This window comes from Neopsephotus bourkii, unplaced genomic scaffold (genome assembly GCF_033783945.1).
Source record: "Neopsephotus bourkii isolate Nb327-2 ecotype Australia unplaced genomic scaffold, CSIRO-AGI_Nbou_v1 NB_768, whole genome shotgun sequence".
NCBI classification, from domain to species: domain Eukaryota; kingdom Metazoa; phylum Chordata; class Aves; order Psittaciformes; family Psittacidae; genus Neopsephotus; species Neopsephotus bourkii.
In genome coordinates, this window is record NW_026901264.1 from 655,570 (window position 1) to 727,658 (window position 72,089).

At 41.4% G+C, this 72,089-nt stretch overlaps 2 protein-coding genes across 2 annotated transcripts; both read left to right on the forward strand.

Moving 5' to 3' along the window:
• Positions 1 to 30,783: 30,783 nt before the first annotated feature.
• FGF3 (fibroblast growth factor 3) lies at positions 30,784 to 36,837 on the forward strand. Its single transcript, XM_061354995.1, has 3 exons — positions 30,784 to 31,568; positions 33,386 to 33,489; positions 36,418 to 36,837. The coding sequence occupies exons 1-3, from the start codon at positions 31,328 to 31,330 to the stop codon at positions 36,748 to 36,750; spliced, it is 678 nt and encodes a 225-aa protein (XP_061210979.1). The 5' UTR covers positions 30,784 to 31,327; the 3' UTR covers positions 36,751 to 36,837.
• A 29,987-nt stretch (positions 36,838 to 66,824) lies between these two features.
• FGF4 (fibroblast growth factor 4) lies at positions 66,825 to 69,926 on the forward strand. The gene is made up of 3 exons (XM_061354996.1): positions 66,825 to 67,128; positions 67,922 to 68,025; positions 69,750 to 69,926. The coding sequence occupies exons 1-3, from the start codon at positions 66,825 to 66,827 to the stop codon at positions 69,924 to 69,926; spliced, it is 585 nt and encodes a 194-aa protein (XP_061210980.1).
• Positions 69,927 to 72,089: the final 2,163 nt, after the last annotated feature.

The window sequence follows — 72,089 nt, forward strand, 5'->3', positions numbered from 1 at the left end:
GATGGTCCCAAACTCTTCTCAGTGGTGCCCAGTGGCAGGATGAGGAGCAATGGCCATAAGCTAATATACAAGAAGCTTCACCTCAACTTGAGGAAGAACTTCTTTCTATTGAAGATGGCAGAGCACTGGAACAGGCTGCCCAGGGGCTTGAGGAGTTTTCCTCTGGAGACATCCCAAATCTGCTGAACATGTTCTTGTATAACCTGCTCTTCAGTGGCCCTGCACTGGCAGGGGGTTGGACTGGATGATTTCCTTCCAATGCTAATGGTTCTGTGATTCTGTGAACTTACCATCCGAAGGTGACACTGAAGTGGAATTTTGTTTATGAGAGCAGAATGAAGCATATAATTCAGAAGCACTCTTCATATGTGCCTTGATGGCAGCATGTTTTCCTGTCTGGTTGACTTTAATAGGATTCAGACTATAGCTTAAGTGTTCAACTGAGATACCTAGCTTTAAAAACCTTTCTTAAGGCCTTAGTTACATGGGAACATTGCACTAGTTTGACCTATGCTATGAATTTAATAGTTTTAGGTTAATCAGTGCAAACTCTTGTAGCAATATATTCATTTTAACATAAAAGAGCAGCTATTAGTTTGTCTTAAATTAGCTTAGCTTCAAATTAAGTTAGTGGTGGTATTAATCTACTTACCTAATTATTTAACCAAACTTTAATAATGTTGATTTAAAAACTGACTGAAGTTAAACCAGTGCACTTCTCCTGTAGACACAAGACTTTTGACCTTGTTGTTGAATTATGTATTTTGTAGTCATCTTGTAGAGCGGGTGTGGGGAGAAGCTGACAGCACTACATGTGTTCCCTTGAGTCCCTTAGCAATAATAGCCAGTTACTTTTGTTTTACCTATAATATAGATGTGTACTTCTAAAAACATGTCTGCTGCAGGAATATACATGTACATACGTTCTTTTAGCTGCCAGAGATGTAAAAAACATCAGAGTTTAGGAAACGACAGTGTGAGCGGGTCGCAAGAAAGAATCACAACATCCTCAGTCTTCTGGGCAGAGAGTAATCTCAGGACGTGAATAGCAGCCATGGGTTTTCACTGCTTACAGTGCATCAAAATTCTGACAAATTTCCAAACTGGGGCAAAATAACTAAGAATATGAAGGGACTTTAATGCAGGCTTAGGATAGAAAATTCCTTAATGGTTCCTTGCCCTCCTCCACTGTACTGCCCTTAAGGAAAAGAATGGTTAAAGAAGTAGCAATAGAACAAGGGGAAATGGTTTTAAACTTAAACAGGGGAGGTTCAGGTCAGACATCAGGAAGTTCTTCCCTGTGAGGATGGTGAGCTACTGGCACAGGCTGCCCAGAAAAGCTGCGGCTGCCCCATCATTGGAAATGTTCAAGGCCAGGTAGGACAGGGCTTGGAGCAACCTGGTCTAGTGGAAGGTATCCATGCTCATGGCAGGGGATTGGAAATGGAGGAGCTTTAAGGTCCCTTCCAACCCAGACTAGTCTGGGATTCTATGATTCTATGAAGTCTCATGCTTTACTTAATTGTCTTGGACATCACAATACTTATAATATTGTCTCCTTTGACTATACTGCAAGTATGGTATCTTTCAAATGACACTTGCTAATATGTCTCTCATATCTCAAACCAAACAGATGCAGATTTTGTTGCTGAGGGACCTTATCTTTTCCTGGGTGTTGATGCTGATCAGTACAAAAGCCATAGCACGTATCTTATACACATTTAGACAAGAAAAGACCCAATACTGAAAGTATTTATGGAATTTTCAAAAAGAAGGAGAGAAACAGTCAGTTCTCCTGAATCTAAATGGTCAACAATATCATATAGCTAAGACCCACCACCATCCAACACACACATAGGGGAGCACTACAGGACAGCCGGCTCAGGGAGGGATGGTAATAGTGTCACTGGTCTTCACATTACTGCTTTTTTAGGGCATGTGTGAAAGGAGAAAAATCTTAAACCCTATGACAGGCCTGTGTCGCAGATTTCTTTGAATGTTAATAAATGTATGAACAGCTACTCCATATGCCAAGATACCTGCCACTGATGTTCTTGTAATGTCGAGGTTCTGACGGTCCCTTGCCTCCAAAGCACACATCTGCTACCTCATCCAGAGTGCCCTATTGCTCATGTCTTAAAAGTCCAGCTAAGAAACAAGAGCCCCAGATATGATGGAAATTCAAACCAGAAAAACATTTCCAATTAAGATTCAATTGGGATTGCTCTAGTTCAAGTCTCTAATGCCGATTGCATTAATTGGGAAAATAAGACCAAGATACTAAATACTGATATAACTCAATTATGCATGGCATAATTCAGTTCCCGGGCTATTTTGTTCCCTCCCCATGGGGTTGTCTTGTCTGTTTAGATCATAGATTCTTTGGGACTTGAGCTTGCTACTGCTCCACTGAGCATCTAATGCAATAGTGGTCTTTTCACAACGGCCCCTTGGCAATCCAGCAAGACTATCCTTATGATTACTATTGTTCAGTGGGAATTTTTCCATTAACTTTAACTGGAATTAGATAAAGCTCATAAACCCTTTGAAATACATTACTTATAATGCTGAAGTAGAGCTGTGCTTCAGCATATTGTTTCATGGAATGTCAAAGGTTGGAAGCAAGAACAATCCCAGACATTGTTCCAGTTTCTTACTTCTGACAGTCTGCAAAACAGTATTTTTGACTGCTTTTCTTGGATTTTCACAATCATCTTCTGACAGAAGATGCACGTGAAATTAGGCTGATGCCTTATTTTATTTTAGGCAAAACCTGCCAGCAAGCAAGCATAAACCCAGAGAATACATTTGGTTTGGGTCTTAAAATCATAGAATCATAGAATGGTTAGGGTTGGAAAAGGACTTTAATATCCTGTGCTTTGCCTGTGTCAGATTTGATAGAACAAAAGCAAAACTAAAAATGTTTCACTAGTTTTGATAACCTACTGGATCCTCAAACCCAGGTATATGTAACCCCAGGCAGCTGCATGTATAAAATCTGTGTGCTTTTATATCAAGGGTTTGCATATGATTGCATTGAAAAATGTATGCCAGGTAATATCATTTAATTACCATGTGCACTATGAGTTATCTACCATACAGACAACAGAAATGAGCTGGTGTCCCCGGTATATTTGACCTCAGCCATGCAAGTCCAAATGAATATTAGAAAACTTATTCCAGGTATGAATTACATTTTCTTGCTAAAACTGAGTAATGTTAAAGTCTATTTAAATTATCTCAGAAGCAGTTTGGACACATTTTTTCATGAAAATATTGAAGGAAACTGTTGTGAAATTTTACTCACAATTGAACTAACAGTAATCAAACAGTGTGTAAAACTTTCACTATCACACTTCTTGCAATGGTATTTGCCTCAGAACTGAAAAGGATGTTCCATGCTCTTTGCACTCTGACAAAAATGGGAGAAAATAAGCATTACCATGGTTGCCTGAATACTGGCCAAACAAGGCAAGCAGAATTCCAGGCCTGGTAAACAGCAGTCCTGTCTGCTATCAAGTCTCTAGAACACAACCTGGAGTGATGACAATTCACCACTGCATGATCTTGAGCTGCAGGGACACACTGGGCTCTAATTTGGATGCTAAGAGACTTAGGAAATGGAGAAAAAAGGGGCAATTTTATTTTCAAAAGTCACTGTGCTGATGACCTAGCTTTGCAGATTAATAGTAGTTTACTCCGTAAATAAGACTACCTGCCACATAAGAAGACAGGATACAAAATACCAGTCAACCTGAGAAAACAGCTCAGAATATAATCTAAACAAGTTAACTCTGAATTTAGGTTAGAGTGATTATCAGGCACTAAAATTTTAAGGCATTTTTCTTGCTTATAACTTGTAAAATGTTGCTTTGGTGTTCTTGAGGAGAAAGACTAAGCTAATATTAAACCAAAATTTTTTAGTATAGCTAAAGGTGAAAGAAAATTCATAAAGTGTTTACCAAGCAGGTACTCACCATGAATTAGGAAATTGGTGGTTCAAATGTCATGGGGAAATAGCATGTCAGTGCAAGTTCTTTAGTGATCAATAAAGTATTCTGCATTCAGGCTTCACAAAAAGGTTTCTGAGAACCTTCTCAGCCTCCCCTAGGGACAATCCTTTGACATATTCATTGACACCTACTGGGGTAGTTGTCTTTCTAGTTTTGCTATAAGACAGCAATTTGCCACCTCGTTATCAGTGTGATTGATGAGAACAGCATCTGAAAATCTGTCACACGATGATTGTTAGTTTGACTCTCTCTCTAGATTGATCTCCTTACAGACATACACTGATGTGCATGACAAAATGTTTTCTGGGGATAGATGTCAATGACAGGTTTTTTGAAAGAAACTGCAGCTTCTGCAAAAGCAATTGCCTCTTCCCTCACTCCTCCCCATCCCTCCAACTCGCTCTTTTTTTACCTCTCTTTGATATCCAGTGTTTAAAAAGTAGAACATTAGACATATTTGCTTTTAATGACATTCCAGAGCTGGCTCACTCTACTGGCAAATGTGGTGGCTTTGGCACTCGTGTGTGTGAGACACTTGTAGATCTTTTCTTGTACAAAAAGTGCTTTGTGTATCAGAGATACAATCCATGCACAAACACTAACCCTTACTGAGAGCCCACTAAACACTACATCACTGCAGTTCTTTAGAAGATTTGCATAATTTCCCCCTCTCTAGCTACTTGCTCACTTCCATCCTGTTTCTGTCACATTTTTATAGCTCTTCTTCCTGTTATAGCTGAACCACATTTTGGATTCTTCCTTTTATACTTCTCATAGTTAGCCCTAGTTTGTCTGTCCTGTTACAGGGAGGTGGGGCTGCACCATGGTGGGAAGCCAAGCAAAGTTTCCTAATGGAAACATGCAAGATAAAGTCCTTTATTGCTGTGTCTCCCCAGCTTCTGTGATCAGTGGCAGTTTGGTGGAAGTGTCTCTGCATGTATACTACTCCCAGTGCAGTGCTGTCCCTTCTGCCATGCAACTGTGGCCAATTTCTATCTAGGCTTCATTTAAGAAAGCGTTTTGAATGCTGACATGAAGATATGAATCAACAGGCCATCTCTGTACTTCAGTTCCTCCTGAAAGCCAAACACAGGTTGCAACTGCAGCCTTTGCATGCCATGGGCTCACTGCTGAGCAGACACTGCTCATGGGCTCCAGTGGCATGCAGGGTGACTGCCCATGATTTGGAGGCACTTGCGGATGGCATGAAGGTGAAGAGCATGGGATACGGGACTGATCTGTACTCTGCTCCCCACCTGTGGTATGCCAGGTGATGCAGGTGTAGCTCTTTGATAGAATCAAGGGTGATGGTGTTCCTAGAAGTTCCTTAGTATCAATTAAGATTGGACTCAGACTTTGGATACAGCAAGAACCTAAGTAATAATCAGGAAAAAAAAAAAAACCAAAACAACCAAACCCAAATATTTTGCCCAACCTGGATTTCCAAACATTTTTCTTGAAGTTTTGTAGAATATAAACTCCACTTGCAATCTTCATTCTGTGTTTCTCTACATTTTTACTTCCTGACAACAGTCTTACTCTTCCCTTTTTCCACTGATGCATTTTCCTTCTTTTCTCTTCTTTTTCATTCTGTTACAACTTTTCCTACAAAGGATATCTCCATATTATTCACCAACACGGAACTGGCAGCTGACAACTAGGGTAATAAAGATTGAATGCAGATGTTCGACTTGAAACCACAGTAACTCCTACAATCCAGAAGATCACCTTAAAATGCCAAATGTGGTGTATAGATTTCTTCCTAAATTCTGCAGCAAATCCCAGAAAACTGAAAATGTTATACAATCAAAAAAACCCCACCATTCCTGCCTTCAACCTAAAAAATAGTCTTTCAACCTCTTTTTTAGGAAACAGGCTTTTTCCTGTGTGAGTAGTATACATTTTTATTTATGCTGTTTGGGAAAAAAATCTCAATCTCAAAGAGATATTCAAGGACTTGATCCTTAATGTATGCATTCTAGTCCACTGTCCTGAACAGACTGCTACACAACATATCCAATTGTTTCTATAAAGTTTAGAGGTAAAGATTACCTTAAAGGTCTCTAAAATGCATTTTCATTATGCTATTATAGAAAAGCTGTCTTAAAAAAGATATTAGATGAAGTTTTTGAGAGCTTTCTTCTTCAGCAAAATTAAAAATAGAACAGATTTGTTGGTTAGTTCTTTGACTAGAGAAAACAGTACTTCTTTTGCACATTTTCTGGCTCTGTTTCTCAAATATTAAATAAGGTTCACTGGGGACAGAGGCATTGCAATTCCCACTGTATTCACTAATATACCAACAGCTCCAAAATGGAGTAAGACAACTCTGTAACACATCCCAACAGCAGTACAGTGCAGGGACAGGTGTCCCTGCCTATGGCAGGGGGATTGAAACTGGATGATCTTAAGGTTTTTTCCTACCCAAACCATTCTGTGATTCTATAATTCACATTGTGGTGGGAAATTCAGTCAGCAGACTGCAGTGAAGTTTTGGAATATAGTTAAAACCTTAAGGAAGACACCTCGGGTAATGACTATAAGTGAATACCCTGGGAAAGACCCCACTTGCTGTCTGACTGTGGCCTCATTACTGTTTCTGCATCAGAGCAGTGAGCAGTACCCCAGCAGTGTGAGCACACTGGAGGCTGTGTGGGAGGCAGGAGCCATCCTTCCTCCAGTGCCACTGGGGCTGAGGGTGGCTGCAAGGGGGAGGGAGCGAAAGGATGTGGGAGAAAAGAGAGATTGGGAAGGGGGGGCCAAGGACAATGTGGAATGACTTAAGGCAATTAAAAGGAAAACAAATGAAATATCTGGCTGAATGCGAAAGTGCCCTCTTTTTTTCTTTTTTTTTTTTTCCTTTTTTTTTTTTTTTTTTATTTTGCTGCCAATAGTCCATGAAAATGGGAAGGTATGTGAGGAATTCCCCACTTTATATTCCAGCTCCCATCCATTGTATTTCATCTATGCCAGAGCAACACTGTTATTCTCCCATGCAGCCTGGGAAGTCAGGCATCTTGTCCAACAAGACTGATGACAGTGCTGAGCCTGACTGAGCAGCAGCCGGGTTTATCAATGCAAGCTGAAGGAATCTGCTGATCAGAGAGGGAAACAAGAGCACTGACTTTTGCAGTGAACCACCTTTTGGGGAGATCTCTTTTGTTGCCTCTCTTTGATCTGTATGAAAATAAACAGCCTTCGCTTAGTCATTCTGCTTGCAGCAGTAGGTCAGTGATAGCAAATTGGTATTGACGCATATTAGAAAGCTCTTAAAGTTGTCTTACTTTTACTATACTGTTTGAGTCTATAAAAACCTGCTTGTTTGTTTTTGTTGTACAATAAAATCCTCTCCCTGCTGAAGCTAGTGGCAAAAATCCTACAGATTATGACAAAGACTGGAATTCAGTTATAGAACACTTCCTAAAAAATATAGAATCCCAGACTGGTTTGGTTTGGAAGGGACCTTAAAATTCATTCAGTCCCAATCCCCTGCCATGGGCAGGGACACCTTCCACTAGACCAGGTTGCTTCAAGCCCCATCCAACCTGGCCTTGAACACTGCCAGGGATGGGGCAGTCACAGCTTCTCTGGGCAACCCGTGCCAATGCCTCACCACCTACACAGGAAAAAGTTTCTTCCTAATGTTTAATCTAAATCTCCCCTCTCTCATTTTAAAGCCATTCCCCCTCATCCTATCACTACATAATCTCCACATATATTAACTGAGTCTAGCAGTGTGGTGGACTAACATTCTTACTAGTATACACCTGACAAAAAAATCATGGCTTTACCAACCTGGAAAAGGGCAATAAACTGCTTCATCTGCTAAACCTTAGTTGAAAAATAGAACAAATTGGTGAATCTTTAATTTTTATCCTTTAAATTTTTCTGATCAGCTTTACTTAAAATAAAACATCTCTCTCCCTCTCTTTGTCTGCACATTTAAATATACATGAATGTAAATCCTCTCTATAATTTTGCAGTGATTGTACTAAAACCAAAAGACTTTTGTATCCAAAAGTATGAAGAGGATGCACATATACTATTCCAGGGGATTTCTTAGTTGTCATATGAATACCTTCCTCTAGGTTCTCATGCAGTTTGACAGGAGGATATAGAGCTTTTTGAACAGGTCCATGATTTAATGATTAGCAGCTGCAGCGGAAAGGATTTCTAGCCTAGTTTTAATTGCATGCATTCAGGGGGACACTCCAAACTTGTTTTATATCACATTACATAGCAACAAAACACAGAAAAGCCAAGCACTTCTCTTTCTGAGCTTGGACAGTTGAAAGGCAACAAGAATTAGAATTAATAACAACGAAATAACAACTAACATAGAATGACAACACTGTATATAGTGATGATGCCCTTAAATCATGCAGTGAATTTGATTCAAGGCACATAAATGATTTATCTCATTGATGTAACTGAGCACAGACTTTCCACTTCTCTGGTTCCCTTTCACAAAGGGCTCCTTGCTCAGAGAAAGTTGTTCCATCTCATTTGCCTATGTATGCAGATGAGGAAACTCGCAACTTGTGTTGTGACTTCAAATAGCAATACTTCTGACAATCCTAAATCAGAACAGCCCACAGCCAAATTCACCTGTTTTGGTGTGACATCTGAGTCAGCAGACATGCTGATTGTGCTGATATACCAGGAAGGATTGGCTGAAGTTAGTGAATTTATCTGGTTTCAGAGGAGCATAAAGAAGGCCTTATTTAGGTGGAGACTGTGGTGCCCAGAGGACTGTGATTACAGCCCAATAGCTGCCTACACACAAACATTGTCTCTACACTGAAGTTGCACTTAATAATGCTACCCCACAGGGTTCTGGCCTTCTCCTTGTTCAGAGCTTAGCATGTATCTCATATGCCCTGCTTCTTTAGGCTTCCCTTCCATAAAAGTGGGGTAGGATTGGGAAGAATTGGCCAGTTCACGTCCAGGCCTCACCCTGCTTGGAAGCAAAACCCCAGCCATGACTTGAAGCCAGGCACAGGGACTCAGGTCCAGAAATACACACACCCAGTGTGCCCCAGAGGCATGAAGGACCTCCTGTATTCCCAGAACTGCTCTGGGGAAAAGTGCCAATTCATTGGCAAAAGGTGAGGTTCAATTCATCTTGCTTCAGATGTCTGCACTTGTACATCTGCATCCTTTTTTTTTTACAATCCTTTTTTGTTTAAGGAAAACAAGCACTTCTGTGTTGGCACTCCTATTATTACAACTTAAATGACTAACTTTGGAATTACATATAATCACAAACTCTGTTTATTTCTCCCCAATACCTCTAAGGAGAATCAAGATGGTAAATGAAGTAGAAGCCTTCACTGCACCTGTAATAGTGGGAGACAAGAGTCCACATACAGCACTTGGGTGTATTAGCTGCCTCACATTGTGGTACATTTACCACAGGTACAACCAATGACTGAAACCAGAACTGGATGAATTAACTTTGGTTTTGTAGCATCATAAATTATGACAGAACTTAACCCTTGATCTAGGCATTTAATTCATTTATTTTTTTCTATATAGAAAAGACTAAAAGAATGAATAAATTATAAAGAATCTACTCCCAAAACAACACCTAATCTGACCTAACATCTCTGTATAACCTAATATATACGTTCACATATACTGTCATCTTCTTGGACTCTTGGACTTTGGCATGTTGATTAGCAGACATAGAAATGTCATCATGGTGGTTGGAAATTGTCTGACACTTCTGCTTATCAGTTGTTTCCTTATTTTATGTGGAAAAATAGTAATAGAAAATAATAAAATGTGCATAACAATGACTAAATATTCAACTTACTATACAAATCAATTGATATAAATGATTAAAAAAAGAAAAATGCTCCTCAACTTGAATTACTGATCAGTCATTAAAAACATGGAAAGGGAATAAGGTAAAAAGGAAGAAGCACTTTGAGGCATCCACTAAGATCTGAACCAAGAGGCAGGAATCCCTACATCCAAAACCAAACTGAGAGATCTGCAACCCACTCTCCAAATTGAAATTACCAAGTCCTTCAGCTTCATGAAAAATGTGTTTAGCACTGGGATCTTCACTGCGACTTTCAAAGAATTGTAGAAGACATCATGTTTTACCCTTTTCACAGCTGTGTGAGGGAGAAATACTGTATCTTTTTAGTTACCTTTGTCTACATCAGCTGCATAGGATCAGAGAATAATTTGTGTTGCAAGGCCTCTTCTGAGGTCATCCAGTCCAATCTCCTGCTGAAAGAAGTCCAGTTAGAGCAAGTTGCTTAAGTTGGTAGATTTGAATATGTAGAAGGGTAGAGATTTCAAAACATCTCTATGCAACCTGGACCAATATTTGACCATCCTCACAGTAAAAAATATCTTCTTTTTAGAGACAGGAGGCTCAGAATTTAAGGGTCTCATGATCTGAGGTGTTGAATATGAATACAAGAAGACAGTCTCCAAAGTCATCCATCAATTCCTTTAGCTGTCTTAATTATAGTGCAAATGCAAAGATAAATCACCTTAACTCACTGTTTAACATGATGAGCATTTTTACTAATTAAGCAAGACTAGTTAAGTGTCTTTCCCTTTTCTTTTCTCTTTTTTCTTCTCTTCTTTGCTCCATTATTCTCTGAGTAAGCAGACATCACAGTGTCTTTAGACCTAGCCCTTCTCACTTATATTTGTGTCTTCAATTTCCAGAAGAATTTGCAACTTCTCTCTGTGTATCAAAAAAGAGAAGAAAGCAGAACACAAATAAAGGCAACAATAGAGTGTATCTTTAAGTTGAAGATCATCACAGAATATGGGGAGAAGAGAATGAGATAGTCTTCTGTCTTTTGACCTGCAGTTAGAGAAAAATGTTGTGATCTCGGATTTAAATGGCATGAATAGAGTCATTATACCAAATGATGACATTGGGCACTGGCCCAACAGATTCTTGACATTCTTTCTCTCATTCCCAAAATAGACTTTGCCTAATCATAATGTTGTTTGTGTCCATTTTCAGTGTCAAATCTTTTTGCAATGGTGCTTGTTCTGAAAAGAAAACCCTAAGTACTTAAATCATAATTTTAAGCCATTATACTACAATTAAGAATCAACTTGAATGTTGGGTAATTGCTAAGAGGCTTTGGACATATTACTTTATGTAACCTGTAACAACAACAGCAAGTTTCTCTTTTCAGCTGATACTCACTTTCAGTTTCTAGTGTGCCTAAGGGTCTAATGGTACAATATGCTAAAAGCTCTGATTCTTACATTCTTTTCAGACTCAAGTAGGCTGCAAGCAAAGGTATGGCCTGAAATCATCAATGTCACATTTGAGCTGCTCTAATCTAGGTCGCAGGACTAATAAAAGCAGAGATGATTTGGCTGGGTGTACTGTCTATGTGCATACATTCACTATCTTTTCAGCGTGACAATTTGCCATGGCAGTGCCAATATAATTCAAACAAATACAGCCTTAGGATACTGGAGATGCAACAACTTCTGATTCAGGCAAGTACATGTGATTCCACAAGTTAAAATCTACCTGTGTGCTATATGTCATGTGAACCAGGCTTCCTTTTCACACAGCTAAATACCAGATTAATCTGAACTGTGTCAGTTGAGCGTGTCAATAGCAGTACAACAGGTCATCTTGAAATACTGCAGCACCAGTCCCACTGAGCCCTAGTGGAGTATGCACACAGATACATACACACACTTGTAGTTATTGAAATGACTATATTGATTTGTAATTATGCACATTTATACAGGAAAAAATCTCCCAGCATGCACTGTCTCTGAAAGCTTAATCAGAGTGGTTTATATATGCACAGATGCAAAACTGCAGGAAACAGAACTGTGTAAGTACATAGAATTTATTATAGAAGAAATGATTTGCTTCCCAAGCACACATAAAGTCTTCCTCATGTAGATAAATGAAAACATGTAATTGAGGATCCCTTGTTTGTATTTCTTCCTGAACCCCTAACCCATGTTGTAGCACGGTGGTGAATAACGGTTCCTTCAATAGCAGGCATCAGAGTACGAATTACACATTGCTATTCTATTTGAGAGATTAATTTATCAAAGGTTTTCAGAAGCTGTAGTAAATAAAAGCCAAACTCACATCAAAGACACGTCTAGGTTATTTTCTTAAAGGCAATTTCCAAAACAAGAAAAGAGTATGGAACAGTTGAGGATTAGGGGTTATCAAGTACACCTTGAAGTGCCAGGTTAAATGTTTTTTAAAAAAACATCGTGAGTGTCTGAACTGATGAGCATGTTCAAAAGAAGATTTATTTTCAAATATGCGGCAGAGTATTGATGAAAGAAAATTTGTCTTTAATATCAAATTGAAACCAGTCAAATTACAGAAGACATAGGTAAAACAAAAGGCACTTGCAAAGATTTCTACCTGTATCTTTGGAAATAAACCCTGTAGGTGCATACCTCTGTTTACAGCAATGAGGCACTTGAATGTTAGTTTCTAAAAATTAGATCAGCAACAGTTGGATTTGGATTACCAGATCTTCACTTCTGTGTTTTCATTTGATGGGATTATACTGATTGAATCTCAGTTTGTTTTTTAGAATAATTCCCAGGGTTAGGTAGTTGAATACAGATAGCAGATAACTTTTGGACCAGGACTGCAAAGCTAATTGATTTGCTGGATCACAAACCTCTGCATAGCATGGAATATATGCTGGATGTTATAGTGTTCTTCCAAACATCCTTCCCTGGTTTGTTTTAATAGCTGCCTCTGCACCAGGAGGTTCTTACAGCTTTATCAATTGCATGGCATTCTGAGTCATGCTGATGATCAAGAGTTATAAACGAAAAAACCTGATGGAAAGTTAACTCTAAAAATGTGGGGCTAACTTTAGGTTCATGGTGATGAGCCTGTCACCTCCAGCTCATGTTCTAAGGATTTATTTCTGTCTAATGATTGTTAACAAATTATCCAGGTGTACTTTCAGAGCTACATCTGAACTTCCTTTTTTCCAGTTTCCTTCTTTATCTTTATTAGGCCAATACTTACGCATACAAAAAAAAAAAAAAAATCAAGCCACCAAAATTTAATCAGAAATATCAAGAAATTTTTTTCCTATTCCATGTCTTCAGGAAAAATATGTTGATTTTGTCCACTGATTCTTAAGCTTGCCATTTTTCCCGACACCACTGGAGGAATATTTCTTGTGCCCATCCCTCAGGTTAGAATTACTATGAATTAATCTTGTGAGTGCTAAATAATGCTGAATTAGGACAGTTTACATCTAGGTTACAGGATTGAAAATACTTTTTTCTGTTCTGCCCTTTGTTTAGCCTCTTTTATTTATTAATGGGGGCTTCTTTCTGATCTGGCTTTACCTTGTCAGTCTTTCATGTCTCACCCAGGGACTTTTTATTTCTTTTTCATCTAGTCATGCTGGCAAATAACTTTTTTTTTTTTGTTAAAAAATGACAGAGGAAGGGATTTAAGATTGTCATATAAAACCTGTGTTACTCAGTTTTCAATATCTCATTCAACTTCTCACAGCTTTGATATTTTAAGTAGGTACCACAACAAAGGGAAAAGAAGTGACTATAAAGGTAATGCAGTGTATTAGGCTTGTTAATGGCCCTGAAAGTCCCAAGAAAACTTGCTGAAAGAAGGATCCTTTCCCAGGGGTGCTATTTAATTTCTCTCAAAGGGTTTACCTGGTGAATTAAAACTCAAAAGAGCACATTTAAGCAACGTTACTGCTACCTCAGCCTGTGCTATGTGCACAGCATCGTTCACCTTTATTTTAAAAATCCTTTTGTTAAAAGATCTTTTGCAGAGAGATTTCTGGAGAATCTGTTTCTTCTTTTGCTCTGCTGTTAACTTACTTGGGAAATGTCGAAAACTAGAATAAAACCCCACATTTTTCCCACAAGGGCAGAACAAGATCAAATAACTGGTGAAAATATTTTGCTAGATAATTCCTCTTAGAAGTTGTAAGAAATACCCTGCTCGAACACTTCAAATTATGAAGCATGACAGTACAAAGCAGATTAAACAGGTAGTTAGAAGAATTTAACAGTGCAACATATGCGAGCCTAACAAGCAGAAAGAGCGAGCTGGCTTTACATTGTCATTTGAGGTCACGGAAGACCCCAACATTCTTCTGCCACGTTTCTTTGTATAATACAGACAAATCAATTCACATCTTAGTTGCCTATCTATAACCCAGTTGATATCACTCTAGATTCACTTGAAAACAGGCAGCAGGTCCTGACTGTTGCAGACACAAAAAACCTTCCCCTGTCTGTGCCTGGGCTAGAGGTGAGGCTGGCAGCAGCAAGGATGCGAGCCCTGAACCTTTGCCCTGGTCTGCCCCGAGGAGGCTTCTTGTCTCCCAGTCACACTGGCTTAGACCCCTTCCTGTTTCCACATCAGAATAATAAAGAATTTGTATAAGACCATTCCTACTTCCATGAGTATGCAATGAAGGTAGTTTAATTGTTCTCAATTTCTTATTATTTTCTATTTCTGGTCCCCTCTTTAGTGATAAACTAATACTGATTGGATTACACCCCAGAGTAGTTTATACATTACATTTCAGTGCTTAGCGATTGAAGAATGTAAACTAAACATTTCTTCATGGATTAGACTTGCAGAATCTAGTTGCTAGAAGTGAAAGACAGCACCCCAGAGTAGTTTATACATTACATTTCAGTGCTTAGTGATTGAAGAATGTAAACTAAACATTTCTTCATGGATTAGACTTGCAGAATCTAGTTGCTAGAAGTGAAAGACGGGGCATTGCCCCTTCCAACATAAAAAACTCAATAAGCTTCTTTTCGTGATGGAACTCTGTTCTATTCTGTCTAGACAAACTTAGTTTTGAACATTCACAGAAGGATACAGAAGGAAAGAGCTTGATCCAGGGTCCAGCTTTACATCTGAATAATTTTATCATTTAACTACCACTGAATGTGAGATTTTTATAGAACTGAGTATTAAATTGTAGTAACCAGAACCAGAAAAGTACAAGATTGATGAAGAATAAGGGCAACCTGGACCAGCTATTGATCACCCTCGATGCATAGTTTGGCTTCCATCAGTGTGGCCAACACACATTTCCATTTGAGTGATTGGCGTTTGAAATTCTATGTTCCAGCAATTGCTTTAATCTCTGTATTTCATGATTTCTTACATTAAAGATCCTTCAAATCTGACCTAAGCATTGAGTTGTTTCAATTAGAGATGATGCCTGCTTTAACTTTTCAGAAATTCCTTGTTTCTTGTGGCAAGGCTACAGAATGGGGCATAATATAGGGTTTCCAGAACCCCAGCTCAGTACTGTGTGAGATGTGTTCCTGCAGCACCTGTTCACACTCAGTGAAACTATTTCACCCATGAAAACAGTGTGATAAAACACAATGCCCTAAAAAACTAACCCCAACAAAGACCCCAAAGTAAAGCCACTTCAGATCCATGTCCCTGCCAGCTAATACTCAACACAAAGGCCCACCACTGATTTCTTGGGTAATGCCACAAGGAGGAACAGTCCTTTTTACTGTTTGAAGAGAGGTTTTCTGGCAGTAGCAATGACTAGAGTAATTTTTATATTTTTCTAATATATTTCTAAATGATCCTATCATTTGAAAATACCAAGGCTTGGTCCAAGGCCAGGTTGGATAGGTCTTGGAGCAACCTGCTTTAGTGGAAGGTGTCTCTGCCTGTAGCAGGGGGTTGACACTGGATGAGTTTTAAGGTCCCTTTCAACCCTTTTTCAACCCAAATCAGTCTGGGATTCTATGATTCTATATTACCAAATTTGAGGTATTCCAAGTTTATTGTTACACTTTACATTAACTTTAGAGGTGATATTTCTGCAAGATTCATTTTCTGTTGTATACTGGGACTCTGATGGGTCAGACCTATAGGAGAGTCTGGTAACATCTTTGAAGCCATTTTCCTCAATTAAAAGAAAAAAAACCACACAAAACCCAGTGTTGGAAACATCAAAAATCAGTGCTCTAAAGGCTGCAGGGTAAGTATTAGAATCTAAAACAAACTCCTGACAGAAAAGATAGGTTAGGAAGATTTTATTTATATTTGAGGCTTAACAACTAAGCTCCTACCCTCAAATATGCTGTAAAGCATACAAAATGAATTTCTGGCACAGACTAAGAAGCTGCAGCAGAACTTTACAAGATTTTTTTATTGTGTTATGATTTTCAGTATTTCTAGTCAAAATTTTGCCAGGACATATATTTTTATTGATACACAGAAACTAAAGTCTCAGTATTCAGTGAAAAAAAAAATGAAACCATTTTGTCTTATAATTCTTTTTTAATTAAAAAATTAAAAAAATATTTTATTTTCCCCAAAGAATGAAGCCTTCATAAATTCAGAAACTTTACATTTTCTTCATTTTAAAAACAAAAAAATTTGCCTTCCTGTGGATAAAGAGTATCTTACCATTCTTTGTAACAGTCACAGTCCCACTTCCTTTTCCTGATTATGATTTTTTTAATGATCACATATGTTTTGTACTGCACTTTAAGAAGATAAGTACAGTTTATGTAAGGGATAGCTGTCAGGAAGGAGAATTCGATTTGAGCAGTATTGCAGGCTCTAGTCAAAGCTTTGCCCTTTCTGGTTTGGAACCTATTGACATCCAGTTACATACCCTCATTCTACTTCACACTAATGAGTAAATATCTTTTTCCAAAAAAACAAAAAACAAGTGATTATGAATGGTGCCCCTCTGCCAATTTTCAGGTTTTCTGTAGCAGATCCCCTTCTGTGTGCCTACTCATTATTCCCATATTTCATGGAAACTGCATTTTTTTTCACAAGTTATTTATAAAACCTCCATCAAGAATACTTAGTATTTGCAAGGGCACTCTTCAAAATTGACTGGACCTGTATGCCAAAAGGGTATGTTTTCTTGTCCTTATTGGACAATTCTTTTTGTATGCCTGTTACACCTAAAAAATATTTATAGCTCTGGATTCGGAACTCAAGGAAATCATAGAGTCATAGAATCAGTTAGGAAAAGAGCTTTAAAATCACCAAGTTCAACTGCTCTCCAGCACTGCCAAGGACACCACTAAACCATGGCACTAAAAGCCTTTTACATAGTGTGTGAACACTTCCAGGGCCAGTGACTCCACCACTGCGCTGGGCAGCCTGTTTCAATATCTGAACACCCTCTCAGGGAAGAAACCGTTCCTAATCTCCAGTCTAAAACTCCCCTGGTACATTTAAAGGACATTTCCTCTTGTCCTGTCACTTGTTACCTGGGAGCAGACAGCAACCATCTCCTGGCTCCATCCTCCTTTCAGGTAGTTATAGAGAGTGATAAGGTCCCCCCTGAGCCTTCTCTTCTCCAGACTAAACCCCCAGGTCCCTCAACCATTCCTCATCACACTTGTGCTTCAGCCCCTTTACCAGCTCTATTGCCCTTCTCTGGACCCGCCCCAGTACCTCAATGTCTCTCTTGTAGTGAATGGGCCCAGAACATTATAATTTGCTGCTCTGTTAGATACTCCTGCTTTGTCCAAACACATTTATTGCTAGTAAACTCTACTGAATTCAACTCAACTATAAAATACGTATTTATAGATTGTTTTGCTGTTACTTTTCAGGATATTTGAAGAATTTTTCCCAACTTGCAGCTGAAAAGGTCAGCAAAAATACTTTTTGTACTACCCAGTCTCCCAATACCAAGGGGAACACTTGTGTTCCTGATTCCAAACAAGCAGGGCCATATTAAAAACTGTATTTAATTAATATACACTTTCATGTACAGGCAAGAATCCTCTGCCCATCTTAACCTGGGAATAATGGAAGAGGGAAACTGGGAATGGTTTTGTGGCTCCTTGAGGATCTTTCTCTTGTTTCAGATTGTAATAGAGGATTTCTTTTGCTGCCCCTGTTTGAGAGTTGATCTAGACTGCCTTACATAATAGTTTATTCCCAAATAAGATATTTCAGCCCTGTGGTCCTCAGAGTGCCCATTGAAAGCACTAATTAGTGATCATTTAAAGTACTTAGGTAATGTTAACCCCAGCACACAAGGGATGCTCTTGAGTCTGACCCCTGATCATTCTATTTCTTTTTGAATCTTTGAAGACAATTGAGTTTTGAAGACTGCAGCCTTTCCTTAAAATCAGGGACTAAAAGAGTGGGGACCTAATCTTGAGTCAACCATTCATGCCATCTTTAAAGACATGTTTACTTTTTTCCTCTCTGGATGTCAATTAATAGATTTTAAAGTCAGTGAATTAACCCAATGTGAAAGAGTTTGAAGCACAATTGCATGTGGGCAGAAAATGCTAATTATAAATAATCAGGCTCAAAAAGAAAAAGGGAGTGCACCTTAAATAGCTGATGGGAACAGGTTAAAAAAGGAAAGAAGCAGGGGGCAGAACTTTTAAAGCTAGCTTGAAAGTGGTATGTAGAGCTCCATGGAGAATAACTCCAGTCAGAAGTATTGATAGAATAGGTAATTTGGGGCTGACTTCTCCACACACTGGGTCAAATACAAGCTGTGATTTCCCTTCATAATTAAAAGACCCTCAGGGAAAGATTCTAGTGTATACTGGCTGAAAAAAAAACAAAGCTATCTGGAGACCAGTATGGTAAAGGAACTTCTCACTGGCAACATCTCTTTGCAGTAGGTGCAGTTGTATTCTCAGTTGTAGTAAAGATAGCTTTACAATGTTATAATTGTTATCTCTCATAACTGTGCCTTCCCCTAGTGCAGTTGTGTTTGGGTTAGCAGCAGTGGTGTCACCACATGTAGCATCATCAGAATTTTCGTTAAGTCTAATTCTTCTCACAGCTAGTTTAGATGATCTGGCCAAGCTGTACATAAGGTCAAAGGAAACCCATGAAATTCCTGGGAAATTACCCTACTCCAAACTTACTGATTTTCATCACAGACACTTTCCTGTTAAAATCTATGTGATTTATGATTCATTACTGGACAGCTGTTAGGACAACATTAGGCTTTATAGAAATAGAAAAGAAGCCTCAAACATTTTCTCGATGGCTGGGCTCATACTGAGCATCTCCAAAAGGCAGATAGTCATGAAATGTCCTTGAAGTAGACTTGCAAGACCAAGTGAAAGTGATCCTTTTGAAGAAGAGCACTTGATTCTGTTTGGGAATGATGTAGCCTCCCATCATTTTTCAGTCCTCAGGTTTTGACAGTAGCTTCAGCACTGCAACCATGAGCAGAGTACAGTTTCTGACAGTTTTTCCCAGATATCTCAGTGTCAGAAGTGTGCCATAGTCCAGTGTTTTCTGAAAAAGACTTGAAATTTGAAGTTGAGAGGCAAAGAGAGCTGAAAATACAAAAAGTCTGTCCAGTTTCAAGTCAAAGAAGCCACTTTCCTTCTCAAAGACATGAAGTATGATCAGGGGAGACTGTTCAACTCCTCCAATGTGACAAGGCCATCTTCATACACCATATTGAAGGAAATTCTGATGGAAATGTATCCTACATGGAAAACATGAACCAACAACTTCTTCCAACCCAACAAAACCAGCTGATACTGAGATTCTGCTCTCATGCTTTGGGGATTAGGATTTCTGAATATGAGGTTGTACTTAGCTCAGTTTAAAAACAAAAATCGTTAATGCTTCATTATTAAGAAGCAAAAAAAAAAAAAAAAGTGTTATTAAATGCTATTAGCATTTTTACCTCAATTATTAATAGATTATTACATTATTATAGCATCCATCGGAACAATGAACCAAACAGTTTGGTAATACCTTCCTTTCAGCATTTGTAACAAGCCCTTACACAGCTTCTGTCCATTAGATTTCAGAGAATATGTATTAGTATGATAAATAAAGAACTTTTTGCTTGTGAAGGAATTAATGGAGTAACACCTGAAAGAAAAACTTACCCCTCTAAAACAAATAAATATGCAGGAGTATCTTAAAATCAATAAGACAATTGTTATTGTTCGCATGGGGAAAGAGTGGCAGCTTTCAAGTTTTACCTAAAAAATGGAATTTAATTATTTATTTTGTGCACTATGCCCCTGTTTCATTAATGTGTATGTCTGACAGCAGGTTTGAATGCACTTTCTTCTTCTCATCACTGCTCTAGCTTTATCTTCTCCAAAAGTCTATGCTGCTTCTTTAATCCTTTAACTAGAAGAGAGGGATGTGTTAAATATTTTCTTTCTCTGAGTATTGAATGTTCTGCCAGTGCATTTGGAGCTAAAATAAAGGTGTGGAGGGTTTTGATATAAAGCAGACTATTGGGTAAACAGGGCTGCTACTGGAGAAAGAGGGCAGGATGCTGGCATGTGGTAATTGTTGGGATAAATGGGAAACAGATGAAATACACCCATGATCTTTCTCATCTGAAGTTCAGCAAAGGTCTGCAAAAAAAGGGAGTTTTGTTTTTAAAATAACAGACATGACTCAATGGGAGCAGGACCGATCTAGTAGCTGCATTGTAACTGCCCTAGGACTAGGAAAGGACTGGATACCTTTAATATCCCAGTGAAATACATACATCTTGGTAAGTCATAGCCAAATGTGAAGTCACTGTATAATAGCTCAGTAATGTGTTTTCTAAACTTCATGTATTGAAGAACTGTAAAATGTAAAAGAAAAAAAAAATTAAAAATTTAAAATTGCATATATTAAACTCACTTCTGGCCAAGTTTGTCTGTTGGAAAGATTCAGATGGTTCATTAAATACTCCAATGGTTATTTACAATAGGATTAATTTCATTCACATTGGAGAATACCTATTCTGTTTCTTCAGTTTCTGCTTAAGCAGCTGTGCCATTAAAAGGAATTGATCTTCTACAAAGCTTGTACCTGGACCTAGCACCGCCCACTGTGCAATAACTCCTTGTATCTGAGAGCTAAGATGTCATGCAATTATGATCTGCAGAGGTTTGTTGTGTTTTTTTGGGGGGGAAAGGAGGTGTTAATCCTCCAATTCCTGAAGAAATTATCACTCCACCATAACTGAGCATTCCTTCTCAGACCTCCAGGTCAATGAAAGGGTTAAAAATTCTCTATCTCTATCTTGATCTTTGCTGAAATGTTGTACGGGAATGAAATGGTTGCCAATTTGTTTGCAATGCATTCTGACTGTACGGGAGTTCTTTTTTGCCTGACAGGCAGGTGAGATCAAAGTGGTGCAGGACAAAAGGGGCTCAGCAGTGATTTGTCAGGGGACGAAAGGCAGTCCTGTCTGGGAAAGTGGCTGCAGCCCAGAACAAGCCTTCAGATCACTAACAGACTAAAGAAATCATGGCATGAGAAAAAGTACAGCAAAAAAGGTTCAAAGGTCAGTTTTATTTGGTTTGGATTATTGGTGCCTCCTTTTAAACCAAAGAGCAAGAAGGGAGGAAAAAGAGAGAAGGCTAATAACCTTTGTTATTGTCCAGGAAAAAAAAAAAAAAAAAAACAAACAAAAACAAACAAACAAACAAACAAAAACCCAACTCTTTTGTACACTTTGCTTGTGGGTTTTCTGTAATTAAAATGCTGTTGTTAGATCCAGGACATGATCCTGCAAAGTTTTACTTGTGTGAGTAATTCTCCATTGCATGAATAGTCCTATGGGGTTCCTCACATGAAAAAAGATTACTTTCATGACAAAGAGTTTGCAAGTTCAGGCATTACATATGTTAGGGGATGCAGGTGTGTCAGTGTGTGTCTGTTCAGAGGTGGGTGTCCTTCTTACTAAGCACAGATTAGATTTTAATGAGTGACCTGAAAAACATTGTGTCTCTAAAAATTCAAAACTTAAGACAAAAACAAATAGTTCTTTGTAACTGTGTGCATTCTATTTCCACAGGTGATTCAGGTGATTATGACACCCACTGTCCTCTTTTAGAATCATAGAATCTCAGACTGGTTTGGGTTGGAAGGGACCTTAAAGCTCACTCAGTTCCAACCCCCTGCCATGGGCAGGGACACCTTCCACTAGACCAAGTTGCTCCAAGCCCCATCAAACCTTGCCTTGAACACACTGGATGGGGCAGCCACAGCTTCTCGGAGCAACCTGTGCCAGCGCCTCACCAGCCTCACAGGGAAGAACTTCCTCTTAAGATCTAACCTGAACTTCTCCTTTTCAAGTTTAAATTAATTTTAATTCAGATGTTTGACTGACGTTCACCAATTAGTTTGAGAGGAGTTCTGTGAGTCGCCACCTGCTGTAGATCACTCCCAGCAATCACCATCTTCCAAACATGATTGCTCAAAGAATGTCTTGGCTTCAGTTAGAAACAGATGGTCCTATTCCTTAACCAGTGAAAGATGCTTAGAGATATGGATTGCATCCAGCCCATTAGGAAATGGCAATCTTTATCCTAGGAGGAGGCCTCAGCACGGCTCTCTGTGACATACACCCTACCTAAAGGTAGTGGAGAAGCGAAGTGGGGAAAGCATGATCTGACCAACCCTCCTCTTCTCACAGTAGCCAAATAGCTGAGTCTGAGGTGGTAATAGAGCTTAAGAATGGGTGCAAGCCTTGCTGGGCAGAGCTTTCTTCCTTCTGAGTGGGAGAAGGCAAGGGAACACAGGGAACAGAGGAGGCTCTCTTGATTTTTTGTGCTGCTTTTGGGTTTTCTCTTACCCAAGAATTGGTGTATTTTGGATATGTAATGGCTAGGCTGGATTGGATCAGATTGTATTGGGTAGTAGACTGAAAATTATGTCTATTTTCACTTCCATGAGGGAAAATGATACAGCTAGTGAGCGAATAAGTCTCTAAACTTCTGCTCCACATTGAGATTACTGCCAGTGCAGAGTGAGGAAACAACCAAATGGTCAGTCAAGAGAAAAAGGATTATTTTGAGATCAGGTGCAAGATTTTTCAAGCACAGGGTAAATTTGTTATCCCTGGATGACTCGTGCATGGTGGGGAGAGTGGGAATTAGAAGAGGAACTGTGCATCTTCTAGCAACTTCTAATTTATCTGAAGAAGTGTCTTTGAAAAGCATTCCTGGATTCCCTTGTGAGGTCTGATACAGAGATCAGTATTCAAGGAACAACGCTGCATTTCAATGTAGCTGGAGCACAACTTCAGGTAACATCCTCTATATTTGAATAAAGAAGATGCTTCTGAGATAGATAATAGTGCCCTGGACTTTGCACAAGGGATACAACTTCTTCATATTAGAATCCACCCTTCTTCATAATGATGAAGTACCAGAGAGGTAACAAACCTGAAAGTTTCCAGAGACCTGGTAGTATTATTCAGATTGTCCTGCAGTTTGGGGCTGTGAAATGATCCGAGTTTGATTTCTTCCTCACTGTAGTCCTAAAGCAAGAGCCATCAATCCAGAAAAGGACTGAAATATGCACATCCAAAACAGGGCCTGATTTTCTTGACTCTGCAGACTGCTGCTGTGGTCAAGTTAGAGTCTTGGCAGCCTATGAACCAAAAACCAAATCAGAATTGGCTGAAAGAGTTGATTTGGACTCAATATTCTATGCACAGTTTGTGAGAAATTATACAGGAACAGCTCTGGAAATTTTCACTTAGAGCTTATGAAAGCAAATTACTGGATTACCTAGAAGTGATTCATGGTAGCAAGGAACAGATTTGGGAAAAACAGGTCTCAGACATCAAGATATTGGGGACATTGGTTGGTGAGAATTTCACCATGTCCCAGCAGTGTGTGTTTGCAGACCAATGTGCTGGGATGCATCCCCAAAGCATGAGCAGCAGGTCAAGGGAGGGGATTCTCCCCCTTTGCTGCACTATGGGGAGCTCCCCCCTGCAGACCTGCATCCAGCTCTCGGGCAACAACCCAAGAGAGATGTGGAGCTGTTGCAGTGAGTCCAGAGGAGGCCATGGAGATGCTGTGAGGGCTGGAGCAGCTCTGGTTCAGCCTGGAAAAGAGAAGGCTCAGGGGAGACCTTAGGGTAGCTCTCAGTGTCTAAAGGGGCTACACGAAAGCTGGAGAGGGACTTTGGACAAGGGCTTGTAGGGACAGGACAAGGAGGAATGACTTTATCCTGATAGAGGGGAGATTGAGATGAGATCTTAGGCAGAAGTTCTTCCCTATGAGGGTGGTGAGGCACTGGCACAGGTTGCCCAGAGAAGCTGCGACTGCCCCATTCCTGGCAGTGACCAAGGCCAGGTTGGACGGGGCTTGGAGCAACCTGGTCTAGTGAAAGGTGTCCCTGCCCATGGCAGGGTCTTGGTATTGGATGAGCTTTAATGTCCCTTCCAACACAAATCAGTCTGTGATTCTATGAAATAAGTATCTAACCTCCTGTAATTCACTAAAGACCCAATTCTGCAAGGTCACCAATATTTTTAAAATGAGATGAAGGAAAAATTCTGGTCCATATAAATACCCCTAAAAAAGGCCTTAGTAAATACATCCAACAAGTGACATCTATAGGATGCACTTCACCTATGCTGGGAGTATTTGGATGTGAAGAAAAAGTTACTCACCTGTGTTTTATAGTCAGACACCTCAAGCAGAGCAAGAAAGTGGCCAGATTTCATTACCTAGTAAGAAAAATCTCTGAAAGAGAAGCAGCGAAGGGGAGTGAGATGTGCAATAAGATTTGGAGATGGATAAAGTAACATTGGCCATTTGCTCTTGGTATTGTTATTCTGAGTTTATTATCTTATGTTACTTAATTTTTACAGAAAAGGTGAATGCTGCCACAGCATTAATAAGAAAAATACTCATTGCAAATTCACGTGTGTCTTCCAGCACAGTGAAATTTGGCTGTAGATGTTGGTGATATCAAGATTCCCCAGACCTGATGCTTACTTAACCACTTCTATGCACACCATGAGTTCAGACATCACCTGAAATGTTGTATGTAAGCACTGGTATCTAGGACTGAGTTACAGCATTCAGTAGCATTACAGTTGTGCAATGTAAAGATCAGGAAAGAAAATAGCCCTGACCTGCTTTCTTGACCCCAGTATACCTCTTTGCCACCAAAAGGCCCTATTCAGTGGGAAAATATTCTATTTGTGCTAATAATTACTAATTTAAACTGGAGGCTACAAGTATTTAGGATGGAGTTAGAGTGCTTCCACTGTGGTTTTGCAATCGCAGTCTTGTCACATGCAATCCTCAAACCACTTCTGTGTTCTTATAAATCACAAATTATGTCTACACCTTCCTTCTAAGATTCTTCAGGGACATCTTTTCACCCCCAAAGGGAAGAACTTCTTCCTAAGATCTCATCTGTCAGGTTAAAGCCATTCCCCCTTGTCCTGTCCCTGCAGGCCCTTGTCAAAACCCCCCCTCCAGATTTCTCGTGGGTCCCTTTAGGCACTGAAAGCTGCTTTAAAGTCTCGCTGGAGCCTTCTCTTCTCCAGGTTGAAGAAGTCTAGCTCTCTCAGCCTTAATCTAGGTGGAACTTCAACATACTTTGCATTATGACCACCTTTAGGACAACATATAACCATGAATGAGGTCTTTGGGGGTAATGCCCTGCCATATGATTCAAACCTTGATCTAAAGTGGTCTTTCCTAAAAGCAGAAAAGTTCAAATGCAACAATTACTAATTTTCTTAATCTTCATCTTATGGAGGAGATAATTCCTGGCACTAGGTTTTTAATTCCAGGGACATATATTGATGCACATGGCATTTCCCTGAGGCAGGCCTTTTGTGTTTTGATCCTGGTGCTTGGGCAGCCCCATGCCCAGACCCAAGCCTGACCCTTCTGCCTGTCATCTGATTTTGCAAAGTGCTGATCCAACCCCAGCCTGGAAAAAGAGATCTTTTATCTTCAGGTAACCCAACTCCCAAAGATTTGCAGGGCCGAGTGAGATCATAACAAGCCTCTGATTGTGAAAGGAACCGGGGGATAAACTCTAAAAGTAGTAGGAGATTTCTCCGAATAGCATGTCTTGGAGTGCAATTCCATCAGGGATATGGTCCAGATATTCCTTCCAGGTGCACCACACTTCTCTGTAAATGCTTTGAAGCCGATTTCAAAAACACATGCTGAGGAGTAACATGGAGAAAATTTTTTTCCCCAATGCTCAGACTTTCAAGTGATGATTGAGATATCAAAGGTGTGAAATGGGTGTGCAAATTTGGTCCCCGAGTTATCAACACATCCCATTTCTATTGTTTTTACACTCCCTTGCTTCTCTTTTAGACATCCCCATCTCCCTCATGGTTAGTTATTTTAATGGCTGCCCTTTACAGTTCTGTATTGGTCTGAATTGAGGTGCTGGAGCAGGTCCAGAGAAGGGCAATAGAGCTGGTGAAGGGCCTGGAGCACAGGTGTGATGAGGAGCAGCTGAGGGAACTGGGGTTTTAGTCTGGAGAAGAAAAGGCTCAGGGAGGACCTTACTGCTCTCTACAGCTGCCTGAAAGGAGGATGGAACCGGGAGGGGGCTGGTCTCTGTGCCCAGTTAACAAGAGACAGGACAAGAGGAAATTGCCACAAGCTGCTTCAAGGAAGGTTTAGACTGGCTATTGAGAACAATTTCTTCCCCAAGAGGGTGTTCACGCATCGGAACAGGCTGCCTGGGGCAGTCGTGGAGTCACCGTCCCTTGAAGTGCTAACAAACCGTTTAGACAAGGCCTTTAGTGCAGTGGTTTAGTGGTGTCCGTGCCCACGTTTGATCTTGTCTTTTCCAACCTTGTTTATTCTATGTTTCCATGAATATCCCTGGTGTAGCACAGGTTGAGCCTGACACAAATCTTTACAAGCCATCTAAATGCTACCATCACAAAGTTTTTGGTTGCATTGCATTTCTTCTAAAGTCCCCTTTGGGTTTTGTATAGAAAAGGAGTAAGCAACAGAGGAGAAAAAGACTATTTCTGTTTCACGCTGCATTCATTGTTTCGAACGTTTTATTCCTAATAAACCATTAGATTATCTGAGAACAAAGGAAAAATAATTTTTCTAGTAGAAAGATTTGGACTGATCCAACTTCACCAGGATTAAAAAAAAAAAAAAAAAAGGGTTCTTGGTGACTTTGTTGGACTTTGAATGAAGGATTAATCCCTCAGTCTTCAGCAATTGAAACTCTTTCCAATTTTAGTAGGAATTTCCTGGAGGAACTTACCCATTCACACCATGATGTCAGTATAATAGAATCATAGAATCACAGACTGGTTTGGTTTGGAAGGAACCTTAAAGCTCACCCAGTTCCAACCCCTGCCATGGGCAGGGACACCTTCAACTAGACTAGGGTCCAGGTTGCTCCAAGCCCTGTCCAACCTGGCCTTGAAAACTGCCAGGGATGGGGCAGCCACAGCTTCTCTGGGCAGCCTGTGCCAGCGCCTCAGCACCCTCACAGGGAAGAACTTTCTCCTCTGTCAGGTTAAAGCCATTCCCCCTTGTCCTGTCCCTACAGGCCCTCGTTCAAAGCCCCTCTCCAAATTTCTTTTAGATAATAAAAAATAGATATTGTAAAATACATATAACAGCTAAATTAGCAGATGTTAATATCAGTATCAGTTAAAATCACATATGCTTTTAACCTAAATTCAGAAGCTTAAGAATTCTAAACTAATTTATTGTCTTAAGTGCACTATAGCATATAATATGTAATCTGAAGATCTCACATTGTTCATGAACCATAAAAAGTACCTGCAAACATGAAAAACACTTCATATGAAGTTGATAAAGGGGAAAATGATAAGCCTGATAGATGTTTAACGCTGACTTTCGAGAATTCTTTCTGTCTCTTTCCATTTGAAAGGATCTAAATCTTATTTTCTCCACCTGAGAAAGCATCCCAAACCTGGAAAACCATGAATTTACCCCCTAGAACATTCTTCTACTCTCCCTTTATCCTGCTTTCAGGGAGTTAATAGTGTCCAACACACTAAACATCATTGCCCACACGTGTAGAGCCAGTTGAGATGATGCTGTGTGGTCTGGAAAGTCATTTAAACAAGATTATATAGTTCACAGGGTGTGGAATAGCCCTGATAGGAAGCCTCAAAGAAAACAAGATATAGCTGTATAAAATCAAATGAATTTAGAAGCTCTTCCCACTACCAGCAGGTGTGAGTAGGCTGCACCGGGTAGGAGAGCCCCGAGCGGGAGATGACATTAGCACATTGCAACCAGACCCCTAATAGCCACCGAGGTGTTTGCTTTGAGCCCTTCCCACGGCCCACAGTGGGGTTAGGATGGAGTTTTAATTGGAGGAGGAGGGCCTTTCTTTTCTACTGGGGGATCCTCCCACCGCCTGGGTATTTACTGCTCTACAAATTGCAACTTCCTTCTTGTTAGATTAACAGGCTGGTCGTAAATCAGTGCTGGGGCAGTGGACCACGGAGTAAAACCCCATCCTAATTCAAGCGGAATCGTCACACAATGTGCTATGTGTAATGTTTATTGCAGATTAAATTCATACATCATGGGGGGGGGGGGGGGATTTTATGAGGTTTGCGGGTTTTTCCCTTTCTTATGTTTCCATTTACTTAATATTTAAATGGAACTATGCATTGCTGCGCTGTGAAGATCTCAGACGCACATACCTGAATATGTAAGTGAAAAAGACAAGTGCTTTCAGTGCTTACGGTGTGCACGGTGTAAGGATAAAAACGTCTGTCCCAGATACCCTCTTCTACCCAGGAGAAACGCTGTTCCACAGAAAATACTCATTCCCAGCCACTTAATGGCTCGTTATCTGCTGCAATCCTAATCTAGTTGTACCTATATTACATACTGGAGAGCATTTTCCCCTTCACGTGAAGTAACAGACCCAAACTGCTCCCTGTGATTATTACTTCGGGGTTATAAGAAGCTTTGGGGCATAATTAAAAATATTTCCAGCAAGCCCACATCTGACATTCCCCCCCCCCCCCCACCCCGGTTAGAATGAGACCACATCAAAGGGACCCTTTTTGTTTGCAAAAAAAATGGTCACCAGACAACTGAAAACACAAGAGTGGGCTTATGTTTTATTGTAGAGATGTCTGGCTCGAGCACAACAACTTCAGGTTACTTGCTACTCAGTATTGCACTAAGCGAGACAAGCTACTTACAAACCCTTTGCTATTTCCGTGGAGGTTGTATTCGTTTCGTTTTGAAAGGGAACCATTAATGGCAAAGACGTTAAATGTTGCCATCCCTAAGAAGCAGGATATACAGCGCTGGGAAGCCTGTGTTGGGATGCCCAGGGCGGAAAGATTTGTAGATGATGGTGCTAATTACGAAGATGTGATCAAGATGGAAGCAATTTGAGCAGAAGTCATTAATGTGCTACTCTTCCACCCACTAAGCTTTTGGATTTCTTGGGGGGGGGGGAAGAAGGTCTTGTGACATTGGGGGTGTTTTTAATGAAAAATTGCCTGCAAATCCCAAACTGTCAGCTGCACACCCATGGGGCGCTGCTCGGACCATATATGTCGTCGGAGGAGATGGGCTGTAATTACTGGCAGTAATTAAGTCTTATCTCGCCTTCACGACGTTCCGATGAAAGCATCTTCCAGGAGACTTCTACGTCCACTTATTTTTCTGCCACCACTTTTGCCTTGTAGCTCGACAGAGGGTCCGAGTCTGTACGACTCGATTCCCAAGGGATTCCTGGGAGGAAGGGCTGCTTCTTTTGGGAAGGACTGAAGGATTTATACCGCAAGCAACGAGCCCTGCTACACGCCAAGATTGGGGTACAGCGTGTTTCTGTTCTCGTATTTTCCCGCAGATGCGACGCTTTAATTATTTGAATTTCCAGTGGTTTACTTTTACTACATGCACTGGAACTGCAAGACAGCCTGGAAGTGGCATTGCAGCAGCACGGCAATCAAGAATTAATTGTACAAACATTTATCATCCCCAGATCAAACCCTCCGTGCGAGGCTGGGGCTTAACTTGCGGGGAGGACAAGTGGGAGGAAGGAATGGTGGTAGCAGAGAGGGGTGATTGGGGAAGAAGAGAGTTATGTGCTTCCTTTTAATCCAGGCGACTGTATAATGAAAAGCCTTTTAGCCTTAGAGAACTACTAAATATTAAGCACAGGTTAGAGTAGGAAGAAATGTTCGATATCATTTCGTCCTTCTGCAATTCCTGTTAGGGAAAGGTTGTATCACTTAATTTTCCCACTAGTAAAAGCTTCTTGTTTAGTTTTAAAGCTGTGTAAGAAAATCCTCGTGATCTACATAAAAATGTCTTTAAAAATATTTTATATCTTCAAGTTCACCCATTCGGGGGGGCGGGGGGGAACCAGAAAAACAAACAACCCATCTCAGATTGATCAAGGTCAAACGCTTGAATCCTGACGTGCCTCACTTCAAAGGTGTATTTATGTGCCCTTTCAGCACATTAATACTAATTATCTCCCAAACACTTCCCTAAAACTCCTACTGACTGTTTCAGATGCAGATCTGATTAACGAACCGTCTTTGAGCCTCACACACAGGGAACAGCGCAAATTCCGGAGCTGTTGCACCTTTTGCCTTCTTTTCTATTTATTCCTAGGCAGCTCCATCACCTTTGGAACTCGTAGGAAGGGGTGTGAAGATACGCGGGGGGGGGGGGGGGGGGGGGGCAGCTAAGGAGTATCATAGTTAAGGAGAAGGATATGATCCAGCTTCTCGCATATCATAACGCTCCGGCTTTAGTGTTAATTTAGAAATGACTAAAAGTCCCTAAAGAATGCGTATCTGTAACCGTAAGCTGTTTGATATACTACTAACTGCTTTCAACACGGGGGACAAACCTAGGCGGGTAGAAGATATTCACTCCGAGCATCCCCCCACCCAGCCCAACCGCAGCTGCCGCGGCGGTGCCCAGCTGAGGTTCCGCGCCTCTCCTCGGGGCAGGAGAAGCAGCAGCTAACACCACCCCCCAACTCCCCCCTTCCTCTCCTTGCGGGATGTCGGGGCGATGCTGTGTAATTTTATCCACGCTGCGCTCTGGGAGTTCACACGAGAGCGGTACCTTTCGCCTCCTCTGCTTTGCATCAGTTGGTCGCAGCTCAGGCTATTGTTGCAGGAAGCAGCTTTTATTTCTATGCTCCGTCGATCAGCTATTTCCCTCGCAGTCTCTGCCGAAATTCAGCGGGTGTCGCCCTCTTCTCTGTCTCCCCCTCCCTCCTCCTGCCTTTCTGTCTCTCCTGCATGCCGTCTGTCTAGCTAGAAACCCAAGGAGAAGGTTGATGATGGCAGCTCCATCTAATACAAACAGCTGGGACTCTTCGATGGCCTTTGCTGTTGTCTATTGATTTAAGTAAACCTGAGACAGATAAAAGGGGCAGTTCGGGGCCGATAAAATCTTGCCACTGCTTCGCGGCTCGAAACAGTGTGTGTTCTGCAACTTCGGAGTGCTGCTAGCAAGACGGCTTTAATGGGACCCCTGGTGCCATTTGCTCCAAGCCTCCATCTCCCCGACAGACTAAGCGCTGCAGCCATCATGCCACAATGGTTATAATTTGGATCTTGTTCCTGACTTTGTTGCAGGAGCCGTGGGCCCCGGGGAAGGCCACCGGAGCCCTCCCGAGCCACCCCCGGCAGTGCCGGGATGCGGGGGGCCGCGGCGGCGTCTACGAGCACCTCGGGGGAGCGCCCCGGCGAAGGAAGCTCTACTGTGCCACCAAGTACCACCTCCAAATCCACCCCAGCGGCAGGATCAACGGCACCCTGGAGAAAAACAGCATCTACAGTGAGTACCGGCAACACCTTTCCCCATCCCACATCCCCTGGAGGGGGGGGGGGGTCTCTCCCTCGGACCAATTGCTGCGGCTGTGGCGGAGACAGTGCTGGACCGCGAGGTGGTGAAGCCTCTCCCGCCTCCCTTCCTGCCTGGGGCCGGAGCTGGACGTGCGGTGGCTCCGCCAGGGCTCCTCGGCGAGGGAGCTTGGGTACCCCCAGTGCCGGAGTTTTCTCGCCGTCCCCTCGCCGGGCTTAGCGAGATCCCGTCTCGGATCCGGAGGCTGGCGGGCTCGACGGGGCAGCCCCCTCTGCCCCTGTCCTTGTAGTGGGGGCCTGCCCTGCGGCGGTGGGGCTCAGAGCGGGATCCCTAAATCTTCCTCCCCCCCTCCCCTGCCCCCCCCATGGGGACCGGGACCGGGACCCTACCCTGCTCGTCCCGCCTGATCTGTCACTTGTCCTCGTCCCAGTGGAGGATTCCCACGCTAGACCAGCCCAAGCCCGGGCCGCTGGGCAGCCGGTGCCCTCCCCGACGGGCAGCAGACTGCCCTTGCACCCCTCAGCTTATCTCCCGCGGGGGGCTTGAGCTTCCACGGGCTAAATCACATCTGTCCCCTTTGATATGTGCTGCGGATAGGCGGTAATTAAGATGAAACGGGATATGCGGGGAACGATGGAGTTTGTGCGAGGGCGGCAGGAGGGAGGGGAGCCCAGCTGGATCAGCGCTGCCACTGCCCCGGGGGAGCGCAGGGTACAGCCCGGCCCCGGCCCCACCATCCCAGAAAGCTTAAATCCCGTCTGGTGATGGCACACAGAGATAAGGGAGATCTCAGGGATCTGTCTGAAGTCCATAAAGGAAAACCACTATTTCCTCGAGACCCCCCCCCCCCGCTATCAAAGCCTGGAAGAGGCGTCCTTCGGCAGCGATCCGGGACCTGATTCAAAACAGCTGTACCAGACCCACCCCAACTCTCCCAGGCCAGTAATCCAGCTCTGCAGAGGGGATAGGCGTCGGCTTTGCCGTATCGCTGCCAATAGACGGCAACGGGTTTGAGTGCAGGGGGCACCTCTTGCCTTCAGACACTCAGGGAAAGTCATTAAGGGAATTGAGAGTAGAATCTGAGCAAGCCAGCGAGAGAGCCCTGCATGTATAATGCTACATCTCCCAAGCCATTTGTGCCTCTGTCAACATTGTGGCACCTTTGGCTGAACGCTTTAGCTGGTATCGCACCAGCCTCACCTGTGATGCTTTTCTTGTTCTTGAGACGCCATCTTTGACAGGCTGAAAATCTCCTTCCTTTTAATTTGGCTTGGACAGTCATAATGTCCTTGTCTGGAGGGCTATGTTGACCTCTTAAATGACAAGTTTCTTTCATGATTATATACCTGGCTTCAAAAATGCAGCCAAATTACTTTGGTTTACCCCCTGGAGACCTCAGCAAGGGCTTTGTCCTGCAATAGGCAGCTTTGTGACTGGTTTCATTAAGCCAAGAGCTCTTGTGCTGGTAAGAATTAAAGAAGATTTAAACTTTTTTATATACATATAGGATTAAGTGAACCTATAGTTCAATGTCAGATCTTTTTCATTTTTTAGAGAGTTCAGTCTCAATCAGATATCTCAGGTTTTATTGTCAAGCAATTCCCACATTGTTGGTTTATACAGTTTCAAATAATAGTCTGGTTTAACTCATGGTTGCACTGTGATCTTGATGTTAGGTAGTGAGAGCTGTGAAATCACGCTCTGCAGGTAAGCAGATGTTCAAATGTATCTTAGGAAATTGCACGTGATGGTGGAACAACAATATATCTCATGACTTTTTCTGTTTCTAGGTATTTTTGAAATAACTGCTGTTGATGTTGGAATCGTTGCCATCAAGGGGTTGTTCTCTGGCAGATATCTGGCCATGAACAAAAGGGGCAGACTTTATGCATCAGTAAGTTGTACTTAAGATTGATGTCTGCCTGTCACTTCCTATGGGAAGAAGGGGCCTAGTGGGGAGCAGTGATTTCTTATAAATAACCATTTAGAGAGAAAAGAGTAATGTTACAACCGATTTCTGTCTCGAATTATACAGATAACAAATTGATATATTTTTTTAAACTGGAAGGAAGCTGTGTTCTTATTTTCTTTTTGCCTGTATTTGATGTGGGTCTTGGGCACTAGCAGAAGATATACATGTTGGATCACAAATATCCGTAAGTAAATGAAGCATCTCTTATAAGAAAACAGCTTACTGACAGGAGTTTCTTTGCACAGAGCATTTGGCTGGGCAGTGAAGGAATTTACAGGTACTAAAAGGCAGGGCTGTAGCAAGGAAAAAAGTGCGAGAAGGTACAAGAAGATAAAGGTGAAAATAAACACTTTATTTTACTCCTTTGATCTAATTTTTTGTCCTGGTCTTTGAGGTAAAATCTAAGCTTTGTTGATATTAGTGGGAGTCTTGCCTTTTCAGCCCAGCCAATATTTCACCCCAGTGAACAAAACACTTCAGCTTAGATTTCCTTGCATTCAGGAATATATAAAGGCGTATTTGTCAGTGTGTATACTACACACATGCCTACCTCCCTAAATTTCTTAAATTGTCTTTGATTACATCCCTAGCAATCTTGTGATCTCCTACTGTCTAACAGCCATACTGTGCAGTTTCTCCAGGAATCCCATGGTACGGAAACAGATTTGAAGAGGGTAAATATGGCTATGTAGAATTTGCTTCCTCCAACTAGTCCTTAGATAAGATTCTGTCAACTTGAACAGCATAATATGTCCTCAAGCAATGCCACCTTTTTCCACATGAATGCCACCTTGGTAACACAATCAACTCAGTTTCCTCACTTAATGTATTCATTCCTCATTTAATGTATTTTACTCCACCTTTTTAAGAATGATCAGATAGTGTTTATGACCCAGCTTCTGTAATGTGTTTCATGGGGTGCACACTGATTAAAGCAGATCACAAACAATTCCTGCAAAGGAAAATGCAGCCGAAGTGGCATGAGAACATACTAGCTCTGCTGTGCCAGAGCTAAAGCTGGCCACTTCTATGCTTCCAGTTAGTATTCTGATTAAAGTGGGCATCTTTTTTTGACAGAGGTTGCTCCATTAGCTGAGAGCCAGTGTTGCCCCACAGAAATTAACGGGAAGGATGAATTTTCAAGTTCTTTCTCATCTTTCTTTCTTCTTGTTTTCCTCCAAATGAATTAAACTTAAGTAAAACAATAATAAAAATTCTTAATAAAAATCTGCTCGCCTAGAGCAGTATAGCCCAGAGAACCCTCATCTCCTAGACTTCCCTTTCTAGTGTGAGGAGCATCAGGCCATCCTGAAGTTTGTTCAGCTGTCACGTGCCAAAGAATATCAGCCACAAAAGGTTTCCGAACAACTAAAAGAAAGATAATTTCTGCTGTTCCAGCTCAGGTCTGTGAGACACTGTTTCAGATTTGTGTTTCAGAGCTGCAGGGATAATCCAGGAAAACCTATTTCTCTCCAACTTTTTTTTTCTTTTTCCCTAGAAAAATAATATTGGAATAACTCTGCTATTCCTTGGCTCACTAATTTTCCCATGTCTATAAAATGAATTTGTTGAGCCTGCAGAATTCGTTTGCATCCTTAGCATATTTGTGATAATCCTCTAGGTTTATCTTCTGTGGTAAACCCTCGACAACCAGAACTGAGGCAGACAGCAGAACAAATCTACCTACATCTGGTAGTTGTGTGTGCTCCAGCACCGCAGCATCTGAAACCCTTGTCCTTGTGAGGAAGGGCACTTCCGTTTTACAGCTGTGAAGCTGAGACATGTGGAGTCTTTTAAAACCTTATTAAATGCCTATCAGCATTCTGGTGACTGAATAGCACTAAAAACATGTTGTTAGTGGAGCCTATGGCTTTTCAAGCCCCAGCTTGGCTACCTGTGCCCTTCCCATGTCCTCCACAGAGGAGATGTGAAATAAGAAAAGCTCAGTGAAGACCAGGGTACCAGTTCCCTTCTGCCTCAGGGCCTTACATGCTAGATACTGAAATCCTCATCATACAGGTACAGCAAAGATGATTTTAGTTAAGAAAACATGTACAGTGTGGGAGGTCCTTTACTTGTTCTGTTCCTACTGCTCTCAGGGAGGAGGAAGGAGTCCTCATGCCAGGCTTTTGCACAGTTTTCTCTCAGCTGAGATGAAAAGGGAGAGATTTTGACAGCTCATGTAAAATGTGAGCACCCAGGATGGGTGCATATTCTCCCTCAGGGTTTGTGGTAAAGGAGCACCCTAGCATTTTGGAGGAACACACTGGTGGGCAGGGTGTGATTTCATTTTGTCATGCTTAAGCAAACAAAGAAGCCTCATAAAGTTGGGTTTTTACTGCTCAAATATCCATAACAAACTGGGTGTAACAGACTACAGGTGTATCTAATTAATAATAGACAATTGAAGAGCCAGATTTTACAATAAACTGTAGGATTTTGCCTTTTTAATAGATGGCAAAGGTTGATAGGCAGCACTGCAATTGTCCATCAGGTTCACAGGCATATTTAGGTCAGTAAGAACAAAACCAACACATTTACAGCAACACAATCAATCAGCAGAGTATTGATTCCTGTTGACACAACATTTTTTGTTTTCACATTGTTTTTTGGTCTCTTTCTGTCTGTGATCCTGAGTATTCTCGCAGTGCTGACAGGGAGTGCCTTGTTGCAAATTGGTCTCAGTGCAGAATGCTTACCTTTCGTAGCACAAGAAGTCTCAGTTTTTCTTATGACACATACTGTAGTCCTTATCCTAAAACTGAGTCTTGCTTAAGATTTTAGTCCAATCTTCTGGAGGTAGAAGAGATCTGTTACTCATGGTCTTTCTTTGTCATGTTTTTTTTACAGGAATATTATAATGCGGAGTGTGAGTTTGTGGAGAGAATCCATGAATTGGGTTACAACACTTATGCATCCCGTCTCTACCAAACTGTACCTAACAGAGAAGGCACTAAGCGCAAAGCTGGTGCAGAGAGACTCTGGTATGTCTCGATCAATGGGAAAGGACGACCTAGAAGGGGCTTTAAAACTCGCAGAACACAGAAGTCCTCTCTCTTTCTGCCCAGAGTATTGGATAACAAAGACCATGAGATGGTCCGACTGTTCCACACAAACGTGAAGTATCGAGAGAGTCTCCTGAAGCCCCCAGACAGGAACCAGCGAAGAAGGAGAGGACACTGATGGGGATGGAGGAATCCTCTATGGGGGCTGGAAGTGACTGAGAGTCTTCAAAACACTACTAAAAACCTAACAGCTATGATTTTATGACAGACAGATTTTATGCACTGTATAACTGACAGTCACATCACTTACTTTAGCTATTGTAGAATTATTATCTGTGGTAAAAGATATGTGAGGTAAACTAGGGCACATTCCAATGTATATTAGTTGGATGTAATAATTTTGTCAATGACTTTCACATTTTCTTTTCTAAAAAAAAAAAAAAGCAACAGAACTATTTTAATTACTAGTATTTTCATTCTAATTTTCCAGAGTTAGTGACCCTGTCCTCCTAGAGCATATGGATGTTTTACACTTACCAATTTTGTGTCCACAGAGAGGATATATCATTTTCATGGCTGTTTTAGCAGTTCCTCATAAAAGCCTACATTCCTATTTTTATGGAATACAGGAGTTAGAAAACGGGTTTATTTTTCAACATACATATATTTAGTTTATGATCAGCCAGTATCATAGAATCACAGACTGGTTTGTGTTCGAAGAGATGACCTTAAAGCTCATCCAGTTCCAACCCCTTGCCATGGGCAGGGACACCTTCCACTAGACCAGGTTGCTCCAAGACCCCCCAACCTGGCCTGGAAGAGTTCCTGCCTAAGATCTCATCTCAACCTCCCCTCGAGCAGGTTAAAGCCAGTCCCTGCCTTGTCCTGTCCCTACAGGCCCTTGTCACAAGTCTTCTTCCAGCATTCTTGTAGCCCCCCTTTAGCCTCTAGAAGGTATAGGTGTCAGTTACACTGTCCAAGAAAAGTAAAACTGTAAGCTACTTCAAGCATTTCAATAGAGCTACACATTACTAGATTATTCTTGAAATTGTTTAATTAAAAACACAAGACACCTTACCTTGTCATTCAACAAATGAATGTTGGTAGAGTTGCATTTGCATTGACCAGGTTTTAGCAATATATATACCTCTTAACCGTCTGATGAATCTTCTTCTAAAATAGGACCCAAATAGGACGTGGAAGCTGAATTTGTGGTGTGGACTGAACTTGTGATATAGGAAAATTCTACACTGGGGATGAGACTTCTTATCAAGTACTTTTGCTTAGCTAAGTTCTTAACAGGAAGTCCTAATTCTAGATTAATTATGTTCCAACTATTTGGAGGTCAAAATAACAGTCCCATTAGGCATACAAAAACTGTAGTGACAGTGGTTTAAGGTGGCTGCTCTATTTTCCTTTCTTTTCCAATGCTTGTTATTTTCACTAGTCCTAAACTGAAACCTACAAATTCAGATAGGAGGTAATGATCTTGCATTTTGGTTCAATCCATATAAAATTGTGTTTCTATACATTTTTCTACTCCAGTTCTGGAAGCTGACTTTTGCAAAGTTGAAGGGATTCCACATCACAGGTTTTATTTTGAGGAAGAGTTTAAGCTTTAAAAATGTCTCTTGACATCAATGGAGATGAGAGAGTACCACAAAGATTTAGATGTGCTTGAAAAGCCCAAATAATGGTCATTTCAATGAGATTTGGCCTTGTGCTCTTCACTTCCTAGAATTAGACCTCGATCCAGCATGGCTGGAGAAAAGAGAGGCTGCGCTGAAATAAAAATTCTATCTGAATTTAACTAAAGGTCTGTAAGTTAAATACAACATTATGAAGAATCAGACAGTAGCAAATCCCATTCCTGGTCATACTGACACAAAGGTTTTCCTGTGAGCTACCTACTGAATAACAGTATGATCATTTAAAACTAGGTAGTGTAAATCTTCCATCACTAAGGAGGGAATTCTGTGAGAGAGAGACATAAAATGGGTCCATAGAATGAGTTTACTAAGCCTAGTAGCTACAGGTTTAGCACTGCTTATATCATTACAAAGCTAAAACCAGAAAGGAATCATTATACCAAAAAGTATGCACCTTTGTATGCTTTTTGTAATACTCTAACAAAGAAGGAAACTCTGAATAAGAAAGTCAAAAGTATTTGATCTCTGCTTTTCTTTATACCTAAATATTGTAAAAAGACACTTAAACAATGTACATTAAGCAATGCAATAATAATACACACAGACTTAGATTTAAAAAAGACTGCTTAAAGCCATAAACCACGTTCCCAAATTGTCTTGTTTTTGTAAAATAACCAAAAGTAGTGACGGGATGGATCTTCCCACAAGTAATCAGGCAGTATCATGTCAGGAGCCACTGAAAAAGCTGTGCAAAGAAGAAACAGAAGAGACTGAAAAAGAAACAGAAAATTTCAAGTTTTCAATTTTGTTTACTTACCTGTGACCCATACAAGGTCCAAACTACTGCAGAATTCAAGCTAACTTTTGGAAAGTTATTTTGATTGTTTTGCATCTTGGGCATCAGGGGTGTTTTGAGGACCCATTTGTTGACAATGCCAGCTACCTTAACTCTGGATTTGCCTTCTGGCTACTGAGGTGGCTGAACTATTTGACTGGGTGGGAAATCATGCATGGCTCCTCAAGCTTCAAGAACAAAAAGCAAGGCAAAGAAAGTGCCGGTAATCTCAACTGGCAGGGGAAAATCACCTCCAGCTAAAGAGGGCTGTTTTCCCCTCCATGTCTGATTTCTGGGCCATTTTTATTTTAGCCACTTTCAGATCTACTTCACCTCAACTTGTAAAAAAAACCAAGATCCATTATGAGCTTTCTCTCCTCTAAAAGCTGTTGTAAAGCTAATGACTGATGTCCGCATCAGGTATTTTGGATACCTGATGTCTGCAGAAAGTGAACAAACTCCTGTTTCCCATGGCACAAGGATGGCATCATCATGCCAATTCCAAGTCCATTTCATATCAAACAAACACTTAGTCTTCACTCTTAGCTTCTTTCAAGGGCAAGTGCTTGTGCTGACTGTATCCCTGTTTCTTTCTCTGGTTTTATGTGATTTTCCTCTTATTCTTTTCATAGAATCATAGAATCACAGACTGGTTTGGGTTAGAAGTGAGCTTCAAAGCTCATCAAGTCAAACTCCCCTGCAATGAGCAGAACATCTTTAGATCATGTTCAGAACCACATCCAGCCTGGCCTAAAATGTTTTCAGGGATGGTACTTTTCTCCTTCTCCTCTTTTGTGGTCAGTCAATCTACCTGCCATAATGCAACAGAAGGTAATTGCTGTAGGTGATAGAGGAATATAATTCATTACAAAACACTTCCTTACTCCTGTCTCTGTTTTGAGCTGTATTGCATATTTGTTTTAGGAGCAGTGTTTTAACCACGCTTTCCCACAGGAAACTGTAATGAAGTTTATCCTAACACATGAACTAGATCCTTATTTCAGTTTCAGTTTTCATCCCAACAGAGTCTAAAATGCTTACACTGAAAAAAAGGAGAGGGGAGACAAAAGAAAAGAACATTAACTGATTGGATGTGATGGCATTTTAACTACAGTAGGCAAGTGACGATTTTCACATCAACCTAAAACAATTTTACTGACATTCTTGGCATTTTAATTTGTTCAGCCCCACTGCAGAAATTCAAAGGAGATGGTCTGGGGATATGTCTTTTCTTTCTTTTTTTTTTTTTTCTCTTTTAAGAAATATTAATATTCTTGTTCAAATACTTTTCATTACAGACATTCGTTACTTAATATACTTTTAACAACCTTGAATTTCACAGTTCCCAGTTACCGACAGGCTGAAATCCTACTCATGATAATTATCTTAGTTGTATCCTTTATCGCAAATTATTTATTTGGACCAGAAGCTTACCTTACCAGAGGCAGTAGAGTTACTGTTACTTTCTCCTTGGATTATAAAATCAAGCTATATCTTCTCTTTTAAAAGTTTTTTTAACTGACTTTATACTTTTCCATTATCAGACTGGGCGGTTTTCATTCCTTTGCTTCCCAGAAGAAGACATTCAGCTTGATCCATGACGACTTGATTTATTTCTGAAACAGAGGGGGTTTTAGTTCATTCAGTCCCTGCTTCAGCCCATCATAGCTCTTATATTTCAAGCTGTTCAAAAGTTCATGTAAAATCTTCTGGTTTTTGGTGATTGTGTTAGCACTTTGGTGGTTATCTGTTCATAAAGATTAAGAGTTGTGCATGAAATATAAATGTCAAATAGCTAAGTTACAAAACGTGATGTTTCCCAATTTAATTTCTCATCATGGATTTTTCCTTTCTTTGAGGGTCATTACCCTCTCCTGAGATTGTATTTTAGTAATTTTGTGGTATTTCTGACTTCTTGTTTCATTATGTCTGATACTTGTTTCCACAAGCCCTGCTACCGCCACCCCTCGCTTCAGCAAGAGTAGTGGTGCACTGTATTTGTATTTGGAAACTGCTTCACACTTACACCTGAAGCATTTAGAAGAGAGATTGGTGACATTGCTTGAGGTAATTTATTTCATTACAAAGAATGTATAAAATCTCTTTTCCTCAGTCACCACAAGCGTGAAATAATGGTAGAGGGGATTTTTTGCTCATACTTTTAAATAGCAGTACCCAGCCCCAAAACCCCCCTCTTTCGAGGCCTTTTGTGAATCTTGGATTTCCTGCTTTACTTCCTGATGCTTCCTCTTTCTTCTCTGCTTTTCTTTGCAGATGTACAACCCTTTGTGAAGCAATAGGCAAAGAAATCCTTTTGACCACATGTGCCTTTGCTTTGGGTGGTTGCATGGACCTGGTTTGGGAATGGGGCTGGTATTAGTTCAACTATTCATTTGACAAGGCTCAACTGTTTCTTATAATTGTCCGAGTCAAGGATGTGGTTACTCCCCTAGCTTTCAGAAGGTTTAGTCCCACCCAGAATAGTTCAGGCTGAGAAAAAATCTAGACAAGAAAGCTGATATTCCTCATCAAAAATTTGGTTCCAGCCTTATTGGTAAATATGAGCTTGGAGGAGCAGACAAGTAAATATATTTAAAGTTGTAGCCAGGCAGGGCAATGTGAGGCATCACAAAGCAATGAAATTGTAAAGTCTCTTTGAATTACAGCAGAAACTTTTCCCCTGCCACTGCTGTGCGCTGACATCCAGGATCTCCCTCTCAGGCCTAAACAGTAACCTCATGAAATAAAGCTGTTAATGATGACAGTGAAATCTTCGAATCTTAGTGCTTATTTGTATTTGATAAAAAGCACAAGCTTATTCATATTTATACGTACATGTATTGCACCATCATATAGAATTGTCCTCAGAAAAAAAGTACAATCAGTTGTGTTAAAAATGAGGAATCCCTTTTTGGCCTCAGAAACTGAGGGAAAGTGCAAAAAAAGAGTGGTTTACAGTATACCTCTTCAAAAATGTAGTAAGGCAAATTAAGCCAAACATGTCTAATTTTAGTCATTATGAAATTACTGAATGCCATATACATAAAGCAAATACAATTCCATCTTTGCTCAAAGAAAATAAGATTCTACATATTTTTCTACTCCTGGAACTGAATGTTTCAGTTTTAATTACCAGGAATGTGCTGAAGGCCTTGTAAAAAAAAAGGCATTCAATTAGGATTATGTGTTACTTATGTGCAGAGTTGTTTTCTAAGAACCAAATATTTGCAAGGTGATCAGGATTGCCACCCTGCCAAAACACCCTGATAGGAGCTGCTGTGGTCTGTCTTATTAAAACAATAATCTGTGTACAGAAGGACCTTCCTGACAGCTCTTCTTCTTTCCTTTTAGAATGCAAACTGTTTTTATTGGTGATAAATATAGCATCTTTCTACTTTTGCCAGTAAAATACACAAACAAAGAAACAAGTGAAAACAACATCTGGTGGGACAAAATACATTAGCTTCCACTAATTCAAACACATATTGTTAGAATATTCTTTATTATATCAATCATTTGCTTAATGTAAGCTACATCTGATATGATTTACAAATGACTTTGCAAAAAAAATACTGATGTTGGAGCTCAGGCTTCGAGCTTTGGACACAGGAGGGATGCTAACATGTCAAAAAACAGACACTGCAAAGTCTGATGAACCAGGTCCTGACAGGTATAACTGCATCTTCTAGAGCTTAGGATGATTGCTTCTGGTCTCTTCAACATGCCATCACAACTCTATAAGTCTTCAGGGACTGAAGAATTATTATATTTTCTTTGTTATGGTGATGGCATTTTAAAAGCTGATCATGGATTCTTAGTTGTTTCTATGGCCTTTTTTCCAAACAGTGAGTTCCTTGGTTTGTCCACAAGTGTGGAGAGGAGCAATGTGAGGGGTGTTCCCTCCTTTGTGGTTGTTTTTCATGTTCTTCACTTGCTGGTGTATCAGCCAAGAAGGTGTCTTTAACGGGAAATGTATGTTCTCACCTACATCTGTGTTGTGAACACAACCCTGACAGACAAACTGATCTAGGGAGGGAAACATTTCCAGCTGCAAACATTGCTCTACACATATTGTGTATTGTGGCCATTTAAATGACAGCAAAAAGAAGTAACCAGCTTCTAAAAAATATCTGAAAATATTGCACTAATAAAAGCAGACACCAGACACATAAGTAACTAGGTGTGAAATTACTTATTTAAATTTGACATATTTCTCTCCAATTTGAAGCCAACCTTCATTCTTGTTACTATATTCAGGGGATCTATTGTGCAGAATATACAACAAAGAATTCACTTTGTTGGAGTGATTTGAACCAATTTGTACCATAAAGTTCAGTTTTTCAGCTCTAATCACTTTGTCTCCAGCTGTCCTGGTTTAAGTGCAGTCAGTAACCCATGCAGCCCACTCACTCACTCCCTACCTTTCTCCCCCCACCCCCGCTCCCAAAGGGATGGTGGGGAGAATTAAAAGAATGTAACTCCCACGGATTGAGATAAGAACAGTCCAGTAACTAAGGTATAACACAAATCACTGCTGCTGCCACCAATAATAATAATGATAAAGGAAACAACAAGGGAAGAGAATACAATTGCTCACCACCCACCAACCAATACACCGCCTGACTTGAGTAGTGATCTCCCGCTTCCAGGTAACTGCCCCCAGTTTACGTACTGGGCATGAAATGCTGTGGTATGGAATATTTCTTTGGTCAGTTTGGGTCAGGTGTCCTGTCTCTGCTTCCTCCTGGCTTCCCCTCCTCCCTGGCAGAGCATGAGGCTCAGAAAGTCTTTGGTCGGAGTAAACATTACTGAGCAGTAACTAAAAACATCGGTGTTATCAGTGCTGTTCCCAGGCTGAAAGTAAAAAACACAGTGCTGCACCAGCTACTAAGAAGGAGAAAAAATAACTGCTACTGCTGAACCAAGGACACCAGCACAGTCCAGTTCCCACCACGGGTGGTGGGACTTATTCTGTTACTCTCAGTGGACTTAAATAATTCTCCACCTGATGTTGCAACATTTCAAATTTTAAACAAGATTTTGGAGTACTTTGAGCCTTTCATACACAAGCGCAGTAAGCAGTTCAGGGGGACATTTGAACAGAAGTTACATTTTGTAAGCAGAAGGTGCCTTGCTTTTTGTATGTACAGTTCCTCAGATGGGAGGGACATGATGTTGAGAAGGTTTATTTCAGCGGCATATATTGACAGAGGGAGAAAGAAAGTGAGGATATGTCTAAAACTCTAGGGAAATTTAGGAATCTTGTAATCTTCTGAGAACTAAACAATATCATAAAACTGAGTAGCTTGGATAAGGTAACAGTTCTTTAGTTTACCTACCTGCTCTCTCTTCTCTTAATGAAGATTTGCATTCTTCCTTCTTGGATTTTCAGAGGTAAAATATATTGAACCAATTGATTCATTTTCCCTTTCTTAAGCTATCTTAAATAGTCCTTTGAAGTCTGCAGCGGTGTTCAAGTTCTAATGTCTCCTGTTTCCTTTCAGAAGGTTTGAAGGATTTGGGAAGGTGAACAAGGAGATCTATAATTAAAGAACAGTTGATGGTAACTGTCCTCCTTTGTCAGCATTCTTGGGCCACCTCCAAATTTAGAAGGTTAAAGAGAACTGTCCCATTTTAATCCTGCAATTGTTTAGATGCCACCATTGCATAGCAGAGGAGAAGCCTTTCTGAAATCTAGGGTATGTCCCCTTACTAACCACAAAAACAAACTCCTGGTCTTCAGTTTGTGTATTAAAGAATATACTAGGCTTTCCTACAGTAACAATCCTGAATACTGTAGTATCTTTATTGCAGTTTGAAATGTTTGGATTTGAAGAACAGTGATTTGCCTGTGAGGAGAATTTAGAGGCATTCTGAGGCTAATGCAAAAGTTTGAAGGCCCTAGTGGGACCTCTTTCGGGTGGGATCCCTGGTGGGAAATCTTTTTGGTACCAGCTGCTTGATTCTGAAGATTTTGTCCTGGAGCAAAGAAAACTACATCTGACAATTTCAAAATATCACAAGTTCTCACACTAAGATGTTGTTAAATGGAATGTCTTTTTCATTTGGAAAAAACCTTTTGGGGAATTACTCCATGAAAGTTTGATTATACTGTCCAATAATACATCATATGTGATAACCAGCCACAGAAGATAATAATATGTCTCAAATCAATTTTTACCTTTTGAAATTATTCTTGGTGTGGATTTTTGAGGAAGATTATGGGCTTATTCATAAAGTACAGCCAGAATTCAGTGTCTTTAGATAATTCAGTAAACAGAGCTCCTCCCAAAAATTGAAAGCAGATGAAGGCTCCACCTTCCTTTTATGGTCCTACTGATAAAGTCAAGCAAATGTTATTCCATGCAGCTAGAAATGAAGTAGTTTGAAAGAAGTCTATGGGCAATCTGGCACCAGAAGATAGGTGACACACATTACTCAGTATAGTGACAGTGTTATTGTACATACTTGGTTTACCCTGAAAACATTGGAGTCTCCCAGGCATGTGTTGCTCAGACCATGAAACCAACTGAGCATTGTTCTTAAATCCTTTGATATTTTTTCATGGCAACATGGATCTAAAACTACAGCAGCAGAAACCCAGTTTATTTGTGTCCCATAGTCTGTCTGCTCTGAGGATCTGGTAGCCATATTCAGTAGTACATATGGAAAGAAAACCCTCAGGATCAGATTAACCCTTTCTTTTCTGAGTTCTGAATGAAAAAGACATTGCATTTCCAGCATTTTACTGCAAATGCGTTCAAAAAGAGCTATAGGAAATAAAGATTCTCTAAAGTGTTCCCAGGGAAGGACCAGGGGGGTAAAACAAAACTCTTCAGAATTGAGTTTTTTGCCTTATTTTCTTTTATTTGCCATTTTAAAAATCCTAGATTTCTTAGTCTAAATGGAGCAGGGTGATCCTACATATCTATTGCTTTTTCTTAGAGAACTCAATCCAGTGTTAAGTTTCCCCTTATCTCTGCACTGCACAGATCAAATTCACTCGGTTTGTATCATCTTTCTTCCATCTCCTTCTCTAAGCATTTTCACATCTTTAATAAAAAGCTGTACTAAAATCTCACAAGCACACCACACCCCACACCCCACACCCTGCAAGTTCCCTTCCTGTGGACCATGTTCTCCCCTCTGGTTCAACACTTCTGTGTGCATTTTGAGAGAAGACAACCTCTTTACTTTTGCTCTCCTCTATGTAGATCAAATACTTATATAGATAAAGGAAAAAGTGCTTCTTTCCAAAAAGCCTGAAAGCACACGAGCAGCCTAGTAACCCAACTTCAGAAGGATCTTAAAGAGACCCCACCACCCTTAAGAAAGAGTCCCCTGTGCCAAAAGAAAGCTCCAGGTGTTCCAGCACATATCTCTTCAAGACTGGCAAGGCCGCAGACTAGTTCAATCCCCATGTTTTTACCTAAGGAAGGCAGCTGGTGACCATTCTCTGGCCAAAATCGACTCCTTCCCTGTTAATCTCTATTAAAAACAAACAAACAAACAAACAACAACAACAAAAAAAAAGTGGTTGCCTCCACTTGTAGTGTTTCCCTAAGGAGCTGCAATAAGCCCCACAGCTCAATTGCTTCTGTAAGCCTGATTTGCAGGCACATACAAGGCTCCAGTTACTGGAAAGAGGGGTAACAGTGCTTGAGAAGAGGGCCTGGGGTTATTTTTTAGGTGTTTGTGACTATGCAGGAAAGTTTTGGGGCAGGAAAACAAGGAGCTAGAATTTAATCAGGTTTACTAGCAGGTAGACTATGTTCTGCTGGGAAAAGAGAAAGGATTCCAATCTTGTTTTCTTCTAATACCTTTTCTTAAAGGGTAAGGATGGACTCCTGCCTTATAGTTCAATATAAGGTAAGATTACTTTAATGTGAACTTAATACTGCTTTCTTTTTGTTTAAGTTGAAACCACAAGTTAGCTTCTCTGCCAAGAGATGTTATGATTTTTGCAATTGCACTATATCATGACACAAGTCCAATACTGTACCCAACTCATTTTTCATAACAAATTTAAAACAAAGTTTTTATCTACACTTATACGTTTATTTATTATAAATTTCATTTAGATCCAATTCCTATGGTATCTACAGTGAGATGAAAAACTCTAAATTTCTGGAACAAAAAGATTTTTGTAAAAGAAACTCTTGCAAAATACTACAATTTATAAAGACTAAGTGTGGAATATTCTCGTGTTTTACTATTGGAACAAGATTCCAAGTTTGGAGGTAAATTAAAAAGGTAGGCAAAGAGTTTGCATTCTCAGTAAGCTTTGAAGGTTATGGTCAATGTAAAGAACATGTATGGCTAAACAAAAGAATAATATTTTTTTTAGAAAATAATGAAGCATTTAGTCAAAAAGCTGTGTAAAGTCTGAAGGTCACATTGTGCTTTCCTTCCATGCAATCTTTTTAAAGCAGAATTAGAAAGGAGGTGTAGAGACAGATTAAAATGCAAGGAGAGAGAAGAAAAACACTTGTTCAACTTGAGCTGCTATTGTGGTGCAGCTATTGCCTCCATGAGACTGATAGAGGAAAAAGAAGGAAAGAAGCAGGGACAGGGAGAAAAAAGAACCAGTGTCCATTCTGAAAAGTGCTTTGGAGAACCTTATCAGGTGAAGGTTTGTGGGTTTTTATCCTATGCACACTTTCAGGAATAAACCACTTTAGCAGAGATAAACAAAATGCATCTCTTTAATACCACTGACATCCATCATTTACTTGTGGATCTGATACTCTGAGTTCACATCTCAAACTTGTACTTCCTTTGTCTAGACTGTGATGGCAAAGCAGTAATACATTTAACAGTTGTAAAACTGTATTCAGCCTTGGAGGCATGTGTCTATTTATACTTTGAGAGCCCATGAGAATAGAAGTTCATGTTATGCAAAGAAATGACAAGATGAAAATCCTGCACAAAGGCTTTTGGAGAGTCTGATGCCCATCAAAGCAGCTGGGTGCACATGAGCCCTGAATGCTGTCCTGCAGATGGCAGAGGGAGCATGAGCTGCACAGTTCTGCACAGGTTTCATGTGTGGTGGTGGGGAAGCAAAATAAACAGAACACCAAGGCAGGAAACAGGCTGCTGTCATCCTCACTGGCTATAGTGACTTTGCAAGAGTCAGTGCAGTAGAAACTAGTATTACATTTCAGGAACTTGGATCAAATCTCTAAGCTTGTTGTATCTGAGCTGCTGTTCAACCTCGGTTCTAGTGAAAAGTAGCATTTTCAACTAATTGCACATTTTGGAGAGGAAGGAGTGCCAGTTTTCTTGCTCCTGCAAAGACAAAAACTTGCCCCGAGTTCCAGGAATATTAGGGCTCTGTGAGCGTTCTTCCTCCTTTTTAGTTTCAACAAAAGTATTCAAATGAAAACTAGGTCTTTCTCTTTTGAATAGTTTTGTGAAAACATTTGCATAGCTTCAGTACAGTTCTGAGAGGGAAAAAATGGTCTTGGGCCAGCTGAATGAATTGCAAATTGATTTAATGGGTCAAATTACTGAATTTGAGTAACCAAGGTTTTGAATAACTGAAATACTTCTCAATGTAAGCAATAAATACCAGGGATAGAACTGTATTATAGGAAACAGAGACTATGACTGTGCTTTGGATAATCAAGATTCTAGTTTGTATCATGTATACTTTGGCAGCAGCTGATTCCTATAGGAATAAAAAAGTAAGAACATGTGCAAACTGCAGCATGACACTACCACTGTGACCTCGTCAACAGCTTCAAGGTCATTATTAGGAGCGTCTTCAGCTCTTTTTCTCTTGCCTGCATGCATGTGGGTTGTTAAGATCTATTACAATCATTGCAAGAGAACACCTGCTAAATGTCAAAGGATTCCTGGGAAACTTTAAGTATTTCTTGAGGCAAAACTACACCTTTTACACAGTCTTCGGGAATCCAGGCTGATGGAACACAGTTGAGTCTTCATCAATTTTTTCATGCTCTAAAGCAGAAGCATAACCATAAGTGCATTTCAGAAAAAAATATTTGTCCTCAGGACAAATTTACCTGTGTTTAAAATAATCCATGTCTTGCTTACTGGGATTTCTACTATATATCATACCCTTAGTAAGGACAGATCCTTGGCTGAAGATAACTGGCATTGCTGTGGTGGCTTTGGTGAAGCTGTGGGGAGCTGTGCCCTCTGAGTACTTGATCAGTTGACTAAGCACTAAACACATTAGGAAACACTATCTAAACACTTAAATTTGACTGGTGAAGTTTATACTAAACAAACACAGAGAAAGGTCTTAGCTTTCACATTTCTAAAGGCTTTTGCTGAAGTTTGCCCTGCATCTCCTTTGGCTGCATCGCAATGTTCCTCCCCTACATCACCATTTTATTTTCAGCTCAGTAATTCTTTTTTTTTTCTTTGAGCCATGAAACTCTGTCTGCTTTTCAAGACTAATACACAGCCCCTGAGTGAAGGCAAGGCTGTGATTCAAATCAAGAGTTCTGTTGACATTATAATCCTTAAGAGCACAGCTGGAGCATTTCATGAACGGCAGCAAAGACCCTCCATTGATTTACTGTGTTGGTATTCAATCAGGAGTCCATGTTCTGTGTTGTTAGCTGTAAGATACAAAAAATAACTCAGTGAACTTCTAATTAAGGCACTCAGCTCCTTGCCCATCCTGTAAGAAAAGATTTGTGCTATATATGAGATGTTACTGCTTTTATGACTTCTTCCCTGTTTTTATAGCAGGAGCGCTTCAGGCCCTAAAGAAGGTCCTATGGGCAATAAATGGGATAAACACCAAACCTGCTTTCTGACCCTCCTAAGCAGAAGACAAAATGGTGTGGGAAGGCAGGAATTTCCATACGTCTCTGCATGCACTTCTTCTTGTTGTCCCAGTTTTACAGAAACCTTTCCTGTCCAGAATCATCCCTCAAGCTCTAAAAAGAATCTTATCCCAGTTCTCACGAGAGCTGCAGAAGGGCATCTACAACTCTGCTTCTGGGCAGCAGATAAACCCTTCCCTCTCTGCAGTTCCAGTCACCAGCCACAGCATGCATGAGAGCAATTTCAAAGCCGTGCTCTTTCTCGTCTCACCCTTCGTTCCCAGGGAGAGCACGACTGTGGTGCCAGCCCCCACTGACCTGAAGATGAGAGTTCCCTAGATTGTTTCCAGCTTGCACTGAACAAATAGCACTTACAGTATTTTTGGGGTGGTGACTCAGAAGAAAGTCTTGTGACCCTTAAGAGGCTGTCAGAAACCCCCTGGTCAGAAGTGCTTTGTTTTCCCTGTTTTTGTTATCCAGGCTGCCTGTAGATATTTCCACAAGTCTCCACCACTGTTTTCTCAATTCATTGTCCAAGCAGCAAGTTGTACCCTAAAAAGCAACAGAGCCAAATGCAGACCCTAATCTGACACCCTCCCTATTTATCACACCCCATAGTATTAGCCTGAATTTACCGCCCCTCTAGTCATGGCAGTGGGTACCAAAGTGCCAGCCAGGACCCAAGCTGTCGAAGCTCCTCAATGCTTTTTGTCTACTTATCTGCCTGCTGATTTCAGTGGTACCTTCAAGGCAGCTAAACACCATGGAAATTCAACTGTTTAGGGATAAAGGTGTTTTGGCAGATCCAGTATCAAGTGTGTCAGCCTTATTTTCTTTTTTTTATCTCCAGAAAGTGCTTCTGAAACTTCATTGATCCTCTCAAAAATAACATCAAGTGGTCAGAGATTGTTACCACAGGTACTTCTAGCTTCAAGAGATACGAGGTTTAATGGCTTGATCAAGACCAAAGAAAAGCTGGTGTTGAAGCATAGTCTAGATTCAAAAAGGGGCTCAGAACAGCTGTAAGATCTGGAGTTGTGTTATATTTGGACTGAAAGACAGCTGTGAGAAGGAAAAATAGCATTTGCCCATTGTTTGGTGTTTTTTTTTTTTTCTGAATATGCAGCAGGAGATAGAGGCCTTGAACAGAAGATGTTGTCTGCTTACCTTCTTTCATCTCTAACATTCATATTCTTCAAGGTACCTCTATTGTGTTTCAAGCTCCAGTAGTGTCTGGGTTTCAAACTTGCCTTCTCTTACAGAGCCAGAGCTTCAGCTGGTCAGAGCTCTACTAAAGCCACCTTGTGCCAGGAAGGTGGTGGTCAGGACCGTTTGGTACGTCCAGAGCTTAGTGAAAAAAAAAAAACCCTAGTGAATATTTCTTCATAGAGCATATTACTGTTTTATTTGACCTACACTGGTAGAAGTGAGTCCTCCAAGAGGTCTATCATGACAATATGACACCACCATGAAACCACTCTCCCATGAGCAAGGCTGGCTCCCAGCTCCGCAGCAGACTCTCCATCAAGTTGCTTCCCTCAACTATGAAGATTCCATTGCCTTCTGAAGAGTGAGCGATTAGAAACACTACAGTCAAAGGAAAGCTCAAACCAAAACTTCTGAGCCTGGAAATATCACAGGACAAAGGAGAGCGGATGTCTCCTGAACAACTTTCAGCTTTACAGGTTGATGAAACAGGTCAAATGTGCAACCATGAAGGCCAGCCTCTCATGCCAGAATTACCCTGCCAGTGGATTAATTGCTGCTTCCCAGGGTGACCTCACTTCCTGGAAAGAGTTGGAAAAGGGCCTGGAGATACTGGGCAGAACAAAATTGTGTGTGTTTGTGGGCTTTTGGGAATAATTTTATCCCCTGTCAATTTGCTATGAGGAACTGGGTAGAGAGATTGGCTAAGAACAGAAAGCCTGGATTGTGTCCTTCATTATTTAAGGGTGCAATATCTGCTGCAGTGGGCTCCTGATATTTTAGTGACCCTTTTGAGTACCATAAAACCCAGAAGAATAACAACTGATTTATGGATTTTGGTTTATTGCGTATCTATACTAGCAGCAGAGGTGTTCACTGAAAATCTGACTTAAGAACTGTTCAGTATATTCTTTTTGAAAAAATTTAGCTGCAATTTCTCTCACTGGCATGAAGAGGAAGAACTGTTACAGTATCTCAGTTTCAATCCAACAAAAAGCTTTCTAGTCCGTGTGTTGCTAAAGATTAAGTGCAAGTTCTGCAGGAGCTGAATAAGAGTGTGCAGACAAACCAACCATGAAGTATTTCTATTATTGTTACTTTTGAAGTATTTCTTAATGTCAACGCTATTTTTGTCAGTCAAAATATTCCATAATATACTTTTCCCTTGGAGCCCCGATTCTAACTTAGTGAAAATCAATGAGGGGGGAAAACAACCAACCAAAACCACTGATTTAAGCAGTGTAAGGTCTGACATTAGTAAAAAAATGCAGAGTAAAATAATGAGAGCATAAGGTTTATGACTGCTTATTTGGTGGGGCTGGGGTTATCCAATGGAGAAATACTACCAAAGTCCAGCGAGATATGGTTACCAGGCAGGAATCCCAGGAGATTCTGTTACTGCACAGGAATCCCATGAGACAGTATTATCAAGAAGGAATCTGTAGTATTCAGTTCACCACAAGGCAGTAATATTAGATTTTTAGAATTAAATCCTGTGGTATCTTGTTTTATAAGAGCTGGCACAGAAGGAACAGAGAAAAATGCAATGGAAGAAAGATGTCTGCCTGGAACCTGAGCTGGAAGCTGTAATCATTACACTAACTTCTAGCAGAACTAAAATGTCACCAATTCCAACGCGTTCATTCTGTTGTGACTATTTTCTGATTGATGTAAATAACTTGGGGATGGTTTTATTTATAACAAGCTTTGTTTTTATCGCAAGCATACTACTTTGTTATAAATGTGCAACACAGCTATTTTACAGCAGCACTAGCCAAGCTAATGAGCTGTTCAGATCACATTTGTGTGATGCCTCACATGATGATGCTTACATGTAAAAGAATTAATAAAACAATATTTGTTTTCTTCGTTGTCTTTTTCTTATAGTGCCTGTAGCATTGGTCTTTTTTGGTGAGAAGTGACTGGGCATCTGCCTCAAGAAGACCTAACTAAATTTTGCCCTCTTACTGGAGATTGGACACTGCTCCTGTAAGTTTTGACAGCCTTTGGCCAGCAATGGAGAGCATCCTCAGAAAGCTATTGCTAAGATGTCCAAAGGATGGAATTAAGGCTTGCTATTTCCATTTGATCAGAACAGATAAGTTTGAATCCTCATCTTTAAAATGCAGTATTTTGCCCGTGTGTATCATGGAACAGCTTTAATCAGATAAATTCTGATCAAGGACAAAAGTCCCCTTAACACAAAAAGTTTACTGTGAAGAGACAGATCAATTTTGTGATTAGTCTGAATAAAGATTGATGAGCCTGAATAAAGCATTAAATCAGTACATAACACCAAGCTTCAGGTGTATTTTTAATTCATCAATATTTCTAAATAGGTGCTTTCAGAGACATATGAGTGAAACTCTGCTTTAGAAAGTCACAGATGCAGGTCACAAATTCATGTTGCCACACGAACAGAGTCAGAAAACTGTCAGAATGTCTCGTCTCAAAAGTTGATCTATTGAAGAGGGAGACAGGAAAACTCAGGATTTTAGGTGAGAACGTAGAAATAAGAGTGGAAACCTGTTGAAAAGAGCATTTATAATCTATGCTGGGAAATTTAAAATAGAAAGAAAAAAATCAAACAGGGGTGTCAAGTATAACAATCAAGACCAAAAGCCACTGAAGAGTTATCATTGCTCCTTGGATCCAGCCCTCTGTGTGACACATGGATGATGGCTGTCCTGAAGCATCACATCCTCCTGGTTGTGTTGTCAATAAAGGTATCACCCGTGGGACAGCGTCAGGTATTCCCAGTGCTTTTGAAAGCTGCAGGATAACTTGTCCCTGGTATTCAGATGTGATTGCAGCAAGCTGAAGAAAAAGAAAAGGGGGTGACGGGAAGGAATATAAAACTCAAGAGGCATTAGCTTGTTTGCTGTGTTTGGGAATACATTTGCTTGAGTGCCTGTGAACAAGAAACCAGACACAGCTGAACGGTAGGCTTGAGGAAAGTCATTTTAACTTCAGAAGAGGGTATACATACACTGATCATATCTTAACCCTAAAAGACATAAGTAAACAATAGTGTAAGCATGGAAGACTTCTGAATGTGTGAAGTGGACCATTAGAAAACACAACACCTATTGTGGGGGTATTGGTGACACAGAGGTACTAGGAAGATTACAAAGTGAGATTACTGGTAATGACAGATGGAAAAGTTACTGAACCCACACTTTGGAGAGATGCAAATAACAACCATAGCACTTCTGTGATAAGGATTTCAACTTGGTAGGTAATGGTTTGGGACCATTAGTTCACATACTATGGCTTTACCTGACAGCTCTTAGATGCTAAGGGCTTGCAGTCCTGCTGACAGCAGAGTTGTGTCACCTGGTGTCCTACATCAGCCAAATCACTGGGCTTTTTGTGAACACCTGAGAACTCCCCATGCACCTCTGATGCACCTTTTCCTCTGTATATGATAACATATACCTCTGTCCAGAAGGCAAATAAAATTTTAAGGGTAACGTCATTTACGAGTGAACCCCACAGTGAAATTCACCATGAGCAGTGACCAATTTCACATGTGGTTACAAGAAGGAAAAAAAGTCAGATGACTGTATCATCTTGGAAGAATTAACAGCATTAACACGTATAAGACCAAGCTGAAAGCCAGACCAATAGTTTGTGGATCTCTTGAGACTGACAATCTGTCAGTGAAATCTCCTCTATAAGAAACCACTGACTTTTCACAAAGTAAGTCCCATCCTGCTCAGTTAAATACCTTTTTCTTAGTATAATGTGCATCTAAAAGCTTTTTCTCTTGTATTGCAAAGAAATCATTCACATCTTCCTTTGTTTCCGCAGAACCTTTCATAAACCATAAAATCACAGCCTGGTTTTGGTTGGAAGGGACCTTAAAGCTCATTCAGTTCCAAACCCTGCATGGGCAAGGACAACTTTCACTAGACCAGGTTGCTCCAAGCCCCATCCAACCTGGCCTTGAACACTGCCAGGGATGGGGCAGCCACAACTTCTCTGGGCAACCTGTGCCAGCACCTCAGCACCCTCACAGGGAGGAACTTCTGCCTAAGAGCTCATCTGAATCTCCCCTCTGTCAGGTTAAAGGCATTCCCCCTTGTTCTGTCCCTACAGGAGCTTGTCCAAAGCCCCTCGCCAGGTTTCTTGTAGCCCCTTTAGGCACTGGAAGCTGCTCTAAGGTCTTCCCAGAGCCTTTTATTCTACAGCACTCTCACAGGCACCAAATACTTTCTGCAGTATCAGTCTCACCAGTAGCATCTCTTATACTTACCTGTATGGATGAACATGCAACATACATTTATTTGCAAAAATCAGCCTTAGGAGCCACCAGTTTCAGTGACAGGGGTGTTCTTGCAGCATGAAGGCAGGTGGATTTGAGAAGCTGCCTACACAGCAAGTCACAAGATTGAGACTTGGAGCAGAAATCTGGTTCATGAATTTGGTTTGAGATTTATTGCTTGGCAACTTCGAGGGCAGCTAGTCAACAGCTGGATCTCTAGCCAAAATACACTGGCAGACAGCAAAACTCTCATGGTAACTGTGTTACACGCAGATTGCAATGGCAGTCTGGTCTACTAAGGGAATTTCTAAGTGGTACCACAAAAATACTACTAATAATTACCAGTAATAGTCACTATTGTTACTCCTAATAATAACAATAAATATATTTATATCTTGCTGTTGTTATATTATATTTGGCTAGTATTTGGTAATTCCAAATTGCTGTTTAAACACTCCTGGCTGATTTCTTATAAGCTCCTGCTGAGGTATTGCAGCCCATCCAGCAGTACAGGTTTAGTCCATGAGCAAAGGTGTTCTGTATGTTCCCCTCTACAGCTAATGGGAATGTCTTTCCCTTATCCCTAATTACCGCAGAAGCTTAGTATATAGTAATATGTAACTTCATCATACATGAGCATGGTGTTGGTGATGGGAGCCCTGAAGCCCCTGAAGGAGCACGAGTATCAGAACAGGGCATTGGGTACAGACTGTTGCAAGCTCCTAAAGGGAAGGGTTCCTGAAGCCACTTTGCCAACATCATCAAATCATTATCTGATCTATTTAGGAGCTAGCTCTGCAGCCTGAGTTCATGTTGGGTTGAAAGCATCAAGAAGCATGAGAATGGGTTGCAAACCACCCCTCAGGCTCAATAAAAAATAATGGCAATTTGCTTTTGTTAAATAATAACCTACAACAGCGTACAAGGTTTGTTCCCATGATTCTGAATTATGACTGCACTTGAACCAAAACAGCTAGAGGAGGGAGTTTTCTTAAAATCCTAATATGGCTTGTGTTGGAAAGGGCCTTAAAGTTCATCCAGTACCAACCCCCTGCCATAGGCAGGGACACCTTCCACTAGACCAGGCTGCTCCAAGCCCCCTTTCAACCTAGCCTTGAACACTGTCAGGGATGGGGCAGCCACTTCTCTGGGCAACCTGTGCCAGCGCCTCACTACCCTCACGGGGAAGAACTTCTGCCTAAGATATTATCTCAGTCTCCCCTCTGTCAGGTTAAAGCCATTCCCCCTTGCCCTGTCCCTACAGACCCTTGTCCAAAGCCCCTCTCCAGCTTTCTCGTCAGCCCCTTTAGGCACTGGAAGCTGCTCTAAGTTCTCCCCAGAGACTTTTGCTCTCCAGGATGAACAAGCCCAGCTCTCTCAGCCTGTTTTCATAAGAGACTTGTATTGATTCTTCAGGACTGGTCATCTCTTAAAGTGTGTCTCTAGTTTGACATGTGCTCTAGATCCTGGAGGTCCTGGCATAATGTCTTAACCAGCTTCAGCTCCTCTTCTTCTATAGCCACTCCTCTTGTGTGGGACAAGACATGACCTGCCCTATCCTCCTCTTCAAACTAGTACACAAATAGACAGGTACTGGTTTTCCAGATTGCTCTGCTGGTGTTGGCCAATAAAGACTAAATGAAAATATGAAGAATTTCTTTACTGTGAGGGTGGGGAGGCACTGGCACAGATTACCCAGAGAAGTGGTGAGTGCTTCATCCCTGTCAGTGTTCAGGGTCAGGTTGGACAGGGCTTGGAGCAAACTGGTCTAGTAGAAGCTGTCCCTGCCCATGGCAGGGGGTTGGAACTGGAGGTGTTTTAAAGTCCCTTCCAACACAAACCATTCTATGTACTGTTTAATAGGCAATAGGAATGGCATTTTACATTAAGGACTATTGTATCATCATTATGTCCTTTTACCTTCCCATCCAGAAGCATGCATGAAGATTCCAATGTGTTTTACTTTTCAGAGATACTACATTTGAACTTAGAGTAACACGTAGCCTCTTAACATGCTGGTCCAAAAACTCTTAGGAATATAAACTTACACGTTAAAAAGTGGAAGGTTTTAAAAAAAATTAAAAAGTTTAATTTTGAAAGGACTTCTCTTCATGACAGAATCATTTTTCACTCAAATATTGGTACCCAAGTTTAGTTTTTAGCCACTGAAAAAAAATCCATATTCCAAAAACTCAAAATCATTTTATAATACCTCATTCCGGCATTAAGAAGTTTCATTAAGGTAGCCAAAAATGGGAGTGTGCTGAAACCAGCCACTCTTATTTTGCCTGGTTCTTCACATACTGGGACAAATTGCATACAGCTTGTCCTAGCAGCTCTGCTGTGATCCTTTTGTGGTAGAGGGAGTGTTTCAGTGGTTATTATAAGACTGTAAGACTTTGGGGTTCACAGGGCTTTTTCTGGCCATGTCTCTGACTGAGTGGAATATTTTGTGACTGTATATAGCATGTGGCAAATAGCATAGCAGTGACTGCACAGCACTGTCTGAATTCCCTGAGCAGAGAGTTTTCCTTTCATTATGTATCATTCCCATCCCACTGTCCTAGTTCTGATAGCTCATGTCCATCCTCCACTCCCATTAATATCAGTAATAATGTACATGCAGATTCATATCAAAATAATAATTCTGACTGGGTGTGATCTGAACATCAAAATATCTCTGGTAGGGATCACACTCTCTGTAGGCTTGGCTTCTTTCAGTTTATCCCATTTATCTCAGGAAATTATTTGGAAGTGACTGAGAAAAAGGCTACCCATTATTCTACTTTGGTAGTAGCAAACTGAAAATGTTGTCTGTGGGACATGTTCTCTTTCCATGTGACAGCTAACAGGTTTTAGATGACTGCATTATTATACTCGATATTTGCAGCATGTGCATATTCAGGAAGGAGATTTGGCGTAACTCTAAGCAGCTTTCAATCCACTGAATGGAAGGAAAAATGTCTTAGTCCTGGGAAACTATTAAGAATACCAAAGTCTTCGTTCTGTTATTGTCGCCTGGTTAAAGACTGTTTTCTTCTCAAGTCAATCTTTAAAATGGTAATTTCAAGTTTGTGTTTAACTTGTTCCACATCTTAAAAAACCCAAAAGCACTCCTAAGAAAGGTCAGTATCTAAGCTAAGTTCCTGAGATCTCTTCCCAGGGACGTGCCACAGAGCAATCTGGAAATTCTATGTTCTCTTGGTCCAAACATAAACATGTTTTGAAATAGAAGAAAAATAAAGTGAATGTTCATTGCTGAGACCTAAGGAGATTGTATGGCTTCATTGAAAATGCTGTCCAGTCCTGTTCCTTCTTTCATCTGCAGGCACAATAGTAGACCCTGTGAGAAATGTACTCAATGCCAGGAATCATCAAAATGAAGATAAGCAGACTCTCTTTTCTTTTACCTGTTTATTTTTTAACCTGCATGTATTAGTTCCTGTAATGCTGACGTTATTGTAGCTCTCATAGCTTTGTTAATGAAGTAAGAAAGACAGAGGGGAAGCATGCAATATTAAAATAGTTGACTGGAACAAAATTGTTCTGGGCATTGGATGGCGAAAGGAATTATCAATTAAGTTAAAAAAGTCAAAGGATGCAGTGTGCTATCATTGCAGGTTTCTTGGTGTCAAGGGGATTTTTCTGGGCAAGGATCATTCCTCAAAACTTGCTTACATCTTGTGTGATCTAAACTTGGAGTGAGGACTGGCTCCCACTGTGATCTATAAGACATGTTATTAAACAGCATAAAGAGAGTGAATAACAGATGTGTCAAAACTGAAAACAAATATTCTAGACATGTCTGATGACAGACGACTAGCATGTCTATTGACAGATAACCTGTTTTACACACTTCTGCAATATGCTTCTCAGCTACGTATCTGTCATCTTTTCTTCCCAAACATCTTGAAGGAGAAGAAACAACATTTTTCTTAATGTATTAGCGCTGTCATTGCCTTCAAGCAACACAGAATTTGATGAATAACCTCCATGCCAGTTGGTCCTTCAAGCTTTAGAGCTGTTATCTGTATATACTTCGTGGTCTGCAGTTTACTTTTCAAGTACTCACCCATCACACCATGCAATTGTTTCTGACTTCAGGAGGAGTAACACAGTGCTGAACTAGGTGCTTGTCTGAGTGAACTCTCTGTTAAACTATGGGGTTATAACTGTTTTCAGGGCCAGAGTGTAAGACAAAGCCTTTGCTGTTGCCAAGACCATGGGTGGTTATTAGGAAAGGGCTTTCAGACACCTTTCAGGATGTCTGTGTTCCAGCCTCCACCCTACACAGCCGAGAAGGTGCAGAAATTTCTCCAAAATCAAAGGAGCCCAGCTGTGTCTCTTGGTGCAGGTGTGTTCCATCGTCCTGCTAGACCCATTCAGCTGTCCTGTCTTCAAGGTTCAGTCACAGTTTAGTGGAAGGTGTCCCTGACCACAGCAAGGGGTTGGAACTAGATGATCATAAGGTCCTTTCCAACCCAGACCATTCTATGATAAAATCATAGAATCATAGAATATTTAGGGTTGGAAAGGACCTTAAGATCCTCAAGTTCCAACCCCCCTGCCACGGGCAGGGACACCTCACATTAAACCATATCACCCAAGGCTTCATCCAACCTGGCCTTGAATGCTGCCAGGGATGGAGCATTCACAGCCTCCCTGGGCAACCCATTCCAGTGCCTCACCACCCTAACAGGAAAGAATTTCCTTATATCCAGTCTAAACTTCCCCTGTTTAAGTTTTAACCCATTGCCCCTTGTCCTTTCACTACAGTCCCTAATGAAAAGTCCCTCCCCAGCATCCCTATAGGCCCCCTTCAGGTACTGGAAGGCTGCTATGAGGTCTTCACGCAGCCTTCTCTTCTCCAGGCTGAACAGCCCCAACTCACAGAGTGAATTGCGGGTTCTCAAAATGCTGTGCCATGTTGGGAAAGCATCTTGCCTAGACCAGGCTTTGAGACCCTCCACCAGAGTAGTTGTTCAACCCTGACAGATCACACAGACCTTCAACAGCCTCTCTGGTCTTGATTCACCTTCTGCCACCTCACACATGCATGACGTCACCTCATCTGACTGCATCATAGCTGCCCCTCACTGCCACAGTAAGCAGTGGGCTAGGAAGGAGGAGAGCAACACACAGCTCATGGAGGTATTCTGAGGATATGTCCACTACCTCCTCAGAGGACTCTGACCTTGCAGTGATGAGCACCAAGAAAAGTCCAAGAGTAAATAAGGGAAAGAGATGTGTTCGTTTCATGGTTGTGACACTAAAGGTCAACTGGAAAAGCTAGTCTCCTATATGCTTGGAGAGGTTAGGCATTGTACAGCTAGGTCCAGGTATGTTCTGACAGTTTTTAAGTGGGGCTTTGCTGGGAAGTTGTAAAATTCAGCAATAAACGTCATTTGCTTACAACAGCCAGTTTTCTTCACGTTAGCCACCAGTAACAAATGATTCATACAAGAGAAGCCACATGTTGAACAGATTCGTGTAAAATAACTATGCTACATTCAAAGTCAGCTAAAACATTCTCACACAAAAAATGTAACTTAAGCTCCTATTTCCCACAATAACAATAATGAATATAAGCTTAACAAACACTTACCCCCATTCTCAAAACTAATTTTCTGTTATGTTTCCTTTTCCCAGTTTTGTTTGGCAGAGTGTCAAATGGTGTATCAGCAAAGTGTGAGTGCCATAATCTGACAGAGGAAAAAAATGTATATTTTTAGTTTTAAAGTGTTTATAATATCAGTAGGTAAAAAGAATACAGGACAAGGAAGAACAAAATAACATGCAGAAATGTCAGCAATGAATGTGAAAGTATAAGCATGTGAGTTTTAGTATAAGAACAAGCTTGGCTGGGAACTGAGTTCTCTAAAAAAGACCTACGTTAACAACGGAAGCTCTCTAAACATATTTCTCTACCTGGGTTCTTAGCAGACTTCTCTTTCAAACTTTGATTCATGAAGATGAGGGCCATGAGCCTATGACAAGACCCTGGGACATGATTGCCCTCAAAAATCATCTGGTTTGACTGATGACTTCCCAAGGCATTTCTATTGTCTCATCCCACTGAGTCCTGCTCTTCAATAATGCAAACTCCAGTGATATTCCTGAGGAGTCTTCAATCCTCCATTTTCGCCACTTGTCCCACCGCCCCACAGAAACGTATCTCAGGTTTCAGGAACTGCCACTAATGACATCATTAGAGAGAAAAACCACTTCAAGCTGCAAAGAATTCTTCCCTTAGCTGGTTCTCATAGCATTGCTCCCCAAAGCTCATTTTCACACCAGGCATAGCTTATGTGTTCAAGTAAGCAGCAGCACCATAAAGGTGACTGCAGAAGTTCCACCACGCTGGACACATCCTTCAGCCCTACAGTTAAGATCTGGGTGTTGTTTAGTCATCCTTTACCATGAATGTAACTTCCATGAAGGGCATTTGTTTCTGTATGTTATCTTGTCCTGAGGAGGGAGAAGAGAGTAGAACAGCAACAGAAAAAAAGACAGGATAGGAGACAGCTGGAAGCATGTGTAGCAAAAATTGCTGATAACAGAGCAAAAGCTGGTGGAGCATAGAAAACTGATGGAAATATAGAGCAGTAGTGACAGTAGGGTTGGAAATTTTTGTGATGAGGAATGCACAGTGAAAGAAAATCATGGAGCAAAGTTTCAGCCTGCAGAAACAGGAAGAGAAGCAGAGGGTATAGCAGGTTGTCCAGATGTGTTTCTTCACCTGAGAGCTGTTCATGTGTCAGTGGCAAGAACCAGTAGGACAAGGAAGTGGCTTACAATGACCATGCTTGGGTAGTGGCCTTGGGTCTCCCAGAGAGCTCCTGTCACCACACCACCATCTCACTTTGAGCTGATGCTGCAGGAACAGTAATCTTACAGCTCAAAAGCAATAATGCAAACAAATCAAGCACAGAAGCTGAGAAAGGCTGCTGAGACACTGAGTCTAGTTCACAGAAAGTTAAATATCTGTGGCCTGCTCTTCCAGTGGGAGCTGCTTGGCCCATCCCTGCAGCAGTGTGTATATACTACAGACTGTAGTGGTAGAAAAAGGAGTAATGGATTCAAATTTATACAGGGGAAGATCAGGTTAGTTATAAGGAAGATGTTTTTACTGTGAGGGTTGTGAGGCACTGGCACAGGTTGCCCAAAGAAGCTGTGGCTGCCCCATCCCTGGCAGTGTTCAACACCAGCTTGGACAGATCCTTGGGCAACATGGTTTAGGTGTCCATGCCCATAGCAGGCAGCTGGAACTAGGTGATCTTAAGGTCCCTTCCAATTCAAACCATTCTATGAACCTATATGAGCACCAGGGTCACAAGATGGAAGTGTGAATTGCAACATCGAAGCTGCTGAATACCTACAGGAGCCACAAAGACGGACACGGTCATGTCCTCTCTGATCTCTGTTTTATAGAGAAATGTACGACTGCACAAATGCACCAGCAGCAGAGGGAGTAGCTGTTGAAAAAGTCCATACCCATCACAAGATAAGTAATGTTCAGAGGTCCCACTGAATCAATCCAAACACACTGCAGAGAGATTACTGGTGCCTTTGTTATCTGCCCAGTATTGTAGCTGCCTGCTGCTATACTCCACTGCCCTTTCCCAATATATAACACTACAACATCACTGAAGATAATAAGGTTTTGATCATAGCAAGACGCTCACAACAGCAAACAGCCTGGGCATGGAGAGATCAAATAGACCAGCTGCAAACAGAAAAGAAAAAAATGCATCTGACTCCCTAGCTTTGTGTGGGGGTATGTGTGTTATGCAGGCAGCAGAGGCCTGGATGGTGAAGGTCTTCCAGCGATCCTGGCCATCCAGGGCTTGGGCCCCCAGCACTGTGCCACATTCCAGCCTCCTCCTCTCCCAGGACCATGCCCCTGCTCACACAGAGAGGCAGCCAGACGTGAACGTGAGAAAGCTTCCTCAGGCGAGTCCCTTCTGCAAATCATGGGGTAATTGTCTTCTAAAATAATCATAATTAAAAGGGGCATACGCAGAGGGAGAGATGGGGTGTGAGGTTGCTTTTTTACTGTGTCCTTATAGCATTCAAACATAGTGAAAGGGATTTTTTTCCTAACAATATACTTCTCCATGCCCCTTCTAGTATACTCCCCATCCTTCGAGATCAAAGGGTCTCAGTACAGTATTTGCCTACAGCAGAAAAGGTCATGAGCAATATCTTTCAGGGTCATTTCTGTCTATTTACTGGAGTTAATAAATATATAAAATGATTTTTAAGTGGTGGACATAGACCCCTTTAGAGATACAGAGACACAACCAAGTTCAGATGACTGCTATGTCAGTGCAATTGCAGCATCATTTCTATAAATATTGTAAAGATATTCCAGATTCCTCCTTATTTTCTCCTTTTCCTTTCAGAATACATGATATGGGGCTTGAGCCTGGGTGGGGACCTGAATTCTGCCCATCCTTTCTTGTTTTTTCTATTTTAAGCCTAGAGAAATTTAGAAAGCAGGGCTGTCTGAACTGTGATATCCATATACGCTTCTCAGGAAACAGAGGCAATACAAACATGAAGATGTTTTACCTGTTTTAATGTTTAAATTATTGCTGTGAAAGAGTGTATGACATCAGGTATAGGGGGAACTCCGTGGCTTAGAAGCATTGAGACTAGTGTTTTACAGGCAGACTGTACACAAACTCACACACATATATGCAATTTGAAAGCAAAACCAAGCCTCATAGTTTCCTTCTTAGCTGGAAATTTGTAGTTTTCCCTCTCAGAAAGGTTAGCTTGAAGCCTTTATGGGAAAAGTGCCGTTTAATTTTGTAACAAGTCAAAGTGAACTTGCAGAAGCATCCCTTATTATTCGGTGATATGACAATATGATTTGGTGTCCTGGACATTCAGTGTAATCATTTAGGATGTGCTTTAGCAAACGTGATTTCAGAGCCTAACAGGGCATTTTAGGACCCATTTCCATATGTCCCAAAGGGCTGAAGGTATTGAACCTCTCTGGGCACTGCACATCCCTATCTTCAAGCTTTAATATGCTTTCACATTCACAGGGCTAAGGCCTCAGAGTTCATGGTTTTTTGGGTCAGGGATAATCACTGTCAGTGGCAGTAAGGCCAAGCAGACCTGGCCCTGACCCATCAGCTGAGGGTGTTAGACTGCTTCTGCTGCAGGAGGGAAGCTGCTGGGTAGGGATTTTGGCAGAAGTACTGCTCTTGGGCTTATCCTTCAGAAGGTAAATAAACTTAATCTCAAATTCATCCACTGCTATTTGCTAAGAGCAAATAATGCAGGTTTTGAGGTGAGGTGGAACCACACTGTTCTATGACCCCTAAGGAAGAAGAAGGTGTTGAGCAAAGACTTTGCAGAGCAGTTTCCAAACCTATGCACCTTTGCCTGATGCATAGCCCTTTCATCCAGAACTAATCCATCTGCATTTCCAGGTGGAAGAGGGGTTTGGATAGAAAAATAGTAGATGTCTGGATTTTTGACAGCAGTGGGTTTACCAGCCTGTAAACCTCCACAGAGAAAAATCTCAACTCTGCTCTCTTTAAACACACACAGGATTTGACTTATTTGACATTGAGACAAAACTACAAAAAAAGAGACTTGCACCTCTGTAGCACCAGACTGCAATCACCCATAAGGCAGCAGCAGTCTCTTTGTCCATCCTGAGAGCTGTGGCTGAAAAGACACACACACACTGTGTATATGCAACTCACAAGAAGAAATAAAAGCACATCATCTAAGTTTGCTTAGGTTTAGAAAAGGTCAGAGATTTTCGCACCTAGGTGAGCTGTCATCTGGCTTGGAGCGATTCTCTTTTCTCTCACATCCTTTGCTGGAACAGCAGGAGAGCTTTACTGGTGTGAAAGACTAAGCTGTCTTTAGGCTATAAAGGATTTGAGTCACAAACCACTTCCCCCCTCCCCATGCACATTTTTGTATTAATTCAGGACCTTCCAAAATTGTCCTAATATCTCCTCACCTGTTGGTTCTGAAAACCTGTTGAAGGCCGAGGCTTAAGCTGAAGGGGGTGATATTACTTAGCTCTAAACTAAGTAATTCTAGACCAGCATAGTCAAAACTTCTACTTTTAAACAATGGGCTTTATTTTCATGAACTTAAACCAAATGAAGTAATTACCTAGGAACAACTGCATCACTTAGGCACAACAGCAACATGTAAGGAATTGCACCACATAAATACATGTAGAAAATAATCAATACTTGCATGAACAGGACACCTCCAAAGTGTGTGAATAAAGGGGCACTATAGCCCCTACAAGTTCAGTGACTAAGAGGCAGCTCAACATGTTGGTGCTCCAAAGCAATGCTGTGCTTTTGCATTTCTTAAAAGGATATTTAGAATCAAGAACTTTATTACTACTTTTGAGCACATGCTGCCTCTTTAAACATTTCCCTCTTTAATAAAGCCTTGTTTGTTTCCTTTGTTTTGGTGGGGAGTTTTTTTCCCTCTTTCATTTTTTCACTTCTTAAACCTCCCATGCGACAACTATTTTGGCTTTTAATGAAGGGAATTTTTCTGCATCCAGCAAACTGTAAACCATGTCGCTTGGATACAGCAAAAGCCAAAATCCACAGATTTCCATAAAGTCATACATTGTGTTGGGAGGGGGAGTGTGCTGGGCATTTTTTGATTTTTGTGTCCTGCGTTGGCATTTGTAGAGAAAAAGAGGAAGAAAGAGAAAAGAAGAAAGGAGAGGGAGAGAGAAGGAAAGAAGGGAGGAAGGGAGGAAAGAAAGTAAGAAAGAAAAGAAAAAAAGAAGGAAGGAAGAGGGCAGAAAGAAAGAAAGAAAGAAAGAAAGAAAGAAAGAAAGAAAGAAAGAAAGAAAGAAAGAAAGAAAGAAAGCCGCTGTGATGAACGCAATATACAACCTTTTCAAAAAGTTTGTGCTGTCCCTCTCGTTTAGCACCAGTGCTGCTCACCCTCTCTCTCCAAGACGCTTCGGAGCTGTTAAGCATCTAGGGGTGATAATTTGACTTTCAGCTAAACCCGAGGGCTACAGCAGACAGCAGTAGGTGGTGATGTAATAGGTACCAACGCACATGGATATATAAATATCGTGGCTAGGGCTGAAGCGCTATGGCTGAGCAGCTATTAGAAGAAGATCAGCACTTCAGACAAGACTCCTGGAGTTGAGATCAAGTTCAGAAGCTCTTGCTTCTGGGATTTCCTCTCCATGCAGCCAGCACAGAGAAACAGCAAATCCTCCGGGGACTGAGCGCGGGACTCTCTCTTCTTCCCCTCCGGCCTCGCTTTTTCATCCAGCTCCCCCCCCCCCCCCCCCCCCTTTTGTGTGTGTGTGTGTGTGTGTGTGTGTGTTCTGTTTTGGGTGTTTTGTTTTGTTTTGTTTTGTTGGTTGGTTTCCCTTTTTTTCTCTCTTTCCCCCCTTCCTCCTCCAACTTTTGATCTCAGTATAAAGTGGGAGCTGGGGGGTGAGCGTCTTTCCGGAGCCCCTAAACCGGGATGCCTCTCCCCGCGGCACTGCTGCCGGCACTGCTCCTGGGCTTGCTATGGCCAGGAGCCGTCCGCGGCCGGTCGCTCCCAAGTCACCTCCCCGCCGGGCCCCGCCAGCGCCGTTGGGACGCTGCTCTCTTCGCCCGCTCCGTCGCACGCCTCCCGGCCGAGCGCCGCGACGCCGCCCGCGACGGCGACTACCTCTTGGGTATCAAACGTTTGCGGCGCCTCTACTGCAACGTGGGCATCGGTTTTCACATCCAGGTCCTGCCCGACGGCCGTATCGACGGGATCCACAGCGAGAATAGATACAGTAAGCCGGTAACGACCCCCGTGGCGGGGAAGGTGAGGCGCTCCACTCCATCGGAACCGCCCTCGAGGGAGGTTCCGCGGGAGCAGAGCGGCTCACCTGCCTCGTAGTGCGGTGTTTGGCTAAAAGTGTGGGTGCATGGCTGATCTCTAAGTACCCTAACAATCTCGCCCGTCCACGGCACCTCCGGGCTGCCCTCCTCGGCTGCCCCAAGGGCGGCAAGTGCCAGGGGCAGCGGGGCGGCGGAGGAGCCCATCGGGGGCTCCAGAGGAGCCGCTCGGGGGCTGCTCGGCGCCGTGCTTGCCATCGGCAGGTGTCGGGGTTAGCTCAGCATCTGGAGGGTCCGCAGCATCGTGGGCCGCCCAGTCTGAGAAGGGGCCGGGGAGAGCACAGCTCTCCCCCAGACTTGAAAAGCATCTGCTAGGGACTTAGCTCCGTGGCCCCATGGCTCCAACTGAAACAATAAGATCCGGGAGGGGGGATATAAACTGCATGATGACAAACGTTTTGTTAGCCCCAAACACAAACTCTGGCTTATTTTAATCTCATCTACACAGGAGGATGCCTGGGGGCAAAGCAAAAATAGATACTTGGCTAAAGGGAGAGAGGTCCCAGCATGGGGCATGGTGCAGCACGTTGAGCATGAGGCTGGGGTTCTGCAGCCACCCACAGCGGTGCTTGGGCACGGGGATCCATACCAAGCCGGGAATGAGAGCTTCTAGGTGAGGGCAGCATTGGCACCACGCACTCCTGGACACAGCCCTTTGTCTCCCTGATTCCTGTGTCTCCTCTGTAGGTCTGCTGGAAATCTCCCCCGTGGAAAGAGGAGTGGTGAGCATATTTGGTGTTAGAAGTGGACTCTTCGTGGCCATGAATAGCAAAGGGAAACTCTATGGATCTGTAAGTAGCCACCGAGTATGTGTCTGGGGGAGGGGACCATAATCAGCTGGGGTGGGAGGTGTGAATGGTGCTAAAAGCTGCCCAAGCCCCATCATTGCCCCTCCTGGGTCAGGAAACACAAAGCAGCCCTTGTTGCCTTGCTAATAGGAGGTCTGCTGCCCAGGTATGCTGCTTAATGAGATTTTGAAGTGAAACCCACTCTTTTACATTATGCTTTTTCCTTGGTCCCTCATAAAAACTGTAATCACTCAACCATGGTACCCTTCTTTCCTACTACGTAGACCAACAGAGTAGTCAATTTCTGTGGCAAGACTTCAAGCTAGCCTCCGTCCATCTCTTTCTTACATTTAAGTACAAACAGCTTCAAGCACGTATGGCAATTGCCCATTCCATCTCCCAGAGGGCACTTAAACTCGGGATCAGTGAGGCCCCCACAAATGATCCTCTGTGATGTGATGAATCAGTTCTTATCGCATACCTATTGATCCCTCTTTGTTAGTGCTCTTGATTGGAGAGTCTGTTCCCATGACAGTTCCACATTCTCAGGGTTTGGACTTCTATAAGAAGGCAGATCTATTAGGATACAATACAGATCCTTTTGATCCTGAATCTGTGGAAATGACAGAGGCTTTTTTTAAAATACACTTGAGGTGGACAACAGCAGTGCATATCTTTGCCCATGTTGAGCTGACCTCCTGCTTTTGAGGTCACCTCTGTAAAAGTTACTGACCTGCATAATTTCAAACCCATGTTCCTTCCTTACCCATGGCTTTTCTAATTCATGTTTCTCAATGATGCTTTCAAAAAACTTGGGCTGAGGAAGAGCCAAGCCATGTCAAAGTTACCTAGGGCATTTTCACATGAAGACATGAAGCATCCAGAATTACCTTCTGGGACATCAGTCCTGTTACATAGGATTTTAATGTTTATAAAAGTCAGGCAGAATCAGTCACCAAAGTTCAGAAGTCCCCTTTGCATCATTCCTTGGGAAATCTGCTGCTTCAGTGTCCTGTATAAAATAATTCCCAGTGCAACATTCATCTTGGCAGGTTGAGACTTCCCTTAGAAAATCCTAGGCTTTTGCTTACTAGTACTTATCTCACTAGTAAGAGATGAGTTCATTTGTTACTCTCAGATAACACATTTGTTTATCCTGTCCCTCTTTGTATTTACAGATGAAACCTCTTCACTGAAAGAGTGCCTTTTGTCAGCTCTGTTTTCCCTTTGGATAGCATAAGTTATCCAAACCCTTCCTTAGATTTTAAAACTGAAGAAACAGAAAATACTGTGCATGCTGAATGTCTTTAAAATGCTTCTTTCTCCTCAAGCAACATAAGGAAATGCTAGCAGCCAGATTTTTATGAAGCCTCTCAGGCAATTTATTGCTGGTAGGACAACCACTGAACAATTAAACGAGCAGGGCAGCAGAACTGGGCCTATTCCCTTTGCAGAACTGTTTAAATGTTCCCCTCTCCCTCAAGAGCTAAGAGTGTCCTTCCCACCTTTAGGCTGACATGTTCAGCCTGGACACAGCATCCTAAATCATCCTCTGCATCTTGAGTCCTGTTTGAAGCTTCATTTGGGTGACCACTTCAAAAGGTTACTAAGTGGGGGGAGTCAGCTGCACGTTTCCTCTCATCACACCTTCTACACCTGGTAGCAAGAGTATTTCCACACCTGATGTTTAAAATTCCTTCCCTCTCATTCTGTCCTTTTAATTTCAGACCCATTTCAATGATGAGTGCAAATTCAAAGAGATTCTCCTGCCAAACAACTACAATGCTTATGAATCCAGGATTTATCCCGGGATGTATATAGCCTTGAGCAAAAATGGAAGAACAAAGAAAGGCAATAAAGTATCTCCCACAATGACAGTGACACATTTTCTACCCAGAATCTGAGACATCTCCCTTCAGACCTACCTCAGCACAGGCAAAGATGCAAGACATGTTTGGGGAAATGAAACATGGTGCACTTTTACTGGAGAGTTTTATGCAAGAGTAGGTGTAAGATATTTAAGTTAATTATTTAAATCTGTATATATTGCCACAAAAGTTATTTATAATTCTGATTCTTATTTGTGGGTGTTTGTTTTTTTTTTACTTTCTGAAAAAAATCAACCCCCCGACCCAAGGTATTTCATTTCATGGTGCAACAGTAGAAGGTTTCTGCTTTGTGGTTTATTTAATTTGTTTCTAAGTTATCACAGGTGTGCTGCTACTCCGTGTCCTAAACCAGGTGGAATTCAATTCCTTTAGTACAACGTTTTGCACTTTTCGTGTGCTGTATGGAGTCTACCACTGTACACGTGTTTGTTTGTTTGTTTGTTATGGTGGCTTTGTTCCCCTCAGCATGTTCTCCAACCACCCCCATGATTCCCAAAGAAGCTCTTTGCCTCTGAGAAGGAATGGAGGGATACGTGGGTGGGATGCCAGCATACAGCCACACACAATGCCTGACCTCCTTTGTGCAGAGTTGCTAATTCATTGGAACAGGATCGGAACAGGATCGGGATTGGTTTACCTTGGTGCTGAAGGACTACCCCCCAAATCTGTTTTTAGATCTGCCAGTGCCGAACTTTGAACTTTCCTGCAGTCCATCTTAGAGCTGCCAGGCAGTAGAGAGGCAGAAGCCTCTCTATAGAAACTCATCAGGATTGGGGTTGGGGTTTATTATTTAGATCAACGGGAGCATACAACCTTTTGAGGCCTTCAATGGAAGCACATACTGCATATGATTGCTTGGCATTAAGCTAAAACAAAATGTGTCTGTCCCTCCCTCCCTGAGCGCACTGTGCAACTTGCCACTGTGAACCAATTGCATTGTGTTCAAATCAAATCAAATCCCCTTTCATATTTGGAGACTATATTCATTTTGCAAAGTTTCTGAAACTCTTTAATACTTCTCAGTTTTTAAAAGTCAAAAAGCTTTTGCTGGTTGGTAAAAACCACAAGCTCCACAGAGAGATTAGATTGATTGCAAGGAGTTGAGGTTCTTTTGTGCTATTTATTCTTTTTGGTGCAGTACTTGGAAGGAGAAATATGCTGCTTTTTTCTGTCTCATTCCCTGACAAAGTTGATTAATTTCTACCTCACTAATTCCCCAAGCCAGTCTCCTGACAAAATCTGCATGGAAGGAAGGTACATGCTTTTCTGCTTGGTCTTACAGTTCTGGAGGAGGGCCCGGGGGGACAATCGTAATCCCAAATCTCTTTTTTTTTCCATATGTAGCCAGAACTATTCAGGATAGAGTTGGTTGCATCCTATTTGAGCCTTGTCACGTTTGAGCTATCTTTACCCAGTGGTTTACTTTTAGTAAGGATAATCATGGTGAAAATATTTGCAGACAGCTGTCAGGCTGCAGTACCATATCGTCATCAAGTAACCTTATATTTTTCTTTATATATTTTGCAAGTGTAACTCATGTCGCTAATGTGATGAAGGAAAAGAAAGATTTGACTTGGGGGGAATCACTAAAAGGATTCATTTGTCCTTTTTTCTTTCTTTCTTCCTTTTTTTTAAAAGATGCCTCATCTTCTGGGAATCAGTATGTTAAGTGGAAACCAGAACTAACCATGTATGATGACTTAGAGGATGTTTACAGATGATCTTTCAATCTTAGCTAGTTATTTCTGACTACATGAAAATCTGAATTCAGCTTTTTTTGTTTTCTCTTTACATTCCTACACAAAAGTTTTCATTCCTTTGTAATGGTATAAACTTGCCTGTATGCCCTACTTATACATGACCTTGGAGACAAAATCAACTCATCAAAGTTCAGTAAGACCAGAGCAGACCAGGACCAGATCTTAAGGCAGCTGCTGTCAAAGCAGAAAGAACAATTAAGAAAAGGAAGCCAAGTTAAGAGAAAGTGCATAGGAAATGTCATGCCTAAGGATTTGTTATATTGTTTCCCTGTAATCTGGGGGGGATTTCTGTACATCCTATGTTTTCTGTATGTGAGTAATCATTGTGTAATTATCACCACTACCTCTAACAACCAATGATGTTGTTCCAGATTTCAGATAGCAAAAGCAGATCACTAAGATTTTTCTCTGGGAATGG

Coding starts and splice junctions, on each gene's coding strand:
- FGF3 (XM_061354995.1), top strand. CDS start 31,328: ATGGTTATAATTTGGATCTTGTTCCTGACTTTGTTGCAGGAGCCGTGG. Junction 31,569..33,385: donor GGAGAAAAACAGCATCTACA/GTGAGTACCGGC, acceptor TTCTGTTTCTAG/GTATTTTTGAAATAACTGCT. Junction 33,490..36,417: donor GGGGCAGACTTTATGCATCA/GTAAGTTGTACT, acceptor TTTTTTTTACAG/GAATATTATAATGCGGAGTG.
- FGF4 (XM_061354996.1), top strand. CDS start 66,825: ATGCCTCTCCCCGCGGCACTGCTGCCGGCACTGCTCCTGGGCTTGCTA. Junction 67,129..67,921: donor CCACAGCGAGAATAGATACA/GTAAGCCGGTAA, acceptor TCTCCTCTGTAG/GTCTGCTGGAAATCTCCCCC. Junction 68,026..69,749: donor AAGGGAAACTCTATGGATCT/GTAAGTAGCCAC, acceptor TTTTAATTTCAG/ACCCATTTCAATGATGAGTG.